Here is a 72,089-nt window from a genome sequence, read left to right as displayed (position 1 = left end):
GTCAAAATATCAAATGAACCCATTTTTTAAAGTATAAATGAAAATGGCTTAGTATAATTTGGTATACTAGATAGAGTGGTTGATCAATATAATAGACTGGATACACAATATAGAGAAGCACATGAACATGAGCATCATAATATAATGTTGATGAATTCAAAGATCCCCGGATATTAAGGAAAGAACCCACCATTTGACAAAAACTGCTGGGAAAACTACAGGCAGGAACTAGGCAGAGATTAAAATCTTACATTGACTATCAACATAAGTTTTAGATGAGTACATAACTTAAAGGGTGATATCATTTGCAAATTAAAGGAACTTGGAAGAAACTACTTGTCAAATCTGGGATTAAGGAAGAATCTACAACTTAATGAGATGGGGAGATTCATGGGAGATTAAATGAATAATTTTTAATACATGAAATATGAAAATGTTTGCACAAAGTCAATGTAGGCAAAATTAGAAGAAAAGCTAGGAACTCAAGGAGAATATGTACAATAATATCTCATTTCTCAAATATACAGGCAATTCAGCAAATTTTTGTAAGAATCAGAGCAATTCTGCAATTCACAAATGGTCATGGGATATGAATAGATAATTTTCAGAGAAATGTTATATTAATGTTATTGTTATATGAATAAATGTTGTAAATCACTAATAATTAGAAAAAATGGAAATGTAAACAACACTTAAATATTACATTACACTCATCAGATTGGCTAATATGACAGAAAAGGAAAATAGCAAAAGTTATATGGAAAATAAGTATAATAATGCATTGTTGGTAAGCTACAGAACTAATCCAACTATTCTCTAAATTGAAACTATGCCTCAAAAACTAGAAATCTGCACCTTCAATCCAGCAGTAGTGTTACTATGTCTATAATCCAAGATCAAAGAAATGGAAAAGAGGCCATATGGGCAAAAATATAGCAGTTCCTTTAGTGGTGACAAAAATATTGGAAACTGAAGGGATGTCCCTCAAGTAGGTTGAATAAGCTGTTATATGGATATGTCAAACTATGGTAAGAAATTAAGGCGATAAGTTTCAGAAAAAAAAATTGGAAAACTAAATCACATAAATCAAAACAAAGTGAGCAGAAACATGATATAGAGGACCAATTAAAAAAATTTTATGTGAAAGTTACATTGATATAGAAAATCAAAAATGACAAAAATTAAACAAATATGCCTCACAGGTAATACTAATGAATGTAGTATGAAACAAAAATATTACTAAAGAATATAATGAGACTGGATCATGTAGAAGTGAATGTTTATAGAGCTGAACAAAATCAAAAATGCGCAATTCATGGAACAAGCTTACAGGTCCTTCAGTATTGTTTTGGATTGAATATTAAATAATATATGTGTGTATATATGTGTATATATATATATATATATATATGTATGTATATATTTTTACTATTTTTTATTGTTTCTTGATTTTAGATATTCTTATCTCAACCTAGAAAAGAGTACATTGGCCCATTGGAGTACTTATAGGTCCAATCCCAATATTGGCCCACAAATGTGTTTTAACTTCTATTTAACTTGGATTGGTTCTTAGCTCCTCTTTAGCTTGTTTCTTTACCTTTCGCATTCAGGACTCTATCATATTAGTGCCAGACATACTATACCTACCTGATCACCTTGAGACAGTCTTCATTTCACAAAGTCCAAACTCAAGCAACCTACTAATCTCAATCTTCACAAAGGAAGGTTTCCAGGCACACTCCATCATAGTGAAGTCCATGCCAAAATTTATGAGTGACTAAGGTGGGTAAGGAAAGCATTCTTCACGTAACCTGGTTTTCCCAGTCTCATGGTAAATTGACAGCACTTTCTGGTTACATCAGGCAGAAAAAGTGATGCCATCCACCAATTACAGTGCATTCAAAGTGAACTTGTTCAGTAACAAATCTTCCAGTACTGTTTATAAGGTAAAACTGCTATTGATTAATGTGGATTATATCAATAAATGCTGAAAATCTAACACTTCATTCTGTTTTATTTTTAATTTAAAAAAACATAAATGTCTCTTCTTAATTTGGTAAAGTATCTTGGTGATTCAGTGGTTAGAATGCCAGAATTAGGACGACTTGAGTTCAAAAATGGCTCACTGGTTTGGGCCAGTCACTTAATCTCTGTTTGTCTATGCTCCTAGAGAAGGAAATTACAAACTACTCTGCTATCCCATATAGGATAATAAAAGACTAGACATGACTAAACAACAATATGGTAGGTAGTATTTAAATTCATAAGCCAACATTATATACAAAGGAAAAAGGATAATCTGTCTAGTAAGTTGAAATGTAAAGATGGTTATCATCACTACTAGGACCTATGGTCCTAGAAATAATAATGTGACAAAAAAATTTGAAAGAACAAGCATAGCCAAAGAAAAAAAAACTATCACCATTTGCAAATGATATTGAAGGTCAGCAAAAATTAATCCAATAACTTCAGCAAAATGGCAGGATATAAAATTTACTTTATTCACCAGCATTTCTTTACCAACCAACCCACTCTCCTACAGTGACTTTTCCAAATCTTTATATTCCTCATCAAATCTTTCATAGCTCCCCTTCTTCCCACCCATTTGAGAACATTGCCTCATATTTTACAGAAAAGATAGGCCATTTGTTGTGAGCTCTCTTCTTCTCTCACTCAGATACCTTTTGCCATTATCTTCTCCTTTACTTCTGTCATATAAAGAGGATTTACTCTTTACCAAGATATCATTCCATCCCATCTCCTCCAACAGATTGCCCCTTCTGTCATCCCCACTGGATCACTTATTTTCAATATCTTCCTGAACACTGGTCATTTCCTACTGCCTACAAACATACTTATGTCTATTCTTAAAAACAAACAAAAAAAAAAAACGAACAAACTCCCATGATGATCTATTTCTGAAATTCTATATCCCTTTACCCTTTGTAGCTTAAATGGCCTTGAAAAGGCTTATCTATAATTGGTGCCTCTACTTTCTTTCCTTAATTTCTCATAATCTAGTTTCCAACCCTAACATGGCACCTAAACTGCTCTTTAAAATTACCAATGATCGTTTAGTTGCCAAATCCAATGGCTTTTTTTCTCAATCACTTTCCTTGACCTTTTTAGCCTTTGACGTTACTGATTATCTTCTTTTTGATTCTTTCTTCTTTCCAGGTTTTTGGGACATCACTGCCTCCTGAAGGGTCCTTCTTAGTCTCCTTTTCTGGATCCTCATCTAGATCATATCCTTTAATTATATGTGTCCCACAGGATTCTGTCCTGGGCCCCTCTTCCCTTTTTATAATATTTTTCTTAGTAATTTCATCATCGCCCCCCCTGGATTTTAATTACACTCTCTATTCTGACAATTCTTAAATCTATCCTGTCCCAACCTAACTAACCTCTCCAATCTTGTATCTCCATGACCTTTCAGACATCTCTAACTAGATGTCTGATATCTTAAACTCAACATGTTCAAAACAGAACTCATTTTTTTCACCTAAACCCTGCACATCCCTCATCTTCTCTTTCATTGAAGAAGGGAAATCCTGTCATCTCATTCTTTCATGTCCACATCCCTAGTAGTCAAGGCTGACTCACTATTTCTGAATGTCACAATTCCTCTCAATATTCCAGCTGTTGTCAAGGCCTGAAAACTTCACCTTTGCAATATCTCTCAAAGATGCCTGTTTATCCACTCTGGTACAGGTTCTCATCATCTCCCAGCTGGATTATTGTAACAATCTACTAGTTGGTCTAAATGCCTCAAGTCTCTTCCCCACTCCAATCCATCATCCATTCAACCACCAGAGTGATTTTCCTATGAAGATAAGTCAGATCTCTACACCTAGGTAACTCCCTATCGCCTCCTAGATAAATACAAAAATCCTCTGTTGGCAATCAAAACTTTTCAACTCTTCCTAATTTTTATTATACTTATTTTTATTATACATCACTTCCTTCTAGTGATGGACAGTATGTAATAAGGAGTAAAGTACAATAATTTGATATAGGAACAATGGTCTTATCTCTTCCATGAACAATACCCTCATCTCTAGATTTGGGACATTTTCTCTGGCTACACCTCATGGCTGAAATGTTCTCCCTACTCAGTTCTGCCTACTGAGTTCTCTGGATTCCTTTATATCTCAAATCTCACTTTCTTCAGGAAGTCATTCCCAACTTCTTTTTTCTACTTATTCAAATGTAGCTTTATATAGATAGATATAGATATATAGATATAGATATAGATATAGATATAGATATAGATTTTGTTTGCATATTGTCTTCCCCATCAGATAGTAAGCTCTTTGAGGAAAGAGTCTGTTGCCTCTATTTGTATCTCCATCACTCAGTACAGTATCTGGCACATAGTAAGCACTCAATAAAGATTTACTGATTAATTGACTTATTGATAAATATAATGCATGGTTAGGCCAAGGGCATGCTTATAAATGTTTGACAACTGACCTTCTGAGTATTTAATCTGCAAAATTATCGTTTTCTCCATCACTTTCTTGAGTCTAGACAATCAACAAATAATAAATTCATCCTTTATTTCTGTTTTTTATTGATTTCTGAAATGCAAATGCTCACATAAAAAATTTTAACAATCTGATCTTGAGAGACAGTGCAAGTTGACTTTAACACATCACTAGACTAAGTTAGTCAAACTAATATTATGAAAATCGCAACAATACCTAAATCAATTGCCTTAATACCATACCAAACCCAATTATTATTTTATAATGCTAGAAATATCTTACCAACAGGGAAAATAGAGGGAGGGAGGAAGAAAACTTGGGGGAAAGTAACAAATTATAAAGGAGAAAGAGTATTTAAAGGGAGGCAGTGTGTCTAAGTAGTAAAATAGACTTCTGAAGAGAGACAGAATAAAAAGATAAACACAAGGAAACAGGAATAAAAATACACAGTAAACATGAATGTGAATGGGATGAGCTCACCCATACAAAGGAAGTTGATAGCAAAATGGATTAAAACTAGAATCCAACACTATGCATAAGAAATACACTGAAAAAAAAGATAGACACAGAGTTAAAAAGTCTGTAGCAGAACCTAACATGCATCAACTGAATTTAAAAATCAGTCATAGCAATCATAAACCCAGCCAAATCAAAAAGCAAAAATTAGACCTAATTAAGAGAGATAATCAGGAAAACTATTTTGCTAAAGGCATCATAGGAAAAAAAAATTTTTCCCCCTGAGGCTGGGGTTAAATGACTTGTCCAAGGTCACACAGCTAAGAAGTGTTAAGTGTCTGATACCAGATTTGAACTTGGGTCCTCCTGAATTCAGGACTGGTGCTCTTATCTACTGCACCACCTAGCTGTATAGAAAATTCTATAGAAAATTAATATAAAAAAAAAATTTACAGTAAGTTTCCCAGACAAATGCCTCATTTCTCAAATGTATAGAGAATTTACATATATTTTACATATTATATAATATTTATATAATAACATATATAATAATAAATATATAAATCAATTTATATATGTTTAAAAATACCAATCCCCAACTGATAGTCAAAGGATATGAACAGTTTCCAGAAAAAAATCACAATTATTTATGATCATATGAAAGATTTATTTGGGAAATGCAAATCACTATTGAGTTGAGAAATGCAAATTAAAACAACTCTGAGATACCTCACATTGATCAGAAATAACAAATGCTGGAGGGGATGAACAAAAAAAAAAAATTAGGTACTTTAATAAACTATTGGTGGAGTTGTGAACTTTTCTAACCATTCTGGAAAGCAATCTGGAACCATGCTCAATAGGCTATCCTTTGAATTTAAAAATATCAGTATTAGGTATGTATCTCAAAGAGATTAAAAAAAAAGAAAATATTTTATCTGTGCAAAATATTTACAACAGCTCTTTTTGTGTCAAAGAACTGAAAATTAAGGAAATATTTCAAAGAATAAAATAAAAAATGCACAGCATAAAATAAAGGTAAACCAACAATGAAGGAAACTATACTTCTGAACACAATATGTAGTTTTAATTATATAGGCTTTTTTGGGAATGGAAATTTATTGCTTTATATTTCAAATATTTTCATATTCTGTGCACATGATAATTTTTTTTCCTTTTTCTATTTTGTATTTGTTTTAAATGGATAAATTAATTTTAAAATATTAATGAATTCTTGATAAAATTGAAATTAAATACTGAATGAGTGAATGGATTAAATAAATTTAAATTAATTAAATTAATAAATTATTAATAAAAAATTCCAAAAAGCAAAGAAAGGAAGGAAAGAAAGAGAGAAGAGGAAGGGGAAAAACACAAGAGGGGAAACTCCAAGGCTGGTGGTTTCAGAAAAATATAGCCAGACCTTTATGAATTGACATAAAGTGAAATGAGAAGGTCTGAGAGAACATTGTGCACAATAACATAAATGTTTTGATATTTCACTGTGAAAGGCCTGACTACTCTGATCAAGACAATGATTTGAGACAATTCCCAGTGACTTATGATGAAAACCTACTATTCTTCTCCAGAAAAATGAACAAGAAACAGAAAGGACCTTTAACCATAAAAAGCTACTATAGTGACAGAGAAGACCAAAGCACCAAGTTAGATGAGGCAAAATGTCCAAATGGGAAATTCAAAGAGTAATATAAATTCGTCTAAAGCCCAAAAAGACTTTTTAGAAGTGTTCATAAAAGATTTTAAAAGGCAAATAAGACTTCACTTCTGGGGGCAGAGCCTAGATGGTGGAGACAACACACATTTCTCTCTGACCTGTTCTACAACCCTCAAAAATATTATGAAACCCAGCATCTGAATTAGTTTTGAACTGGCAGAACCCACAAATATTGGGAGTGCAACAAATTATCAGCAGAAGATAATTTTGAAGCTTGCTAGAAAAATGCTGTTTCAGTTGGAAACAAGAAGGAGGCAGCCAGCATAAGCAGCTGAGCACAAATGCCAGCACAGATAGCACAGAGTCCTGGGGCAGTGCAGTCTCAGTGTGGTGGTGCAGACTCCACGGGGCAAACAGAGGCGAAAAGAGATGAGAAAAGGTCTGTTTCAATGGGAAACAGGAGGGAGGAAGCCTAGCACAAATAGCTGACCACAAACACCAGCACAGATAGCACAGAGTCCCCAAGGCGTTGCTGACTCCACGTGGCAGAGAATCTCTGGGGAGGAATCTATAGAACTCTACAGCAGTGTTGGCCACTCTGCCCTGGTTGCAAGCCAGTAGATCAGCAGAGAAGTTATAAACACCCAACACAAACACAAAAGGTCAATAGTGAATGCCAAAACACCAGAATCTCATGGGACCTGGCCTCGACCCACTCAGCACCAAGAGTGAATCAGTACTGACCTAATACAGCTGCAGTAGCTTGGAAAGCTTCCCCCACTCTCTAAAGGCAAACCTTAATTTTTAAAAAATGACTAAAAATATAGAGGAATTTTAACGTGACAGATTTTATGGTGAAAGAGAATAACAGTTTTCAAATCCTGAGGAGACTAAAGGCATATTGTCTCCAGGTGAAGCCCCAAAAGGCGATATAACCTGGTCCCACATCACACAAAGTAGAAAGGATCTTAAAAGAGCTAGAAAAAAAGTGGGGAAAAGAAATGAAAAATTTGCAACAGGGTCTGGAAAAGGCAACACAGAAATTATCTGAAGAAAATTTGATAAATTTGATAAAATGGAAAAAGAAAGCAACTCCCAGAAAAACAGAATTTGTGAAACAGAAAAAGAAAATAATTCCTTAAAAACAGAATTCGTGAAATGGAAAAAGAAAATAATGCCTTAAAAAACAGAAATTGTGAGATCAAAAAAAAATTCCATAGAACAAAACAACTCATTTAAAAATTCAATTGAATAACTATAAAAAGTAGAAAAAAAAAGGGAAGAAAATAATTCATTAAAATTCAGAATTGAACAAATGGAAATAAATGACTCAATGAGACAACAAGAATCAATCAAGCAAAACCAAAAAAATGAAAAAATATAAAAATATATAAAATTACCTAATTGGGAAAACAATAGACCAGAAAATAGATCTAGGAGAGATAATCTAAGAATTACTAGACTCCCTGAAATATATGATGAAAAAAAAAGAGCCTAGACACCATCAAAGAGAATATCCCAGATATCATAGAAATAGAAAGTAAAATGACTACTGAAAGAATTCACCAAATGCCTCCTGAAAGAGACCTTAAAATTAAAACCCCAAGGAATAGCATGGCTAAATTTGAGAACTATCGGACCAAGGGAAAATATTACAAGCAGAAAGAAACAATTCAAATACTAAGGAGCCACAATAAGGATTATTTGGGACCTAACAGCTTCCATTTTTGGACTGAAGGGCCTAGAATCTGATATTCTAAAAGGCAAAGGAACTTGGAATGCAGCCAAGAATAAACTGCCCTGCTAAACTAAGCATTTTCTTTCAGGGAAGAAGATGGAAATTCAATGAAACTAGTGAATTCCATTTATTTTTGACGAAAAGACCAGAGCTGAACAAAAAAAAAAAAAAAAAAATTGAGCTCCAAATATTGAACTCAAGAGAAGCACAAAAAGGTAAAAAGAAAAAAAAAAAAACTCTTGAGAACACTATTTCTGTTTTAGGTGTATACATTGAGAGAACATGTATAATGTGATTTCACTATTATAATATAAAAAAGAAATTAGAGATGGAAAGGGGATTGTAATAGAAAAAAGGAGGAAAGTGAAGGTAAAATGAGAAAAGAGACAAGGAATACATTATAATTGAGGCAGAGAAGGGAGGGTGACAAATATTGTATAAATTTTACTCTCAAAAGATTTGGCCAAAAGAAAGAATATTACATATATTTGCTTTCACTGAGAAACATCTCTCATCTTATAGAAAAGTGGGAAAAGAAAGGGGAAAAGGGGGGTAGGCTCAATATAAGGGAAAAGAGAAATAGTAGGGGAAAGGTAATGGGGAGGTTCTCTAAAGGTGAAGGATTGTTGAGGCAAGTAGTGTTCATAAGTAAAATTCTGGGGAGGAGGAAAAGGAAAAGGAAAGAGAAAATAATTTGGGGTTAATAAGATGGCAAGAAATACAGAATTAGTAGTTTTAACTGTAAATGTGAATGGGTGAAGTCTCCCATAAAACATAAGCAGATAGCAGACTAGATTAAAAGTCATAATCCTACAATATGTTGTTTGCAAAAAATACATTTAAAGCACAGGGATACACACATAGTAAAGGTAACAGGCTGGAGCAGAATCTATTACGTTTCAGATGAAGTAAAAAAGCAGGGGTAGTAATCCTGATCTCAGATAAAGCAAAAGCAAAAATTGATCTAATTAAAAGAAATAAGGAAGGGCACTGTATCTTGCTGAAGGATAGCATAGATAATGAAGTGTAATGTCCTGTCTTCTCTCAATTGTAATCCTTCTCTGGGAAGAGGTTTCTTTTCTGTTAAATCTTTTCCTCTGTGAGCAGGTTTCTTGGAAGGCTTCTGGAGCCTCCAGCAAGAGCGAAGGTAGAATCTCAAATCCTCCTCTTCCTGAATCCTGGCTCTGAATCTCCTCAAGCTTCCCTGAAGTTCTCCTGGGAAGTCTTGTTCTTATCCCAATCTAGACTGCCTTCCAGACTCAATGTTGCCTCCTTTTATCCTCACAGAGAATGGGCTTGTGAGAACTCCTACAACCAATGAACTTGCTCCTTTTAAAGGTATAAACTTTTCAGAAGTCTAAAGGTGTAAACTCCTTTTAAAGGTGTGAACTAAAGGTGTGAACCCTGAGTTAGAGAATCATTAAGTACCGACTTGTTAAGATTACAAGGTGATAACTCAGGTTATCAGAACCTTTACACCAATTTAGCACCTACTAAGAACCTAACAATGAAGGACTATCAATATTAAATATATATGCATCTAGATTCCTAAAGGAGAAGTTAAAAGAATTGCAAAAAGAAATAGACAGCAAAACTGCAATAGAGATCTCAACCTTGTTCTCTCCGAACTAGATAAATCAAACCACAAAATAAATAATAAAGAAGTTAAAGCGGTAAATAGAATAATAGAAAAACTAAGGTGTGATAGATCTTTGGAGAAAATTGAATGGAGAGAGAAAGGAGTACACTTCTCAGCAGTTCATGGAACCTATATAAAAATTGACCATATATAGGATAGAAAGACCTCAAAACCAAATGCAGAAAGGCAGAAATAATAAATGCATTTTTGTCAGATCATGATGGAATAAAAATTACATTCAATAAAGGGCCAGAGGAAAATATACCAAAAAGAAATTGGTAACTAAATAATCTCATCCTAAAAAATGAACGAGGGAAACAGCAAATCATAGACACAATAATTTCATACAAAAGAATGACAATAATGAGGCAACATAGCAAAATTTGTGGGATGCAGCCAAAGCAGTAATAAGGGGAAATTTTATATCTCTAGATGCTTCCTTGCATAAAATAAAGAGAAGATCAATAAATTGTGCTTGTAACTAAAAAAGCTAGAAAAATTAAAAATTAAAATTCCCCAATCAAATACCGAACTTGAAATGCTAAAAATAAAAGGAGAGATCAATAAAATTGAAACTAAAAAACTATTGAATTAATAAAATTAAGAGTTGGTTTTATGAAAATACCAACAAAATAGATAAACCTTTAGTTAATTTGATGAGAAAAAGGAAAGAGGAAAATCAAATTGTTAGTCTCAAAAATAAAATGGGAGAACTATCCATCAATGAAGAGGAAACTAGAGCATTTATCAGGAGTTACTTTGCCCAACTTTATGCCAATAAATTTGATGACCTAAGTGAAATGGAGGAATACCTACAAAATATAGATTGCCCAGATTAACAGAAGAAGAAATAAATTACTTAAGTAGGCCCATTTTAGAAAAAAGAAATAAAACAAGCTATTAATCAACACCCTTAGAAAATAATACCCAGGACCAGATGTGAACTTACATGTGAATTATACCAAACATTTAAAAAACAATTAACTCCAATACTATGTAAACTATTTGAAAAAATAAGGAATTAAGGACTACTACCAAATTCCTTTTATGACACAGATATGGTACTGATATCTAAACCAGGTAGGACAAAAACAGAGTAAAAAAATTATAGACTAATCTCCATAATGAATATTGATGCAAAAATCTTAAGATACCAAAGAGTTACACATAATCATCCTCAGGATAATGCACCACTACCAAGTAGGATTTATACCAGGAATACAGGGCTGGTTCAATATTAGGAAAACTATTAGCATAATTGACTATATCAATGACCAAATTAATGAAAAACATGATTATCTCAATAGATGCAGTAAAAACATTTGATAAAATCCAATGCCCATTCCTATTAAAAACAGAGTACAGGAACAAATGGACTTTTCCTTAAAATAGTAGCATTTATTTTAAAAAATCGGCAAGCATCATATGTAATGGGGTAAACTATAACCACAAACATTTTTGCACATACAGGTCCCTTTCCTTTAATATGTCTTTGGGAGATAAGCCCAGTAGTAATACTTCTGAAACAGAGGTTATTCACAGTTTGAAAACTTTTCCAGTATAGTTCCAAATTGCTCTCCAGAATGGTTGGATCCATTCACAACTCCACCAACAATGCACCAGTGCCCCAGTTTTCCCACACCCCCTCCAACATTCGTCATTATCTTTTCCTGTCATCTTAGCCAATCTGACAGGTGGATAGTGGTATATCAGAGTTGTCTTTATTTGCATTTCTCTGATCAATAATGATTTGGAACATTTTTCATATGAGTAGAAATAGTTTCAATTTTATCATCTGAAAATTGTCTGTTCATGGCCATTTATCAATTTAAGAATGGCTTGATTTCTTATGAATTAGTCAATTCTCTACATATTTTGGAAATGAGACCTTTATAAGTACCTTTCACTGCAAAAATGTTTTCCCAATTTACTTCCCTTCTAATCTTTTCTGCATTTGTTTTATTTGTACAAAAGCTTTTTAACTTGATATAATCAAAATTTTCTATTTTGTGATAAATAATCTCGAGTTCTTCTTTGGTCACAGATTTCCTTCCTCCTCCACAGGGCTGAGAATTAAACTATCCTATTTTCTTCTAATGTATTTATAATCTCATTATTTATGTCTAAATCATGAATCCATTTTGATCTTATCTTGGTGTATGGTGTTAAGGGTAGGTCAATGCCTGGTTTCTGCCATAATAAGTTTCCAATTTTCCCAGCAATTTTTGTCAAATAGTGAATTCTTATCCCAAAAGGTGGGGCCTATGGGTTTGTTAAGTATTAGATTGTTATAGTTACTACTTTGTCCTGTGAACCTAACCTATTCCACTTATCAACGAGTCTATTTCTTAGCCAATACCAAATGGTTTTGGTGGCTGCTGCTTTATAATATAGTTTTAAAACTGATACAGCTAGGCTACCTTCATTTGTTTGTTTGTTTGTTTTTTTCATTAGTTCCCTTGAAATTCTTCCAGATGAATTTTGTTATTTTTTTTGTCATTAAAATAACTTCTTGGCAGTCTGATTGGTATAGCACTAAATAAATAGATTAGTTTAAGTACTATTGCCATCTTCATTATATTCACTCAACATATCCAAGAGCATTTAATATTTTTTCAATTGTTTAGATTTAACTTTATTTGTGTGGTAAGTGTTTTGTAGGTTTGCTCATATAGTTCCTGACTTTCCCTTGGCAGATAGATTCCTAAATATTTTATACTATCGACAGTTACTTTAAATGGAATTTCTCTTTGTATCTCTTGCTGTTGGATTTTCTTAGTGCTGTATAAAAATGCTGAGGTTTTATGCTGAGTCTTTATGTGAGTTTATTTTGTATCCTGCAATTTTGCTAAAGTTGTGGATTATTTTTTTTTTTGAGGCTGGAGTTAAGTGACTTGCCCAGGGTCACACAGCTAGGAAGTGTTAAGTGTCTGAAACCAGATTTGAACTCGGGTCCTCCTGAATTCAAGGCTGGTGCTCTATCCACTGCACCACCTAGATGCCCCTTTAAATGCTATTCAATTTTTTTTTTTTTTTTTTTTTTGCTGAGGCACTTGGGGTTAAGTGACTTGCCCAGGGTCACACAGGTAGGAAGTGTAAAGTGTCTGAGACCAGATTTGAACTCTGGTCCTCCTGATTTCAGGGCTGGTGCTCTATCCACTGCACCACCTAGCTGCCCCTTGTGGATTATTTCTAATAGCTTTTTAGTAGAATCTCTGGAGTTCTCTAAGTATAATATCATATCATCTTCAAAGAGTGATAAATTTGGTTTCCTCATTACCTACTCTAATTCCTTTAATTTATTTTTCATCTCTTATTGCCAAAGCTAGCATTTCTAATACAATACTGAATAGTAATAGTGATAGTGGACAATCCTGTTTCACTCCTGATCTTAAGTGGGAATGATTCCAGTTTATCCCCATTACATATAATGCTTGCTGATTGTTTGAAATAAATGCTACTATTTTAAGAAAAATTCCCTTTATTCCTATACTCTCAAGTGTTTTTAGTAGGAATGGATGTTGGATTTTATCAAATGCTTTTTCTGCATCTAATGAGATGATCATATGGATTGTGTTAATTTTATTATTGATATAGTCAGTTATGTTAATAGTTTTCTTAATATTGAAATAGCCCTGCATTCCTGGTATAAATCCTACTTGGTCATGGTATATTAAACTGGCGATGATTTTCTGTAATCTTTTTGCTAAATTTTTATTTAAGATTTTTGCATCAATCTTCATTAGGAAGATTGGTCTATAATTTTCTTTCTGGTTTAGGTATCAATACCATGTTTGTGTCATAAAAGGAATTTGGCAGGACTCCTCTAATCCCCCCTTTTTTTAATAGCATTGGAGTTAATTGTTCTTGAAATGTTTAGTAGAATTCATATGTTAATCCAATTGGTCCTGGGGATTAATCAAGTATTCAATTAGTTGATTAACAGTTTGTTCCATTTCTTTTTCTAAAATGGACCTATTTAACCAATTTACTTCTTCATTCTGTTAATCTGGTCAAGCTATATTTTTGAAGGTATTCATCCCTTTCATTTAAGTTATCAAATTGGCATAAAGTTGGGCAAAGTAACTATGAATTATTATTCTAATTTCCTCTTCATTAGTGGTAAGTTCTCCCTTTTCATTTTTAAGGCTAACAATTTGATTTTCCTCTTTTTTCTAATAAAATTTACCAAGAGTTTATCTATTTTGTTGGTGTTTTTTTTTTTTCATAGAATGAACTCTTAGTTTTATTTATTAATTCAATAGTTTTGTTTTGTTTTTTTACTTTCAATTGTATTAATCTCTTATTTTTAGAATTTCAAGTTTAATGTTTTATTGGGGTTTTTTAATTTGCTCTTTTTTTAGCTGTGTTAGTTGCAAGCTTAATCATTGATTTTCTCTTTCTCTATTTTATGCAAGTAAGCCTCTAGAGATAAAAAATTCCCCCTTATAACTGCTTTGGCTGCATCCCACACATTTTGGTATGTTAGTCTCATTTTATCATTCTCTTGTGTGCAATTATTGTGTCTATGATATGTTGTTTTACCCATTCTTTTTTAGGATGAGATTATTTAGTTTTCAATTTCTTTTTGGTCAATTTTCTCCTGACTTTTTATTGAATGTAGTTTTTATTGCATCATTATCTGAAAAAGAGCAATTTACTATTTCTGCCTTTCTGCATTTGAATTTGAGGTCTTTATTTCCTAATATATGGTTAATTTTTATATAGGTTCCATGAACTGCTGAGAAAAATGTATACTCCTTTCTGTCTCCATTCAATTTGCTCCAAAGATCTATCATACCTAACTTTTCTCATGTTCTTTTTACCTCTTTAATTTCTTTTTTATTTTTTTATTTTTTTGTAGTTTGATGTATCTAGTTTTAGAGTGCAAGGTTGAGATCTCCCACTATTATAGCTTTGCTGTCTATTTCTTCTTGCAGCTCTCTTAACTTGTCCTTTAGGAATTTAGATGATATATTACTTGGTGCATATATGTATAGTATTGATAATGCTACATTATCTATGGTATTCTTTAGCAAGATATAGTGCCATTCCTTATCTCTTTTAATTAGATCAATTTTTGTTTTTGCTTGATCTCAGATCAGGATAGCTACCCCTTCTTTTCTGACTTCACCTGAAGCATAGTAGATTCTGCTACAGCCTTTTATCTTTACTCTATATGTATTGTCTTGCTTCAACAATGTTTTGCCATAAACAATATATTGTAAGATTCTGGCTTTTAATCCAGTCTGCTATCCATCTCTGCTTTATGGGGGAGTTTTCTTCACTGACATTTATGGTTAAAATTATTAATTCTGTTGCCATCTTATTAAGCCCAAATTATGTTTTTGTCTTTCCTTTTCCCCTTACTCCCCTCCCCAGTATTAAACTTATGAGCACCACTTGCCTCATGCAGCCCTCCCTCTTTAAGATACCTTCCTTAGAGTCCCTCCCCTTTCCTTAAACCTTTCCCTTATAATTTTCTATATTCCCAATAAATGGTTAGATTATCTCTCCTAGATCTATTTATCAGTTGTTTTCCCAAGTAGGTATTTAACATTTTTTTTCTATTTTTTTTTATTTTTTTTGCTTTTGCTTGACTAATTCTTGGTGTCTCCTCAAGTCATTCATTTCCATTTCTTCAATTCTGATTTTTAATAAGTTATTTTTATTTACCTTTTTATTTCTTTTTGTAATTGTCCAATTGAGTTTTAAATGAGTTGTTTTATTCTATGAATTTTTTTCCATTTCTCCTACTTTAAAAATAGTTATTTCTTTTTCCAATTCACTATTTCTGTTTTTCAGGAGTTGTTTTCTTTTTTCCATTGTATCTTTTAATGAGTAGAATGACTTATCCAGACCTCTTATCAAACTTCCCTTTCCTTTTCCCATTTTTCTTCTAGCTCTCTTTTAAGAGACTTTTTAATTTCTTCTATGAGAGCCTTATGTAGTGGGGACCAGATCATGTCTACCTTTGGATCTAGAGACAAACTGTTTTTAAGTCTCCTCGGGGTTTGAAATCTACTCTCTTTAATATAGAAGGTATCTATAATTAGAGCCTGCTTTGCCTTTTTCTCATTTTAACAAAAAACAAAACAAAACAAAATGCTGCAGTCTGCTTATGGGGTAGTGGGGTATTTCCAGGCTGCCTCTACAGACAACAAGAAATAGCAGTGAAGCAGCAGCAGAAGACAGCATCTGTGCTGGGATTAGTGATTGTGTGCTGAGATCCTGCTGAGTCCCTCCTGGTGCTAGGTGGGTATGGCCAGGTTCCAGGAGACTCTAGCATTTTGGGGTTACATAGTCTTTTTACCCCTTGTGTTTATTCCTTCTCTCCTGATCTACTGGCTTGCTGTCAGGGAAGAATAGCCCATACTGGGATAGATTTATCCCCACAGATTTTCATCTGAGGAAGACCACACCCCACACCCCTCTAGTCTGCTCAGCATGAGCTGTTTTATGTGTTCTCACTGCCTATCTGCCTGAGTCTATGCTTGGCCTCACACATTTGTGGGTTTTAACAGTCAAGCACTAATTCTGAGGCTCAGTTTCATAAAAATAGTTTGAAGGTAAAAGAGAGCTCAACAAGACGAGTGTGTCCTCTCCACCATCTTGGCTCCACCAATCATCACCATTCTTATATATCATTAACAAAATCCAACAGCAAGAAATACAAAGAGAAATTCCATTTAAAATAACTGTTGATAGTATAATAATATAAAAAAAGTTGGGAATTTATCTGCCAAGGGAAAGTCAGGAACATTTTTCTACACAAAGTCAGATATAAGCAATTGGAATAATATTAAGTGCTCATAGATAGGTCAAGCAAATAACAGCACTCCCTAAACTAATCTATTTAATGATATACCAATCAAGGAACTATCTTACTGAACTAGGAAAAATAAGAAAATTAATCTGGAAGAAGAAAAAGATCAGGAATTAAAAAAGAAATTAATGAAGAGAAAACCCAAATGTAGATGGCCTAGATGTACCAGAGCTAAAACTATAATATAAAGCAGTGGTAATCAAAACCATATGGTACTGGGTAAGAAATAGAGAAGTTTATCAGTGGAATAGGTTAGGTTCACAGAACAAAAATCAGTTATTATAACAATCTAACATTTGTCAAACCCAAACACCCAGTCTTTTGGGATAAGAATTCACTATTTGACAAAAACTCTTAGGAAAATTGAAAACTACTATGGCAGAAAGTAGGTATAGATCCACACCTAACACCATATATCAAGATAAGGTTGCAATGGGTTCATGGTCTAGACATAAAGAATACTATAACCAAAAGAACATAAGGCTAGTTTACTTCTCAGATTTGAGGAGGAGGAAGGAATTTGTCACCAAAGAACTAGAGATCATTATTGATCATAAAATAGGTAATTTTGATTATATTAAATTAAAAAGGTTTTGTACAAACTAAACTAAGGCAGACTAGATTAGAAGGGAAGTAATAAAGGGGAAACATTTTTACATACAAAGGATCTGATAAAGGCCTCATTTCTAAAATACGTAAGAGAATTGACTCAAATTGATAATAGTTCAAGCCATTCTTCAATGATAAATGCTCAAAGAATATGAATAGACAATTTTCAGATGAAGAAATTGAAAGTATTTATAGCCACATGAAAAAGTGCTTCAAATCACTATTGATCAGAGAAATGCAAATTAAGACAACTCTGAGATACCACTACACTTCTGTCAGATTGGCTAAGATGACAGGAAAAGATAATGATGAATGTTGGAGGGAATGTGGGAAAACTGGGACACTGATACATTGCTGGTGGAACTGTGAACAGATCCAACCATTCTGTAGAGCAATTTGGAACTATGCTCAAAAAGTTATCAAACTGTGCCATACCCTTTGATCCAGTAGTATTTCTACTGGAATTATATCCCAAAGAGACCCTAAAGGAGGGAAAGGAACCCACAGGTGCAAAAATGTTTGTGGTAGCCCTCTTTGTAGTGGCTAGAAACTGGAATCAGTTGGAGAATGGCTGAATAAATTGTGGTCTATGAATGCTATGGCATATTATTTTTCTGTAAGAAACAACCAGCAGGATGATTTTACAAAGGCTTAGAGAGATCTACATGAACTGATGTTAATTTTTAAAAGATATAAGGAAGGAAACTACCTCTTGTTAAAGGGTACCATATACAATAAAGAAGTAGCAATACTAAATATATATACACCAAATAATACAATATCCAAATTTTTAAAGAAGTTAATCCATTTGCAGAAATATCCAGCAAAATTATGTCTTCAACATTCTCTCAGAATTAGATAAGTTCTAACCACAAAATAAGAAACTAGGGAAGTTAACATACCTCTAGAAAAACTAGATATAATTTTCTGGGGAAAATGATAGAAACATACCCTTTTCTCAGCATTATATGGCACCTACATAAAAATTGACTATAAATCTATAATCTAGGGCACACATAAATAAAAGGCAGAAAGGCAGAAATAGCAAATGTTTCCACTTCAGAACATGAAGCAGTAAAAATTGCATTCAGTAAAGGGCCATGGAAAGATAGACCAAATAAATGGAAATCAAATAATCTAATTCTAAAGAATTAGTGAATCAAACAAATCACAGAAACAATGTCATTCAAGAAAATGACACTGAAAACATACAAAAAACCTATAAGATGCCATCAAAGCAATTCTTAGTCCGAAATTATATATCTCTAATTACAAGAATAAAATAGAAAAGGGGGAGATCAATTAATTGGGTATGTAACTAAAAAGCTAGAAAAACAAAACTCCCAATTAAATATTAAATTAGAAATTCTGAAACTTAGACTATTGAACTAATAAAAACTGAGTTGATTTTATGAAAAAACCAACAAAATAAATAAATCTTTAGATAATTTAAAAAAGATAGAAAAACCAAATCAACAAAAGTTAAAATGATGAATTTACCACATTGAAGAAGAAATTAAAGCAATAATTAGGAACTATTTTGCCCAATTGTATGCCAACAAATCTGATGACCAAATTGAAATGAATAACTATTTACAAAAATATAAACTTCATAAACTTCCCAAATTAAAAGAGGAAATAAGCTACTTCAGTTGTCCCATTTTAGAAAAAAATGAACAAACCATCAATGAATTCCCTAAGAAAAAAATCTCCAAAACCAGATGGATTTACAAGTGAATTTTACCAAACATTTAAAGAACAATTCCAATACTATGTAAGGTATTTAGAAAAATAGGCAAAGAAGGAACCCTGCCAAATATTTTGCATGACACAAAATGGTACTGATTTCTAAATCAGGAAGAGCCAAGACAAAGTACAGACCAATCTCCCTGATGAATGTTGATGCAAAAAATTTACATAAAATATTAGCAAAGAAATCACAACTTATGACTAGGATTATATGCTATGACCAAGTGGAATTTACACTAGCAATAAATGACAAGTTTAACAGAAAAACTATTGGTATAATTGATCATGCCAACTATAAAACCCACAGAAATCATATGATCTAAATAGATGCAGAAAAAGCTTTTTAAAAAATACATCCTTTCTTTCAAAACAGAGAGCATAAGAATAAATGGAATTTTCCTTAAAATGAAAGTATCTGAAACCACCAAGAAGCATTATTTGTAATGAGGAGAAACTAGACACATTCCTAATAAGACTAGTGATGAAAAAAAAAGTTGCCTATTATCACTATTCAACATTGTGCTGGAAATGTTTGCTTTAGTGATAAAAAAAAAGAAATTGAAGGTATTGTAATAAGTAATGAGGAGTTAAAACTATCATTCTTTGTAGATGACATGATAATATACTTAAGAGAATCCTAGAAAATTATCCCAAAACCTATTTGAAACAACAGCTTTAGCAAAGTTGCAGAATATAAAATAAATCCACACAAATCATCAGCATTTCTGTTACTAACAAAGCCCAGCAACAAGAGATAAATTCCATTTAAAATAATTGTAAATAAAATATTTGAAAATCCCCCTCCCAATACAAACCCAGGAATTTTATGAACACAGTTACAAAACCCTTTTCCTACAAAGTTAGATACAAGCAATTCTAAAAATATTACTTATGGGGCTGATGAATTAATAAAAATGACAATTCTGACATTGGTCTACTTGTTCATTGCCATGCCTATCAAACTGCCAAAAATTATTTTATGGAGCTAGAAAAAATAAGAAAATTCATCTGGAAGAAGAAGATGTAAATAATATAAAAAGATATAGAATATAAAAAGATAAAAAATATAAAGGGATTTAATTACAAAGGAACAGTCATTATAGCATTTAGAGTATACATAGAGGGCACAGGTATGAGTTGAATAGGAAGGAATATCTCTAAAACATGAAATTAGGGGGTAAGAGAGGAATGTACTGGGAAAAAAGAGAAAGAAGTGGAATGGTGGAAATTATCTGCCATAAGAAGGCAAAAGGCAAAAAAAAAAAAAAAAGGCCAAGAAGGCAGAGAATAGACAAACCATTGCCTGAAGGTTCCTCAGTTTCCCTCAAAATCAAAAGAAAATCAAGCCTCAGATTTTGGAGTGACAAAGCCCACAAATATTTGGAATGTATATTAATTATCCAGCCTAAAATATCTTGGAAAGACTTTAGGAAAAGTCTTGTCTTAATTGGGCAGGGGACAATGTGACCAGTACAAGCTCAGCATGGGCAGAACCAGTGTGGGGAATCTAGTGGCAGGTTCTTAACCAAAAAATAGCAACATTGGACATTCTGTCAGGTTCAAAAATCCAGTGGATCAGCATGATGATTAACTGTGAGGCCAACACAATTAAAGCAAATAGTGAGCCCCCAAATTGGAGTCTTAAGAAGTAGAACTTGGTCAGGCTCACCCAGAAAAATGAAGAAGCCTGCAGCAACCACTAGCCCCAGTTCAGACAGTGAGAAGATTGTTATTATGCAGAGGACAATCTCCCCTGTGCCCCAAGAGCAAAGCTCAACCTTTATACATGAGCAAAAAAAGCAAAAGAAGGTACTATGGAGACAGGGAAGATCATAACACAAACCCAAAGAAAAAAATAAAGGCAAAATGCCTTCCATTGAAGCTCAAAAAGGGATATGAATTGGTTTCTAGCTCAAAAGGCTCTCATGGAAAAGTTTAAAAAGAATCTTAAAAGAGAGGAAAAAATGGGGGAAAGAAATAAGATTATACAGTAAGTTATGATACATTGAAGAAAAGAAGCCAACAGCTTCACTGAAGAAAACAACTTAAAAAATAAATATAGTGAAATAAAAAGAAAACAAGTCTTTTAAAATAGAATTGCCAAAATAGGAAAAAATCCACTGAACAAACCAACTTTAAAAACACAATTAGACAAATGGAGTTTTAAAATCTAACTGAAGAAAATTTCCTAAAAATTAGAATTGAACAAATGGAAATGAATGCCTCAATGAGACAAAATCAGTGAAATAAAACAAAAAAAAAAAAAAAAAGTGAGAAAATAATGCAAATACCTCATTGGAAAAACAACTGATCTGTAAAAAGATCCAGGAGAGACAACCTAAGAATTACTGGATTACCTGAAAGTTACAATGAAAAAAAAAAAATTTACCTGGCATCATCTTTCAAAAAAATCAAGGAAAACTGCCTGTATATCCTAGAAACAGAGAATAAAAGTGTCATTAAATTAATCCACCAATTACCTCCTAGAAGAGATTCCAAAATGAAAACTTGAAGAAATAGCTAAATTCCAGAATTATCAGATCAAGGAGAAAATACTGCAAGCAGCTAGAAGGAAATAATTCAAATACTGAGGAACCATTATCAGGATTATCCAAAACTTAACAACTTCAACATAAAAGGATTGAAGGATCTGGAATATATTCCAGAAGGCAAATGATCTTGAACTACAACCAAGAATCACCCATCCAGAAAATTTAAGCACTTTCTTTCAGGGGAAAGATGGGCATTAAATGAAATTGGGTATTTTCAATCACTTTTGTTGAAAAGAACAGAACTGAACAGAAAATATGATCTAACTTCTCAGACCTGTGGAAGAGGAAGGAATCTGAAACCAAAGAAGAATTAGAGATCATTATTGATCACAAAATAGAAATTTTTGATTATATCAAATTTAAAAGTTTTTCTACAAACAAAACTAATGCAGACAAGATTAGAAGGGAAGCAATAAACTGGGAAAACATTTTTACAGTCAAAGGTTCTGATAAAGTCCTCATTTCCAAAATATATAGACAATTGACTCTATAAGAAATCAAGCCATTCTCCAATTGATAAAGGTCAAAGGATATGAACAGATAATATGTATACATATGTTGTATTTAACATACACTTTAACATATTTAACATGTATTGGTCAACTGCCATATGCAGGAGGGTATGGGTGAAAGGGAGGGAAAAATTGGAACAAAAGTTTTTGCAACTGTTTATGCTGAAAATTACCCATTCATATATCTTTGAATAGCTGAAAAAGGGAGGACAGATTGAGAGAGATGACGGCCAGAAGCAAAATACTGGTGAAGATATAAAGAGAGAAAAGCACAACTTGGGAAAAATAAGATGGAAGGAAATACAGTTAGTAATTTTTAAAAGTATATATATATATATATATATATATATATATATATATATATATATATATATATATATATATATAAAATGTGTGTGTGTGTGTGTGTGTGCGTGTGTGTGTGTGTGTGTGCAAAAACATTCGTAGCATCTCTTTTTGTATTGGCAAGAAATTGAAAATTGAGTGTATGCCCCTCATTTGAAGAATAAATGAATAAGTTATGGAACTGAATGAAATGTTATTGTTCTTCAAGAAACGATGAGCAGGCTGATTTCAGAAAGGCCTGGAAAGACTTTCATGAACTGATGTTGAGTGAAGTGAGCAGAATCAAGAGTACAGTGTATACAGTAACAAAATTATGTGATAATTAATTGTAATGGACTCTACTCCTTTCAACAATGAGATGATTCAAGCCAATTTCAGTAGAGTTATGATGAAAAATTTCACCCACATACAGAGAACTATGAATGTGGATCAAAGAATAGTATTTTCATCTTTGTTGTTTTATTGTTGTTTGCTTGATTTTTTCCTTTTCCTTTCTTATGCTTTTTTCTTTTGAATTGATATTTTTGTGCAGCATGATGATTATGGAGATAAATTTAGAAGAATTACACACATTTAATATGTATCAGATTGCTTGCTATTTTGAGGAAGAGGGAAAAAGAGAGAGAAAAATTTGGAACACAAGGTTTTCCAAAAGGGAATATTGAAAACTGAATTTGAACATATTTGGAAAAAATAAAATATTTTTAAAAAGGCAAAACTTTTACAGTGGAGGAAAAGAGAGGAAGAGGAGGAGTAAGTAAACCTTCCTCTCATCAGAATTGATTCAAAAGAGAAATAGCAAATAAACGTTAATATGAGTATAGAAATCTATCTTACCCTGAAGAAAGGAGAAGAGTAGGATACAAGAAAGGTTGAGGCTGATAGAAGAAAGATCATATTGTGAGAGGCATTTGGTTAGCAGCAAAACACTTTTGAGGAGGATCAGGGTGAAAGAGTAGAATAAATATGGGAAAATAGTTAGCAAAAAACTCAAGTTTCCCTGAAAAGGTGTCATTTCTCAACCATAAAGGTAACTGAGTCAAATTTATAAAAAATAAAGACTTATGCCCCAATTGATAAATGATCAAAGGATATGAACTACGCTGAAAGGGCTAAAAATCACGCATATTCTTTGACCTAACAATACCATTACTAGGCATGAATCACAAAAGCAAGTATTTTAAAAGGGACCTATATGCACAAAAATATTTATAGCAGCTCTTTTCTCAGGGCAAAAAAATGAAAATTAAGGAGATGCCCATCAATTGGGGAATGGCTGAATAAACTGTTGTATGTGGTTAAGATGGAATATTGTTCTGTAAGAAATGATGAGCAGGATGCTTTCAGAAAAACTGGGCCAGTCTTCCATGAATTCTCTAGCAAAGTGAAATGTATTGTTTACAAAATAATATCACAGTTCTGATATGATCGGCTGTTAATGACTTTGCTATTCTCAGTAATACGATGATCCATGACTGCTCCAAAAGACTTATGATGAAAAATCCTATCCATTGACTACTTCCAAAAGTATAGGCTTCACAGATTAACAGAGGAGAAAGTAAATTGCTTAAATAGTCCCATTTCAGAAAAAGAAATAGAACAAGCTATTAATCAACTCCCTAAGAAAAAATACCCAAGACCAGATGGATTTACATGTGAATTCTACCAAACATTTAAAGAACAATTAGCCATAATACTATATAAATTATTTGAAAAAATAGGGAATGAAGGAGTTCTACCAAATTCCTTTTATGACACAGACATAGTACTGATGCCTACACCAGGTAGGTTGAAAACACAGAAAGAAAAGTACAGATCAATCTCCCTAATGAATATTGATGCTAAAATCTTAAATAAGATATTAGCAACAAGACTACAGAAAATCATCCCCAGGATAATAATACACCAAGTAGAATTTATACAGGAATACAGGGCTGGTTCAATACTAGGAAAACTATTAATATAATTGGCATATTAATAGCCAAATTACAAAAACCATATGATCATCTCAATAGATGCAGAAAAAACATTTGATGAAATTCAACATCCATTCCTATTAAAAACACTAGAGAGTATAGGAATAAATGGACTTCTCCTTAAAATAGTCAGCAGCATCTATTTCAAACAATCAGTAAGCATCATATGTAATGGCGATAAACTGGAACCATTGCCAATAAGATCAGGAGTGAAACAAGGTTGCCCACAATCACCATTACTATTCAATATTGTATTAGAAATGCTAGCTTTGGCAATAAGAATTGAGAAAGAGATTAAAAGAGTAGGTAATGAGGAAACCAAATTATCACTCTTTGCTGATGATATGATGGTATATTTAGAGAACCTCAGAGATTCTACTAAAAAGCTATTAGAAATAATCCACACTTTTAGCAAAGTTGCAGGATACAAAAATAAACCCACATAAGTCATTAGCATTCTTATATATCACTAACAAAATCCAAAAGTTAGAGTTACAAAGAGATATTCCATTTAAAGAAAGTACCGATAGTATAAAATATTTAGGAATCTATCTGCCAAGGGATAATCAGAAACTATATGAGCAAAACTACAAAACACTTTCCACACAAATAAAGTTAGATCTAACCAATTGGAAAAATATTTAATGCTCTTGGATATGGCAAGCAAATATAATAAAGCAAAAATACTACCTAAACTAATCTATTTATTTAGTTCTACACCAATCAGACTTCCAAAAACTATTTAATGACCTAGAAAAAATAACAAAGTTCATATGGAAAAACAAAAGATCAAGAATTTCAAGGGAATTAATGTAAAAAAATCAAATGAAGGTGGCCTAGCTATATCAGACCTAAAATTATATTAGGAAGCAGTGGTTACCAAAACTATTTGATATTGGCTAAGTAATGGACTAGTTGATCAGTAGAATAGGTTAAGTTCAAAGGAAAAAACAGTCAATAACTTTAATAATATAGTGTTTGACAAACCAAAAGACCGCAGCTTTTGGAATAACTCACTGTTTAACAAAAATTTCTGGGAAAATTGGAAATTAATATGGCAGAAACTAGGCATTGACCCACACTTAACACTGTATACCAAGATAAGGTCAAAATGGTTCATGACCTAGGAATAAAGAATGAGATTATAAATAAATCAGAAGAACATAGTATAGTTTACCTCTCAGACCTGTGGAAGAGGAAGAATATTGTTGTTCCGTAAGAAATGACCAGCAGGATGATTTCAGAAAGGCATGGAGATACTTATTACATAAACTGATGCTGAGTGAAATGAGCAGGACCAGAAGATCATTTTATACTTCAGGAACAATAGTATATGATAATCAATTCTGATGGACATGGCCCTCTTCAACAATGAGATGAACCAAATCAGTTCCAATAGAGCAGTAATGAATTGAACTAGCTACACCCAGTGAAAGAACTCTGGGAAATGACTATCAACCACTACATAAAATTCCCAATCCCTCTATTTTTGTCTGCCTGTATTTTTTATTTCCTTCACAAGCTAATTTTACACTATTTCAAAGTCCAGTTTCTTTTGTACAGCAAATAATTGTATGGACATGTATACATATATTGTATTTAATTTATACTCTAGGGGGCGGAGTCAAGATGGCGGAGAAGATACACACCACTGTGTAAGCTCCTTTCTTCCCTCACAACCAACTAGATTTAACCAGCCTCAGAAATAGCGTTGGACTAATAGAATCCACAAGGACTGGAAGCACGACTTACCAGCTGAAGAGAATCTGGAGTTTCAGCAGGAAAGGTCAGCTCCCAGGGGAGGAGGAAGAGAGGCCAGCGCAGACGGTGGGGTAGTGGCACACTGTTCCGGTTGCGCTAGGGAGGGCTCTGGGATCAGAGAAGCCACCGAGATAAAAGAATCTGGCACAGGCTGTTAGCTCTTCTCTGCTTATAAAACAGCATTTCAGAAGAGAAATCTAAGCCAATTTAAAATTTAAAACTAGATTGGATCTTCCCGGATCCCAGGGGTGACTCAGCAGATCTCGGCACTGGGGGTGTGGCCAACATAGGCAATCCAGGCTTTTACCTTGGGGTAGGTAAGAGATTGAAGAGTGGGCGGGGCGGTAACTCATAATGCCTGGCTCAGCTGGCTGGAGGCTATGGAACAGAAGTCCCAGAGAAGAGGAACCTTTGAACTAGGGACCGTGGTTTCTGGCAGACACTTCCCAGTTTGAGCGCAGGGGCTTTTCACGTCACCTGCTGCAGACATCCACGCCCCACCGGGAAGCATAGGCTAGGCTTTGAGTCGCCTTTACTGTTCAGTCTCAACCTCAGGGAAGCCCCTAAAACACAGCGCCCTCAGGGCACAGCAGTGCTAGTCACCTCTGAGGCACTTCCAGGGAGGGGGTGGGGAACTCTCTCCCAGAGCTCTCTCTTAGCTCAGGCACAGGGGCCGCTACATCCATCTGGTCTGGGAGGAAGCTGGTAAAGAAATAAATAAATAATTTCCTACCCCAGGGACAGACCCCAAAAGATTTTTTAAGTATGAGCAAGAAGCCCAAAAAAACCATAGATTCCTTCTACACAGAGAAGGAAGTTAACCCCAAGGAAGTTAACAGCAGAGAGTCAGCAGATAACAACCTAAAGGGGAACGATTCCTGCCCCCCATCACATAACTCTCTCCTTGAAGAAACTATTAAAAAGTTAAGAGAGTTTGAAGAAAAATGGGGAAAGGAAAGAGAAGCTATGAAATTGGAGTTGGAAAAAATAAAGAATTCACAGGAGATGCAGGGAAACAAAATTAGTGAATTAAAAAAGGTAAAAAAATCACAGGAAAGTAGGATTTCTGAATTGGAGAAGATAAAAAAGTCTCAAGAAAATAGGATTTCTGAATTGGAGAAGATAAAAAAGTCCCAAGAAAATAGGATTTCTGAATTGGAAAAATAAAATAATTCTCAAAAAAAAATTAGGGAAATGGAAAAAAAAGTCAATAGAGCAAAATAACTCATTTAAAAATGAAATTGAGCATTTACAAAAGGAACTAAAAACTGTGAATGAAGAAAATAACTCCTTAAAAGTCAGGATGGAACAAATAGAAATGAATGATTCATTGAGAACCCAAGAATCAGTCAAACAAAACAAAAAAAAAAAAAAAAAAAATGAAAAGCTGGAGAATAACATCAAATACTTACTGGGAAAATCTATAGACCTGGAAAATAGATCTAGGAGAGATAATCTGCGGATCATTGGACTTCCAGAAAACTATGACCAAAAAAAGAGCCTAGATTCTATCTTACAGGAAATTATCAAAGAGAACTGTCCAGAGATAATAGAAACAGAGGGGAAAGTAGATGTTGAAAGAATTCATCAAATTCCTTCTGAAATATACCCTAAAAAAAGAACACCACGGAATATTGTGGCTAAGCTGCATAATTACCACACAAAGGAGAAAATCCTGCAAGCAGCTAGAAAAAAAAATTTAAATACCAAGGTGCCACAATAAGGGTCACACAAGATCTGGCTGCCTCCACATTAAAAGATAGAAGGGCCTGGAACCTGATATTCCTAAAGGCAAAAGATCAAGGATTGCAACCAAGAATAAACTACCCAGCTAAGTTTAGCATCTTTTTCCATGGAAGAAGATGGTCATTCAATGAAATAGAGGAATTCCATATGTTTCTAAGAAAAAAACCAGACTTAAACAAAAAATTTGATCTACATCCACAAGACTGAAGAGAAACAGAAATAGGTACACAGAACCCTTGAGAACTATATCTCTGTTGTGGGTATATAGAAAGTACGCATGGATAATTTGATTTTACTGATATAAAAGAAAAAAAAAAGGAGGGGGTGTAGTAAAGGGAAGGGGGTAGTATCAGAAAAAGGGGAGGGAGTGATAAAAAGAGGGAAACTACATCCCAGGAAGAGGCATAGAAAATACACCATATCTGAGGGAATTTAGAGAGGGGGAGAATCATCGTGTAAATCTTACTCTCATCAGAAGAGGCTCAAAGAGTAAATAATTGTCATATTTGTTTTTCAGAGAATTCTCTCTCACCTCATTAAAAGGGGGGAGAGGAAAAGGGAAAAGGAAAAGGAGAATAAGGGAAGGGACATGGAGGGAGGGGGGAGGGATACTAAAAAAAAAAAAAGGGAGGGCTGCGTGTCACAAGGGGGGTCTATAAATTGAATATTGGGGAAGGGGTTCAGGGGGGTCAAGGGAAAAAGCATAATCTGGGGATAATATGATGGCAGGAAATACAGAAATAGTAATTTTAACTGTAAATGTGAATGGGATGAACACTCCCATCAAACGGAGACGGATAGCAGACTGGATCAAAAATCAGAAACCTACAATATGTTGTTTACAGGAAACACACTTAAAGCAGGAAGATACATATAGAGTAAAGGTAAAAGGTTGGAGCAGAATCTATTATGCTTCAGGTAAAGCCAAAAAAGCAGGGGTAGCTATCCTTATCTCAGATCAAGCAAAAGCAGAAGTTGATATAATTAAAAGAGATAAGGAAGGAAACTATATCCTGCTGAAAGGTAGCATAAATAATGAAGCCATATCAATACTAAACATATATGCACCAAGTGGTATAGCATCTAACTTTCTAAAGGAAAAGTTAAGAGAGTTGCAAGAAGAAATAGACAGTAAAACTATAATAGTGGGAGATCTAAACCTTGCACTCTCAGATTTAGACAAATCAAACCACAAAACAAACAAGAAAGAAATTAAAAAAGTAAATAGAACATTATTAAAACTAGGTATGATAGACCTTTGGAGAAAACTGAATGGCAAAAAAAAAATTATACTCTAACATATTTAACATGTATTGGTCAATATGCCATCTGGGGGAAGGGGTAGGGGGAAGGAGGGGAAAGTTCAAACAAAAGATTTTGCAATTGCCAATGCTAAAAAATTACCCAAGTATATATCTTGTAAATAAAAAGCTATAAATAAAAAAAAAGATTGCCATTAAAAAAGAAAGAAAAATCCTATCCATACCCAGAGAAAGAACATATTGTATCTGAATACAGATTGAAGAATACTCTCTCTCATACATTCTCTGTCTCTGTCTGGGTCTCTGGATCTCTGTCTCTGTCTATGTCTGTGTCTCTGTCTGTCTCTATCTCTGTCTCTCTCTCTCAAACTTTATTTTCCTTTAGGAGTTAGATCTATATTTTCTTTGACAATGTGGCATATAAAAATGTTTTGCATAATAACTTCATATGTACTTTCTTAATGGGGTGGGGATAGAGATAAGGGAGACAATCTGGAAATTCATATTTTAAAAATAAATGTAAAAATTGTTTTAAATGTAACTGGGAGAAAAATAAAAATAACAAAAAATCAAAAGTGCATTTTCTTCATGTTTTGAAAGTTTGTGTTTACAAAATAAAAAAGCCACAGATGAAATATATATATTCTTCTCCATAACTTGCCTTGCTCCCCCACCTAAGGATCCCTCCCTTGTCTTCTTTCCTCACTTTTTGTTTCCCTATCCATCATCCCTTATCCAGTATTTCTTTATACACTTTGTGGGGAGTGGTACTATATTGCTTGTGATATATATGTAGTATTGCTTATTGAGTCCATTCCTGCTGTGCATAGGTTTTCAGAACTATGAGCCCTCCTATCCCCTCCAAAGTCTTTGTGTCCATTTGTTCTTTGCCATTGGTATAGCATGATTACTTTAAGTCCGTCAATCTGAAAAAGAAAATTTTTACAAGCAAACAACAAGAAGAAACAATTCAAATATTCTGGAGTTACATTTACAATTACATTAGAATGATCTGCAACTACATTAAAAAGTTCCTTGCAGGTAATAGAATACTGTGTATCAACAAAAGAATTAGGGTTGCCACCAAAAATATTATATCCAACAAAATTATATTGATTGAAAAAAATGGACATTCAATGAATTGTCAGATTTTCAGGATTTTGTGGCAAACTCCAAACTATTAGGACTGTGGTTCAAGGAAATCAAAGAAAAAGGAAAAGAACTCAAACATATAAAAATATTTATAGCATTTTTCTGTGGTTGCAAAAAATTAGAAATTGAGGAGATGCTTATCAACTGGGGAATGGCTCAACAAGTTGGCTCAACCCAAGTATATGAATGTGATAGAATACTTTTTGCTATAACTTATAGTTACCTTTTTTGAAACTATTGCTTGATTTTCTCTTTATTCTTAATTAAATTCTCTTACTAGTTAATTCTTCCAATTTGATATTGCCAGAAAATCTGATATATTTTCTTTTTATCCCTGTTTTGATGAAGTTATTGATAAAGCTTTGAACAGGACAACATTACTGATAGAGCCCAGTGACATGTCAAGTAACTGATTCAAGCTCCATACTACCAATGAACCATTTTAGTGTGATCTTGAACAAGTTTCAGATTTACGAACTAAGACATTGATGGGATATAATCTGCATTAAGAGTTTGCAAACCTGAGTAAATTATAGATGTTTTGAGTAATTTTCATTTGTATAAGATCATAGAGATGGAAGGGGTCTTTGGGAAACACACATAAATGGTTAAAGAGAATGATTTAAATTGGGAAGAAGCTTGAGGCAGGCAGACTCATATGCAGGCTATTGCAGTAATCAAGATGAGGTTATGAGAGCCCACAATGGTGGCAGTATCAGGAGAAAGGAGCAAATCTGAGAAATCCTAAAGAAGTGAAGTCAGTATACCTTGGCAATAAATAAGATATGAGGAATGACAGATTGTGAAGAATCCAGGCTGACTCTTAGGTTGTGAACCTGAAGGACTGGGAAAATGTTGTTGCCTTCTACAATAATAGGGAAGGTAAGAATATGGGGGGAGGGCTTAGGGGGAAAGATTATGAAATCTATTTTGGATATATCAAATTTCAGATGTCTTACTAGACATTCAATTCAATATATTGAAATGTAATTGGAGAAGTCAAATTGAAGGTCAATAGAGAGAGTGGCGCAGAAAAGGTAGGTTTGAGAATAATCAGCAGAGAGGTGATAATTAAATAAATAGAACTGGTGAAATCACCTGAACCCAAGTCCAGTTCTCTTTCCACTGAATCATATTAATCTTACCATATTTATTCAACATTTTCCATAAAATCTTAGAAAAAATGTATTTAGTAAAGCACTTTGAGTCCCTTAGAGAAAAAAGTTTTAATGAAAAGTATTATCCATACAAATTATGGTATCAGTGACTTTAGCATGAAGCTGATTTTTTTTTTCATCAAAATGTCTGACCTATCCATAATAGAAAGAAGAAGGCCCTAATCTAAGGCATTTTAGAAATTAAAAACTGTGCTACTACATAACCAGTTTCCTGATTTTTTTTTCATTTTAATTACCTTTCTTCAATGTAGAGAGGAGTAAAGAAAATTCAGGTTTTATTTGTCTTCTTTTTTGCAAAAAGTATACTTTTTTCATAAATGGAAAACCAGTCTTTCCATATCCCTTTCAGGGTAGTCACGGCAATTGGAAAAAGATGGCTGTTCTAAGACATCCTTCCCCATTCTGATTGGTCATGTGGATGATCAAGAACAATCCTATTGGTGGAGAATGAGTGCCAATCATACTTCCATACTGGCCTGACTGGGATTAATAACAGTTGCATTAGAGAACACTTTTCTAGAGTGGTAGTAGACTGTGAGTGCCTCAGCAGTATTCCTGATCTGTGGTATCTAAACTATAATAGCATTGATATGGGGTCCCAGGTGCTCCAGAACTTCCACACAGACTGTGAAGTTGCCATCAATGACCTAGTGAACTTGGAGCTGTATGCCAACTATGTCTACCTTTCAGTGGTAAGCACTTGGGTATTTTGATTCGTTTAAAGTTATGAGAGATTAGAAATTTAATATTTTACACTTTAAGAAAACCATTAAATATGATTGAATGTCTACTGCTGAGAAGCTCACATATAAATTCTACAAAATATGTGCAATTCATGTCTATAGGTAAAACAAGGTGTAGGAAAGTCATATCTAATTTATCTCCTCTGTTTTGAATTTTTTTTTCATAAACACTTAGCAAATAGTGTTCAAGTTGAAATTCAACCGTCAATGATAAATAAACAAATTGCGTATCTTGGAAGAAACAGAGGATTTTCTTCTATTTTTCCATAAGAGAGTACCAAGCAAAGATGCTCATTTGAAAATTTTATAATTTTGTGGAATCATAAGCTCATAATTTTCTCTTGCATAGGATACAAAGTTGGTAGGTTATAAAGAAAGAGAATTGGATGAGATCTCTAAGATCTCTTCTGCTCTATATTTCAAATCAGTTATGTCCCCAATCAAGTTACAGTACTAAATAAAAGTATAGAGAAGAAAAAGCTGACAAATTATGAACAGAAATAAAATTGTGATTTTTCAAAGATTTATGACCTATAAATTAGCCAGTCAATAAACATTAATTGAGATCCTACCATGTGTCATATATAGTGCTAATCAAGATCTTATTAAATAATAAATTAAAAGAATGATGCTTCAAAGTTGCAATGAAGAGCAGAGTTGGTACAAGAGCTGAAAAAAATGTAAATCTTTCATTTGATAAAATGCACAAGTGATTATGGACTCTTCAGGACTAACTCTGGAATGAAAGAAAAGACTTCAAGAAGTACAAGGCACATAAAGAAACCAGTATCTCAATGTGTCTCTAATTCCTTCTCTAAAAACTGGAGAATTTCCCTTAGGATGAGATTGGGGCCTTTCATTTCAATGAATTGAGCAATCTCACTTCTAATGGTAAAATTTATTCACTATATTATCTAGTATAATCTAATCAATATAAGTTCTCTTATTTTTGTTTGCATTTGTTAGGAAAAATTGGTTTACTTGCCACTATTTGTGATGGTCTTTTGTGTAAAAAGTATTTGGTGGGTCAAACCTTCTGATTTAAGCTTGCAGTACCAAATTCCTCTTTAAGGATTAGCAATCAAGAAACCTGCTTGAATCTTTAAAAAAATAATCATTTTCTTAGGGTATAATTCTAATGTAGTACCCCTTTTCTGAAGAACATGGATAGCCATATGTCCCCTTTTCATGTTCCCCTACAGGCAAGAGTCAAAGTCTCCATTACAAAGGGGTGGACAAAATTCATGAGATGTCTGTTAAAGCCTTCCTGTGAATCATATTCAGATAAACTCATGCAGACATACATATAACCAATAAGAGTGAGACATATATCTTACACAAAGAAGAGAACAAATCCTGATGGTGTTACAGAAAAGCTTTCAGAACACTCACTATCTTCTTTGGTGTATAGAGTAGAACAGTAAAAAATAATAATAATGATAATAATAATAATAATAATCCCAAAAAATCATTTGAATAGAATTTTTAAATATTTTTTTAATTTTTAAAGCTCTAATAACAGTTTTAAAGTTAAAAAATAGTTTTTGTTCAATTCTATTCTTTGAAAAAAGTCTCTTTCAGTTATTCCATTATTTGCCTCTTTGTGTGTTCTCTTAAATCTGAGACAATCCTTTTAATTCTTTCAGTATAAACTGTTTTTGGTATTTTTTTTTAATGATCTCAAGATATTTCTTTTATTTCCAGGCTCAGGCTAAAAAAGATAATCAAAAATATATTTTTTCTACTGTGACATACACAAATACATTAATAAATGCATACATTAATATATATATATAAAATATATGTATGTGGGCATCGTGTGCGATGCATTGTGTGAACATATATATTCAAGTACATATAGATGTGCATTGTGTGTCCTTGCACATGCATATTTACATGTGCACAAGCATATACACATAAATATACATAAAGTGGTTTGTATCAGATCATGAGAATTAATTGTTAAAATTTCAGTATGACCATTTATACCTCAGAAATTGGCAGACACTATAAGGATTTGATTTATATTTTAACTGTCTAGACTTAAAAGAGAGACAGAGAAAATGTTAATAATGTAGGTTTACTATAAAAATGTGTCATGCATTTTGGATTTGGGGGAGTCAGTTATTAAGTGCATATTAGTGCATTACTAAACATATATATATGTGTATATATATATATATATATATATATATATATATACACATACATATATACCTATATTTAGTTTTCATACATATGCATATCATCATATGTGTATAGTAATGACGTGTGTGTGTCATGCATTTGTAGACACATGTATATTGTAATCAACATAACTTAGTGATAATAGCTTTATATTTATATAGTACCAACTATGTTTCAAGAACAGTGCTAAGTACTCTATAAAGATTATCTAGTTTGATCCTCTCAACAACCAGATGCAAACAGTGGTACAATGACTTACCAAGGACCACATAACTAATAAGTGAGGACAGATATGAATTTATGTCTTCCTAACTCTACCTGCTGTGCCACCAACCTGCCTCCCTCATACATAGCAGAAAGGAATATGCATTAATATAGCATCTACTATGTGCTAGTATTAGACTAAGCACTTTTCACAATATCATTTCTGGACAATCTATCCCTGAAGATTCTGGTTCTGTGACCCTGGATATACATTATAACCATTCAGTGTTCTAAGCAATTTTGTTAAAAGGTACAGAAAAAGTATTGCCCTTAAATGGGAGAGAAAATTCCTCACCTAGAACCTCTGTATATAGATGAAATTACAACTGCAGTTCATATCTTCCTCTTTATATTATGTATATATATACATATATATATATATGTGTGTGTGTGTGTGTGTGTGTGTGTGTGTGTGTGTACACATATACATTTCTATTCATTTATTTATTTGTGGGTGATTGTGTATATTATAGTTTACTACATGCAGCTTCATGTTCACTTGTTCTTAGATGTGGCTTTTGTCCATTTGTTTCCTGACAATTAAAAAGATAACTTTTATATAGGCAATGATAAATAGCCATGATCCAAGTATCTAGCTATTATGCTTGTATATTAATTCTTATTAATAATAATACTGGCCTAAGAAATAGAAGGGGGCTTTCAACTGAAGCTATAATATAAGCATGTTGGATAAGATCTCCTAAGAGTGATTATTTTTTATCTCTAAGATCTACCACTTCTTGAGCTTAATTTAAATAGAAGTGAGGAATTTGGAAAGGGGGAAAATTCATGGGAATTACGGACAGAATTACAAAATGAAACAAAAATAAAATGTCATTGTTAAAATACTTTTGTTACAAAGCTGGGCCTTTGTAGGAGGGCAAATCTTGGGGTTACTAAAAATATTTTATAATTTCCCAATGATAAAACAGCCCATTTTCCTCCTCCTATTCTTCAGTTCCAGGTCCAACTCATAGACAGTTCATGAATAATGTGTCCAATGCACATGCATTGATGGGTCAAATAACCAAAATTCAAATTCAAACATGAAATGAATCCTATGTTGCATTGCTAAATTTTCCTGCAGCCTTGATTTTGCACACACATGTGCATTTTGCACTGTGCATATACAAGCACTGTCAGAAACACTTAAGCTCAGATTTGAGATGGTTCACATAAAAATTTCTCTGGTAAAAAGTAGTCACAGGTAGAAAAAAATTTAAGAAGCTCTGAATTAGTCAATGATTCTGCAAGATCCACACTTTGAATTCTAAAAAATAAACAATTTTCATATATTGAGCGTTTCCTCCATGGATAGTTAAGCCAAAATTTTTGTGGGATTGTAAATTCCTAGTAAATTATGCAATGAAAAGCTTTACCACCTTTGATAATTGATCTCTTTTCTAATTTGTCTCTAAGCATTTTGCACAATGCTTGCCACATAGTAGATGTTCAATAAATATTTCTTAACAGAATGATTGACTAAACTGGACATTCTCATGAGAGAGGCAAACTTTTTCATCATATATTTCCAACTGATCATCATTTTTTTCTGTACTACCTGCCCCTTCTATGTCCAGTAAGAGGGGAAAAGATTAAGAAAAACAAATGTAGATAGTTAAGTAAAACAAATTCCTATACAGGTCACATCCAGAAATATATTTCTGATTCTCTACTTTGAGTACTCTACTTTATCATTACTCTGGTATTTGATAAGGAGTATGGATCATTAGTATCTACAATTATGTTTGATCATTGCTTTAATCAGAGTTCTTTCATTTTTTCAATGTATAAATTGTTTCTCCATTTATACTTATTTTCTTGGTAGTGTTGTGTCATTTCATTCATATCCAATTATTTGTGACCTCATTTGGAGTTTTCTTGGCAAAGAGATTGGAATGATGTGACATTTTTTTTCTCCAGATCATTTTTCAGATGAGTAAACTGAGGCAAACAGGATTAGGGGACTTAACCTGGATCACTCAGTTAATAAGTGTCTGAGAAGGGATTTGAACTAAGTCTTTGTGACTTCAAACCCAGATCTCACCATCAGTTCATACAAGGTTACCCAGATTTCTCTCACAGATTTATTGTGAGGATTAAATGAGTTATTTGTAAAGTGCTTAGCATAATGCCTGACACAAAGAAGGTTTTATATAAATCCTTCCCTCCAAATTCAAGTCCAAATGTAGCATTGCTGTGAGATGAAATCTTGTCTTATCTACTACTGTGTTTCCAAAATACCATTCATTGTTTTTCAGTGCTTTGAGAGTGGGTTTATATAGCCACACTAAGATTCAGATTCTGGACTTCAGGCAAGTGCTAAACTTTCAGGAATTTTCTCTCTCTACTTTTCAAAATTCACAAGAATGTAATGTAATAATTTATTTCATCTATGAAAAAAGAACAAAGGACAGACAAAACTATTTTCTTGGACAAATTGTCAGCCTCTGGGGAAGAGTGCCCAAAGTTTTGTAGACAAATCAAGAGCAGAGATCCATTAGGAATGAAAGGTAGAGGTTAACTAATGGGGTTCTGCCAATATGCCTATCTCATTACACTCCCCTTTCAATTTTATCCTTAAATATCCTTAGGATAACTATTCTCATTTGGGCATCTCCCTGAGTTTTCTTCAAACTTCCCTCTATTGCTCCTAATTGTTTTATGAGCTCATTATTTTCTTCTCTTGCCCTCTGTAAGATTTTACGAAGGAGAGAAGATTTGGGTAAGTTTTGGAAGATTTGGCAGAAGAGAACAGAAAACTCCAGATTCTCCAAATTTCTTCTATGAAAAAGATACAATTTCATCTCAACAGTAAATGTAGAGCCACAGAAGTCAACAAAAGTGATTGTAAAATTGTTTTCCTTCTAAGACAACTTGAGAGAACTTCCAAAAAAGATTTGACCTCCAAGGGTAGAGGTTTGCTTCAGGGGATTGGACTTATTAGTATGGGAAGATTGAAGGTGATCTTTTCTTCAGTATTGTGTGTATTGTGTGTGTGTGTGTGTGTGTGTGTGTGTGTGTGTGTGTCTTTTTAATATATAGAATTGACCAATTTTTCATGATTATCTCAATTGACCCCATTTCTTTAGCCAATTTTTCCTCTACTTTTTACTTGATTTTCAAAATTCTTTTTGAACTCTTCCATGGTCTAAACTCAATTGATAACATTTTGGGAGGCTTTTGATGTAGGAACTTTGACTTTCTTATATTTTTCTGAGTATGCATTTTGATCTTCCTTGTCACCATAACTTTCTATGATAAGAATTTTTCTGTTGTTTACTCATTTTACCAATCTATTTCTTGACTTTTAACTGTTTTGTTAGAGTCAGAACCAGAGAGTGCACTATCCCAAGCATCAGGGATTTTGTACAGCTGTTTTCAGAGATACTTCTAGGGACCTGTAAGTTTTCAGTTCTTACAAGATGATATAATCTAAGGATAAGTATGTTTACTACTCTCTTGGCCCATGCTGTGATCTGTAAGTAACTACTACACGCAGTCTTTTCTGCTCTGGAACTGTGAGGAAGATCCTAGTTTTAATGTGGATGCAAGCTCTAGTGGGCTAAGGCTCCTTCTCTCTCTGAATCTACCAGTCAAAAATGTGACTCAGGACCTAGCATGAAAAAAATCAAAGACACAGGAGTGTCCAAAGATGGTGGCATGGAGGCAGACAGCTGCTTGAGCTTCATGTTTTCTCTAAGAACTTACTTCATGACAAGCCTCGGAGTTAATGCTTGACCAGAAAAGAAACCCACAAATACTCACCAACAGAAGATATTCTTGAAATTCGCCAGAGAAAGTGTGTGTTTGCTCAGGGGAGGGTCGAACAGACTGGGCACAGACTGAGGGCAAGTGGAGACAGCGAGACAGGCAGCTTACACAGCTCAGACCGGAGCGGGGAGATGTGTGATCTCTTCCATTTCTTCAAAAAGACTTTTACTCCAGTGTGGATGTTTTGTCTTGGCAGCAAGCCAGGAGCAGCAGAGAGGGTATAAACACAAGAGGTGAAGAATAAAACCCTGGAAATCTAGGGTCTCTCTCTCTCTGGACCAGGCCATCCCACCCCCACCTGGAGTGACTCAGCGTGTTCTTAGAGCCTCAGAGCACAGATGCAGCACAGCCATCCCTGTCTTGATAGTGCCTTGCTGCTGTCTCCCTTAGTCTGTAGAGGAAGCCCGGTAACACCATCCAGCCCCTTCTCCCCCCCCCACCCCGGAACAGACCAATTGTTTCTCTTGTCAGTTTTCTTCAATTTCTGCTCTGACAAAATGAACAAAAAAATTTTAAAGGAGTCTAATCATTGACAGCTTCTGTATGGAGCGAGAGCAGACTTCAAACACTGAGGAGACTAAAAGCAGATTGTCTCCAGAAAAATCCCTTAAGGGGGGGGGGGGATATGATCTGCTCCTCAATACATAAGACTTTCATAGAGGAAATCAAAAAGGTTCTCATCAGAGAGCTAGTAGAGAAATGGGAAAAGGAAAGGGAAACTTGGCAAGAGAGTCTGGAGAAGTCCTCCCAGACATTTAAAGACAGAGTGAATAAAGAAATCAAATCATTGAAAAACAAAATTAGTGAATTAGAAAAGGTAAACAACTCCAAGGAAAACAGGATGAGTGAGCTGGAAAAAGAAAACAGCTCTCTAAAAAATAAAATGGATGAAATTGAAAAAAATTTCATAGAAGAAAAAAACTCATTTAAAAACTCAATTGGACAAGTACAAAAAGATATTTAAAAAGTGAGTGAAGAAAATACATCATTGAAAATTAGACTCAAACAAGTAGAAATGAATGACTCAAGGAGAAGCCAAGAAGTAGTCAAGCAAAACCAGAAAAATAAAACAATTGAAAAGAATGTCAAGTACCTTATTGGAAAGACAACAGACCTGGAAAACAGATCCAGGAGAGACAATATGACAATAATCAGACTCCCTGAAAAATGTGAGGAAAAAAAGAACCTGGACACTATTTTCCAGGAAATTATCAAAGAGAACTGCCCAGACGTTCTGGAAACAGAGGGTAAAATAGACATTGAAAAAATTCATCAATCACTTACTGAAAGGGACCCTAAAATCAAAACGCCAAATATAGTGGCCAAGTTCAAGAACCATCAGACAAAGGAAAAAATATTGGAAGCTGCTAGAAAAAAGCAATTCAGATATGGAGGAGCCACAATAAGGATAACCCAGGATCTAACAGAGTCCACATTAAAAGAACAAAGGGTCTGGAATATGATATTCCGAAAGGCTAAGGAGCTTAGTGTGCAGCCAAGAATAACTTACCCAGCAAAAATGAACCTCGTTTTCCAGGGAAGAAGATGGACATTTAATGAAATAAAGGAATTCCATCTATACTTGATGAAAAAACCAGATCTACACAAAATGTTTGATCTTCAAATTCAGAACTAAAGAGATTTCTAAAAAGGTAAAAAGAAATCTTGAGAACGATATTTCTGCCATAAAGATATGTAAAAAACACATGTATAATTTTCCTAGAAACTAGAGGTGGAAAGGAAATTATATCATAAAAAAGGGTAAAGTGGTGGTACTACGTCTCATGAAGAGGCAAAGGTAACCTATTATATTTGAGAGAAAGAAAGGAGGGGGATGAACATAGTGTGTATCAATAGACATTCGATTTATGGTGAAACTTCTTCCACTTCATTGAAAAGTGAGAGGGAAGGAGTAAGCTAAGGGGAAGGGAATATAGAATTGTGAGAAAAAGGGGTAAAATAGGAAGAGGAACTTTAAGGTGGGGGAGGGATACTAAAAAGGAAGGGCTGTGAAAAGCAAGTGGTGTTCACAAGTTTAATACTGAGGAGGGGGGTAAGAGGGAAGGAAAGGAGAAAAGCATAAGGGGTTAACAGAATGGCAAGCAATATAGAATTAGTCATTCTAACCATAAATGTGAATGGAGCAAACTCCCTCATAAAGAGGAAGCAGTTAGGAGACTGGATTAAAAGCCAGAATCCTACTATATGTTATTTACAGGAAACACACCGGAAACAGGGTGATACATTCAAAATAAAAGTAAAAGGGTGGAGCATAATCTACTATGCTTCAGGCAAAGCCTTCAAAAAAGCAGGGGTAGCCATCCTCTTCTCAGATCAAGCAAAAACAAAAAATGACCTAATTAAAAGAGATAAGGAAGGGCATTATATCCTGCTGAAGGGTAGCATAGATAATGAAGCAGTATCAATATTGAACATATAAACACCAAGTGGTGCAGCATCTAAATTCTTAAAAGAGAAATTAAGAGAGCTTCAAGAATAAATAAGACAGCAAAACTATAATAGTGGAAAATCTCAACCTTGCATTCTCAGAATTAAATAAATCAAACCACAAAATAAATAAGAAAGAAGTCAAAGAGGTAAATAGAATACTAGAAAAGTGTGATATGATAGACCTTTGGTGAAAGCTAAATGGAGACAGAAAGGAGTACACTTTATTCTCAGCAGTTCATGGAACCTATATAAAAATTGATCATATACTATGACATAAAAACCTCAAAATAAATGCAGTAAGGCAGAAATAGTAAATGCATCCTTTTCAGACCACAATGCAATTAAAATTACATTTAATAAAAAGCCAGGGGAAAATAGACCAAAAAATAATTGGAAACTAAATAATCTCATCTTAAAAAATGATTGGGTAAAACACCAAATCATAGACATAATAACTTCACCCAAGAAAATGACAATAATGAGACATCATACCAAAATATGTGGGATACAGCTAAAGCAGTAATAAAGGGAAGTTTTATATCTCTAAAGGCCTACTTGCATAAAATAGAGAAATAGATGGTCAATGAATTGGGCTTACAACTAAAATTGCTAGAAAAGGAACAAATTTTAAAAACCCAGACAAACATGAAACTTGAAATTCTAAAAATAAAAGGTGAGATTAATAAAATTGAAAGTAAAAAAACTATTGATTTAATTAATAAAACTAAGAATTTGGTTCTATTAAAAAACAAACAAAATAGACAAACCCTTAGTAAATCTGATTAAAAAAGGAAAGAGGAAAAGCAAATTGTTAGTCTTAAAAATGAAAAGGGAGAACTCACTACTAATGAAGAGAAAATTAGAACAATAGTAAAGCTATTTTGCTCAACTTTATGCCAATAAATTCCATAACTTAAATGAAATGGAAAAATATAGCTTGCCCAGATTAACAGAGGAAGAAGTAAATAGTCTAAATAGTCCCATTTCAGAAAAAGAAACAGAACAAGCTATTAACCAACTCCCTAAGAAAAAATTCCCAGGACCAGATGGATTCACATGTGAATTCTACCAAACATTTAAAGAACAACTAACTCCAATGCTATATAAACTATTTGAAAAAATAGGGATTGAATGAGTCCTACCAAATTACTTTTATGACACAGACATGGTACTGATACCTAAACAAGGTAGGCTGAAAACTGAGAAGGAAAATTGTAGACTAATCTCCTTGATGAATATTGATGCTAAAATCTTAAATAAAATATTAGCAAAAAGACTACAGAAAATCATCCCCAGGATAATACACTATGACCAAGTGGGATTTATACCAGGAATGCAGGGCTGATTCAATACTAGGAAAACTATTAGCATAATCGACTATATCAATAACCAAATTAACAAAAAACATATGATCATCTCAATAGATGCAGAAAAAGCATTGGATAAAATCCAACATTCATTCCTACTAAAAACACTTGACAGTATAGGAATAAATGGACTATTCCTTAAAATAATAAGGAGCATATATTTAAAACCGTCAGTAAACATCATATGCAATGGCGATAAACTGGAACCTTTCCCTGTAAGATCAGGAGTGAAACAAAGTTGCCCACTATCACTATTACTATTCCACATTGTACTAGAAATGCTAGCTTCAGCAATAAGAGCCGAGAAAGAGATTCCAAGAATTAGAGTAGGTAATGAGGAAATCAAACTATCACTCTTTGCAGATGACATGATGGTATACTTAGAGAACCCCAAAGATTCTTCTAAAAAGCTATTAGAAATAATTCAGAACTTTAGCAAAGTTGCAGGATACAAAATAAATCCACATAAATCCTCAGCATTTTTATACATTACCAACACAATCCAACAGCAAGAGATACAAATAACTGTTGATAGTAGAAAATATTTGGGAATATAATTACCAAAGGAAAGTCAGGAACTATATGAGCAAAATTACAAAACACTTGCCACAAAAATAAAGTCAGATTTAAATAATTGGAAAGACATTAAGTGCTCTTAGATAGGCCGAGCAAATATAATTAAGATGACAATACTCCCCAAACTAATCTATTTATTTAGTGCTATACCAATGAAACTCCCAAGAAACGATTTTAATGACCTAGAAAAAATAACAAAATTCATATGGAAGAACAAATGGTCGAAAATTTCAAGGGAAGTAATGAAAAAAAAAAAAAATCAAATGAAGGTGACCTAGCTGTACCTGATCTAGAACTATATTATAAAGCAGCAGTCACCAAAACCATTTGGTATTGGCTAAGAATAGACTAATTGATCAGTGGAATAGGTTAGGTTCACAGGGCAAGATAGTGAATAAAAATAGCAATCTAGTGTTTGACAAACCCAAAGATCCCAACTTCTGGGATAAGAATTCATTATTTGGCAAAAACTGCTGGGAAAATTGAAAATTAGTATGGCAGAAACTAGGCATGGACCCACATTTAACACCACATACTAAGAAAAGATCAAAATGGGTCCATGATTTAGGCATAAAGAACGAGATCATAAATAAATAGAGGAACATAGGATAGTTTACCTCTCAGACTTGTGGAGGAGGAAGGAATTTATGACTAAAGGAGAACTAGAGATCATTATTGATCACAAAATAGAAAATTTTGATTACATCAATTAAAAAGCTTTTGCACAAACAAAACTAATGCAAACAAGATTAGAAGGGAAGTAACAAATTGGGAAAATATTTTTACAGTTAAAGGCCTCATCTCCAAAATATACAGAGAATTGACTTTAATTTATAAGAAATCAAGCCATTCTCCAATTGATAAATGGTCAAAGGATATGAACCGACAATTTTCAGATCATGAAATTGAAACTATTTCCACTCATATGAAAGAGTGTTCCAAATCACTATTTGTCAGAGAAATGCAAATTAAGACAACTCTGAGATACCACTACACACCTGTCAGATTGGCTAAGATGACAGGACAAATAATGATGAATGTTGGAGTGGATGTGGAAAAACTGGGACACCGATGCACTGTTGCTGAGTTGTGAAAGAATCCAACCATTCTGGAGAGCAATCTGGAATTATGCCCAAAAAGTTATCAAACTGTGCATACCCTTTGATCCAGCAGTGCTACTACTGGGCTTATATCCCAAGGAAATACTAAAGAAGGGAAAGGGACCTGTATGTGCCAAAATGTTTGTGGCAGCCCTTTTTGTAGTGGCTAGAAACTGGAAAATGAATGGATGCCCATCAATTGGAGAATGGTTGGGTAAATTATGGTATATGAATGTTATTGTTCTGTAAGAAATGACCCACAGGATGAATACAGAGAGGCTTGGAGAGACTTATATCAACTGATGCTGAGTGAAATGAGCAGAACTAGGAAATCATTATTCACTTCAACAATGATATTGTATGAGGATGTATTCTGATGGAAGTGGATATCTTCAACATAGAGAAGAGCTAATCCAATTCCAATTGATCAGTGATGGACAGAATCAGCTATACCCAGAAAAGGAAAACTGGGAAATGAGTGTAAACTGTTAGAATTTTTTGTTTTTCTCCCCAGATTATTTTTACCTTCTGAATACAATTCTTCCTTTGCAACAATAACAACAAAATTCGGTTCTGCACATATATATTGTACCTAGGATATACTATAAGATATTTAATATATATGGGAATGCCTGCCCTCTAGTGGAGGGGGTGGAGGGAAGGAGTGGGAAAATTCGGAACAGAAGGGAGTACAAGGGATAATGTTGTAAAAAAAAAATTACCTATGCATATGTACTGTCAAAAAATGTTATAATTATAAAATTAATTTTAAAAAAAGAGTATAGTTATGTTCTGAATCTATAGAAAGATATTTTCATATAATAGGTATGATTTATTAATATAATTAACCTAAACTTTTCTCTTAAGTGATATTAGTTATCTATGTTGTGCTATATTATTTTATGTTGTTATGTTATATTGTAGAAATAAAACAATAAACTTAAAAAAGAAAAGAAAAAATCAAAGACCCTATAGTAACCTTGTGTTTGACAGATGTAAAGATTTAAGTTTTGGGTATAAAAACTCATTATTTGGTTAGAAAACAGAAAGAAAAGGAAAACTGTTGAGAAAGCTAAAAACAATCTGGCAGAAATTGGGCATACCATGTACCAAGAAAAAGTAAAAAAGGAGACATAAGGGGCAGTTAGATGGTGCAGTGGATAGCACCAGACCTGAAATCAGGAAGACCTGAGTTCAAATCTAGTCTCAGACACTTAGGCACTTAGCACTTCATGGTTGTGTGACCCTGGGCAAGTCACTTAACCCCAATTGTCTCAGCAAAAGAGAGAGACAGACAGACAGACAGACATGACTAGATATTAACTGAGTTATGAAAATAAAATTAGAACCTAGAACATGTGATCTCTCAGACACTATCAAGAGATAGAAACCATTTAAATTGCAAAAAATAGATAACTTATAATATTTAATTTAAAGGATTTGTAAAAATAAAACCAATATAGCAAAAATTAGAAAGAAAGCTGAAAATTGGGTGTAATGTTCTTTAGTTTGGTTTCCTTGAGGGTCTCTGGAGGCAGCATTCATTTCAGTTCAGTAATCAGCACAAGAAACAGCCAGGTGTTAAATTCCAAAAGTCTTTATTGTCTCCTTGCCTGATGCTGGGTAGCTTTCTAGAGAACCTTTTGTGTGGCCTTGGTCTTAGTGGGGGAAGTGCAGGAGGCCAGGCCAGCCACAAGGACCCTGACTGAAGGTCAAAATGAATTTCTGTCTCCTTGGCTCCAAGAGCTTCTCTTCTGTCTCCAATTCTCTTGTCTTCTCTAGCTCTGAATCTGCATGAATCTAGCTGAGGCTCCCAGCTTATAGGTTCTACCACCCTGAGTACAAACCAATCCTTATATATCTGGGAAACCATTATTTGTTGTAAGATTAAATTAATCATACTGAACTTAGAGTATTATTAATCACCATGATAAACTAGACGACCATTGTCTCATCAATTCCACTTAGTGCCTTCTAAGCATCCTTGTTTTAAGTTCAGAGTTCTGGCCCATAACATCTCCCGCTTTCTTTTGTTTTAGAACATAGGTGGTGATCACATCTTCCATGACTCCTCAAAAAAGGGGTGAAACCACCATAAAAAGAGGTGATCACCCTCTCCCTGATGTCTCAGGGAAATGAACTTTCAAAGACAATCTCTCAGAAAAGGTCTCATTATTCAGATATATAAAGAACTTTGTCAAATTTATAACTGTGAGTTATTCTTCAATTGAAAGGATAAAAGGATATGAACAGGCAATTTTTCAATGGAACAATCAAAGCTACATATAGCCATATGAAAAAGTGCTCTAAATAATTATTGATTAGAGAAATTAAAATTAAAATAATTTTGAGATAAAAATCTGATACTTATCAGATTAGCTAAAATGATTGATCCCTTTAGTTGAGAAATGACTAAACAAGTTTAGGCATGTTATTGTGATAGACAATTACTGTGACATAAGAAATATATAAGCTAGTTGATTTTAGAGAAAAAACCAAGGAAGGATCTGTGAAGGAAGATGCTATTCTCCAGAGAAAGAACTGACAAATAGAAATAGTATATAGTATGGTTTTCCATTACATATATGTCTGTCTCTATCTCTATCTCTGTCTCTCTGTCTCTCTGTCTCTCTTTCTCTCTATGCCCCCATATGTCTCTTTGTCTCTCTCTTTTCTCTTGTGTGTGTCTGTCTTTCTCCCTCTGTGTGTGTATGTGTGTGTGTGTGTGTATATATATATATATATATATATGTATATATATATATATACATATATATATATATATATATGTATATATATATATATACATATATATATATATATATATACATATATATATATATATATTCAATTGTATCCTTCACCAAGACAGGATAGTGAGGAAATAAGGAAAAACTATAAAGTATATAGTAGAAAACAAAAGAAAAGTTATAAGGAAGCATAGAAAAACTGGGTAACTTTGAAAATGATGTGTAATGTTTATTACATGAATTTCAAAAAATTTGAAATGGAAATTTATTATTTTAAATTCTTTCTATATTCTGTGTACATTAAAATGTTCTTTTTTCTTTTTTTGGATTTATGTTTAAATGCATAATTTTCTAAGATTTTAAAATGTAGTATATACTCTAAAATTGGAGTTTCAATATAGGTATGAACCTGTACCTCAATTTCTCTCTGTCAATGGGAGTAAGCTGAAATAAATTTTGATATAGCACTTACTACATAATATACTCATCTGAGACTCACAACAACCCTTCAAGGTTAGTATTGTTATTATCCCCATTAACAGTTGAGGAGACTGAGACAAACAGAGGCTTCAGAGACTTCTCCAAGGTTAACAAATGTCTGAGGCTGGATTGGAACTCAGGACATACTGGTCATACTGACTTTAAGCCAAGATTTCTATGCATTGTGCCACCTAGCTGTCCTCAAAGGAACTTGGTGTGTGCTAACTGTTGGATTAATGTTTGTGGAATTAAACTGATTTCAGCTGAGACTCAGTGAAGCTCATGGAGGGAAAAAATAGCCTTTTGGAAATACTGCATTTCAAAAAGTCATCTCCTTTCTTTGAAAAGGCCTTAGGTTTTCTGTGGTCCTGGTTTAATTTCTCCAATTGCTTCTTTTGAAATCCTTACCATATTTTTGCCTTTCATGTAGGAGCTTTGAATTTCTGTTTCAAACATATCTGGGATTCTCTTTTTCAGGGTTATTTTGAAGAAGCAATTGATGAACTCCTTCTACCTTAACTTATTCTTTCAGCTTTAATATAGTTAAGCAGTTTTTGTTATTGTTGTTATTTGCTTTTGTACTTGAAAAAAATCCTGGCTTTTTTTAAAATCATGATTTCCAGAGATGAGTGCTTCTTAAATTATTTCTCACTAACCTGTTTTCCAGATCCATTGGTTTTTATCAGATAGTTTACATTTTCTTCTAGTTTGTGAAACTTCTTGATTTTGTTCTAATGTATCATTTTGTGTAATCAAATTATAATTTCTGCTTGCTTCATTCTAGTTTTCAGAACTTGGGTTCTCCTTGGGTTAATCCAGCACTTCTTTTGTCAAACTATTTACTGTCATTCAAATTCATTCCTGGAGAGCTTTGATTTTTTTTTCATTTGCTTCTTTTTGATATTCAAATAGCCTTTATAGAAAGTAACTTTTTTTCTCCCTTTGAATTTCTGCTTCATTTTGTTTCTGATTTATTGCTTCTTTGGGATGATTTATAGCTTTTAATTAATTCCTCTACAACTTGGGGTTTTCTATGGTTTAATCACCAACATGGCTTTAGTTCCCAAATTAGAATTTATGCCCACCCAGAGCCAGGCTTTTCTCCCTACTGAAGTTTTGAGTGAGGTCATTGGTATTCATTAGTCTCATGCTAGGTTTTATGTTTGCTTCCATTTTCAAAGGATCAGGTTTGTAGTGTTCTCTGTTGGTGTTCTGAGGGTCTTGGGAGCAGTCTTTGTTTCAATAAAGTAATCACCACAAGAATAGCCATGTGTTAAAGTCCAAAAATCTTAATTGTCTCCTTCGCCTGGTGCTTAGCTAGCTTTCTCATGGCCTTCAGAGGGCACTTGGTTTCAGTGGAGAAAAATGCAGGACAGGCCAGCCACCACAAAGCTGATGAAGATGAAATGAATCTTTCTCCTTGGCTCCAAGAGCTTGAGCTCCCACGTCCAGTCTCCTTGTCTTCTCTGGCTCTGTCTCTTAGCCTCTTGGTTCCCCAGGAGGAGCCACCAAGAGCCTGAGTGAAGATGGAATGTATCTCATCCAGTCCTTGCTGGCTCTTATATACTCCATTATTATAAGTGTGAATCTTGTGGAACTATGTTAAGTACTAAGTACATGTACTGAACTAGAGAACTATTAAGCACCATGCTAACCTAGATAACCATTGTCTCATCAATTCCACTGAACATCTTGTAAGAATCCTTGTTTCAAAGTTCTGACTCATAACAATGTTCTCTCTGGAATTTTTAGGTTCAAATTGCTCTCTGCAGTGTTTCAGAACTAGGTTAGAGCCCTCAGAGTTCCTGAGTGTGGGTTGTCATGGTCTGAGTGCCCAGACTCTGTTGCTTACTGCTATCACCATTATTCTCCAAGGCTTCCAAGGTCCCTCTCTTAGGGAGTTTCTGGACACTGTGAGGCTTTTCTCAGAGTCCTCTGAAACTTTATAAGCTATATTGTCCTAGTATTTCAATCTTATTGATGTGCTTTGTTTTTATATTATGTGTGTTTCCTAACAAGATAGGCAGCTAGGTGGGACTGGACTTGGACTCAGGAAGCTTCTTCTTCAAGAGTTAAAATATGGCCTCAGATACTTACTACTGTATGACCTGGGGAAAATCCTTTAACCTCGTTTGCCTCAGTTTCCTCATCTGTAAAATGAGCTGGATATTAAATGGCAAGCTGCTCCAGCATCTTCATCAAGAAAACAACAAATGGGGTCACAAAGAGTTGGATATAACTGAACAATAACTCCTAACAAAGCAAAACTGATAATAAAGATCTCATATAGCATTTTACATCTATAGCACCCTATTCCTCTATCTCTTTATTTAAAAACAAATAGACACAGAAATCTATTTTGGTGGGAGGGAAGGGAAAAGAAAAGAAGAAAAATTCTTGAAATAAATATTCATAGTCAAACAGAACACCTGCCCTCATGATTGTATATAATAAATATGTGTGCTTCATTTCACATCATAAATTAATCACCTCTAATGTAAGAGACAACGTGCTTCATCATCAGTCCTAAGAAATCATGAATAAGCATTGTATTGATCCAAGTTCTTATAGTTTTCAAATCTCTTTGTCTTTACAGTGTTGTTATTATATACATTGTTTTCCTAGTTCTGGTTCTTTTGTTATTCAGTTTACAAAAGTCCAGAAAAGTTTACTTTTAAAATATAAAATATTCTTCTCTTTCTGATCATTTTACTCTGTGTCCATTCATAGAAATCTTTTTTGAAATCTTCTCTTTCATCAAATGTTATACTGTAATAGTATTCCATCATATTAAAAAAAATCACAAGAACATTTTATCCTCAGGGATAGAAAACACCCCAGCTTGAAGGAAAAAAAAAATTTCATACCAACAGGTAGGCTGCCTGTTGCCATTGGGAAGGGTGAGGCAGAAAGGAATGTGTGGGATAGCAAAATTGAATCAGAGACTTTCTAGGTAGAAAAGCAAAATAGATTTATTATTATTTCATGAGAAAGTACAACTCCCAACAGACAAAGTACCCTCAGTAGAGGAATGCAAAGCAGAAGTTTCAAAATACAGGATTATGTAGACTCTGGAAGAAGCCCTCCCCACTCCTGATCCTTTTTCCCATTATCTGGGAGTCCAGACTTACATTCTAAATGGAATAGAAATCTATTCCAGAAATAATACTAGCCAATGACACGCTCTTTACTAATTAGCAACTTAATCCTAATGTAGCAAAAAGGATAGGGGCAATAGGGGGAAGTTGTATGTTTATCTAAGAGAAGAGAAAAACTGCAGCTTTTGACTATAGCACAACTTGTTATTGCAAAGTTTCACATGATAATTAGGGTATAGAGACCACCTGTCACCCCAACAATTGTATCCGCAGTAATTGGAGTAGGTAACCCTTAATAAATAAAGATGACTGTCACAAAAGTCAACAACAACAAAAATGCTAAAAAAAAAAAAAAAAAAAAAAAAAAAAAAAAAAAAAAAAAACAATCACTAATCTTCTTTCTATACATGCCTTCAAAACTCAGGTATCCATCTGGTGGGAGATAAATTCTTTCTCGGTTTTAACTTTAAATCATCAGTATGGTTTGAGTGCAAAGTCTATTCCCTGGGAGGGGTAATTGGTCTTTTGACCCACTTGCAGTGGGTCCAGTCCTCGGTCCTCACAGTGGTTTCAGAAATCAGCAAGATTTGGAAAGATTCCTTCCAGCAGGGAGGGATCAACACCCAGTCTTCAGGCTGGAACTGATGCATGGGGAATCCCCATGGTAGAGTCTCAGCAATCAATCCTTTATTCTGTAACACAATCAATTTTTTTTTGTTTTTTTGGGTTTTTTTCCAGAGAGTACACATAATTCCTGAGGAATTTATCTCTACTATCAAATATGGGGTCCCAGTTTCCCTCTCCTCTTCCTGATAAGGATGCCCAAAGAGGAGCTTGTAAGGTGAAAATCCAATTTTCACCAATCTAATTCTCAGATCCTAATATTAAGGGGAAGGCACTTAGTCCAAGTCAATTGTGTTTCTAATGCCAATTTAGTATGTTGTCTCTTGATCTCCTTTCCACTTCATTCTTTCCACTTTACCTAAGGAAAGAGAGTGCTAAGGAGTATGAACCTCCCAGGTAATATCTGAGACCTGAGCCAGGTACTAAAGAACCATATAGGTAAAATGAGTTTCCTGATTCAAATGTATCCTCTCCACCATCCCATACATGGGAATAATTTGTTCCAATAAGATCTTATTAACTGCCCAAGCAGACCAGGAAGGCCTCTACCCATGAAGTCAGATGTTCTACTACTACAAGCAACTATTTGAGGTGACCCAATAAGGGCAGCTCAATAAAATCCACCTGTATACCTGAAAAGATCAAATTCCCAGAGGCCTTTCTCCTCCTGGGTGCTGGGCAGACTTATTTGTCCTTAGACTAATAAAGCAACTATCCACCAGTTGGTGCACAAAGGTATATAGATCAGAGGATATAAGGCAGGTGAAGACTGCATCAGACAGGTTTTGAACATCAAAGTGGCTGCCCTGGTAAAACTGCAATAAAATCTACCTCATATTTGCCTTATGAAATACTTACCAACCATTGGGAAGATACCATTTACCATTAGAGTCCTCCTGGGCTCTCAACTCTCCGGCCTGTCACTTTTCTTCTTCTAACAATAGTAGAGTAGCTAAGCTTGAGAGAAAAGAGGAAATCAAGACTAATATAGGATTAGCCCATTACAAGTTTTCCAAACTTGTAGTAATAATGTAGTGTGAACTAGTTCCTTGCCCTTGCTATTGACCATACCTCTCTCTTCCTATTTTTTTTTTTTCTAAACCACTCCCTGGCATGCTTATTCCCTCTTTCTTTGACAATAACTTCAGGGTTTGATTAAGCACTTCTGAGCAAACCATGTTTTAGGCAATCCACTGGCCTCAACTATAGCACTCCTGTCTCCATCAGTTATAGCATATCCATTGCTTATTTTTCTTTCCAAAACTCAGAAGAACCCATCTATAAATAAATTACTAATCTTAGTATTAGCGTATTGAAGGGAGATCTGACTCTGACCACTTTGTTTGGATCTTTCAGTCTTTTTTTTTACTTTCATTTTTGTTTTCTCTGAGTATCTCTCCTCGGGAATTTATCTAATCAGAGCCAGAATTCCCAAACTGAGTCCAAGGACCACCAGAGAACTCTTCAGTGGGTGCCTACCCAAGTATTTGGTATAGAAGAGACCCTTCACAAACAGGAAATATCCTAGACAAGCCCCCAAATCTGTGTGGGATAGTGTCAACTACAACCCAAATTGAAATCAGAGGCACTCAAAGTAGAAAAGCAAAAAGGATTTATCACAATCTCATGAGAAAGGTCAACTCCCTACAGACAAGTTGTCATCAGCAGAAGAATACAAAACACAAGATGCATAACATAGGATTATATAGATCCTAAGGGAAGTCCTCCCAATTCTTGGCCTTTCTTTCCATTGGCTAGGAGTTCAGGTTCTTATCCCAGAGACTAAGGATATTAGCCAATAACACACTCTTTACCATAGTAGGAACTTAAAGCTAATGTAGTGAAAAGGACAGGGGTAACTTACAAGAGGGAAATGCTTATCTATGATAAGTGAACATCTGCAGCTTTTGGCTATAAAACAATTTGTTATTGCAGTTTTTCAAGTTATAATTAAGGTATAGATTGAGTTGACATTCTTACTCTGAGGTCTTCACTTCAGGAAGATAAGCCCTTGCTTATTTATCTTATAGTGTAAATATTTAACTTCCACAGTCAATAAATTATTCTTTTTGAAGTAGAAAATAAAAACAAAAAGAGTTAAACAATTTCATTTTCTCTCTATGATTTCCTATCATTATTTCTTCCACTAAAACAATAATTAGCCAAATCCAAGTCTTGTTCATTTTCTTGCAGCCAACATAGCTAAAGAAAACTTTCCTTGCATAAGCTGATCTTAGCATTAATTGAAAAGCTCAATTCATTTGTAGTTTTAGCCTTTTTTTTAAAAGGTCATGCTGCTCTTGTGAATTGTTACTCAGTAACTTAAATTAGTCACAACTAACATAATGAAATAAATAAAACTTAAAAATCCTTCCTTTCCTGCCCCTTTAGGGGGATCCACAAATTCTATTCCATCAGAGGAGGACAATTTTATGTTTAATTGAGGATTAAAGGAAGGGTCTTTCTTCAGGCAAAGGAAAGAGCAATAGATCCCTGGGAAGAACTTTGGATTTCCATGGTAAAGAAAAAGTGACTACTGGAAACCCTAATCAGAAGAAAGGGAGAATCTGGTCTGAGGAAAGATCACTAGGGCAAAAAACAGGCCCTCTACTACATGTGTTTCACAGAGTAGGAGGAGAGAATTCAACTCCTAAAATTTTAGCAGCAAAAATGAGCAAATGAAAAACAAATAAAAGGACTCTTATCATACTAGGGATGACCAATCCATAATAAACTTTAAAATAAATATGGAATTTGATAGCATAGCAAAAACCTACTTTTCAGTGACCTGGGTTCAGTCAGTGTTTACTGTGCTTGAGGACAACTATTCACTTTTTTAAAATAAATATCTATTTTCAAAAATATTGACATGGGTTGGAAATTCCTCCCTGAGTTACATAAATTTGTCCATGTACCCTTCTACTCAAATAACTCTAGGGACTCATCACCTCCAGGATCAAATACAAAATCTTCTGTTGATGTTCAAAAACTTTCATAAGCAACCTTCCAACCTCCCCCAAAAAACACTTGTCTCCTACAACACCTTTCCAATCTTCTTTCACCATACTCCCCACTACATTCTACTTGATCCAATGTTACTATCTTCTTTGCTATTCCATAAACACTCCATTCCAGCTTCTGCCATTTTCTCTGGCTGACAACTTCATGTTTAGAATGTTTTCCCTGCTCATCTTCACTTCCTGAATTCCTTTAAATTCCAACTAAAATTTGTAAAAGAAAGTCTTTTACAAATTCTACTTAATTTCTTGATTCTAGAGTCTCCCCTCTGTTACTTATTTATTTATTTCCTAAATAAATTGTACATTTTTTGTTTTCTTGTCTAATCCATTAGACTGTGAGCTCCTTGTGGGCAGGGGCTGTCTTTGCCAACACACAATAGGCACTTAAATGCATATCTACTGACTGACTTATTGAACAACCCTATTTATCTTCCCTTTTGTCTCTGCTCATCAGGCCTACTTCTTTGACAGGGATGATGTGGCCTTATACCACTTCAAAACATTCTCAAAGAATCAATCTGATAAGAAGCTGGAACATGCTCAAAAATTACTGAAATACTTAAATAAGAGAGGAGGCCATATTGTCCTACAGGACATAAAGGTGAGAGTTAAACCTTATGGAATAATATAGAGTCAGAAAAATGGAATAATTTCTTTAAGGATCTTAAGGACCCTTGCAAATAAAAGCCTACTCTTCAGGCAAGTTAATTTACAATCCTGCAAAACCCCAAAACACTACATAATTTTAGCATTGTCATTTCACCTCTTGGCTATATATCCATCTTCTATTCTTTCCCATTCTAAAAACAAAGACAATATGTCTGCACAGGTTAAATATGTCACCCCCAAATGTAATTAGAATAATAATACTTGAATACTTATACATGGAAGTGATTTTAGAGTCATCTGGTTTAACTCAATCATTTAAGGATGTTGAAACTGAGGCCCAAATCAGACAAGTAGCTTGCCAAAGATATGAACCTAGTGAGATATAGCCTTTTCTTAGATATATTGTTGTTGCTGCTGTTTGTCCTTGGTTCTCGAAGAGGACTATGAAGTCATAAAGGTAATGCCATGACTTGGAAGTGAATTAGATTTAAGTGATGGTGGGCTGTGCAAAGTCACCTGTCTCACTTTCTCCTCCAGAGCCATCTGGATCCAGTGGCAAGATATAAACCAGGATGACTGGAATTGACTTTAAAAGGCCAAGATTTCCCACTATATCCAGTCATGCTGCTCTTTGGTGTATGACAGAGTTAGGCCATAGTGGATAGAGGAACCGGACAGGAAGACTAGAGTGCAAATCTTGCCTCAGACACTGCTGTGTGACCTTTGGCAAATCAACTCAGTCTCAGTTTCTTAATTTGAACAATAAGAATGATAATAGCATTTATAAACAGGATTATTATGAAGATTGTCTGAGATAACAGATTTTAACTGATCTGCAAACCATAAAGCACTATATAAAGATGAGCTATCACTTGCACCATTTCTCATATTATTATTATTATTATAATATTATAGTGATTAAAGCATTGAAGTTAGGAGCAGCTGAACTCAAAAATCTGTTTTGTTTAGTTACTATCTCTGTAACCATGGGCATGGTCCTTGAGCTCTAAGTCTCAAGAAATTTACTCTTTTTTACTAAGTAATAGACCAGATGAGATTTACTGGATAGAGGAAGTTATCACAAAAAAGTACCTATGCCTGTTGAAATGCAGTTTTAGGTGCTTATTGATTTACTCAATGATTAGAACAATCCTCACACTTAGGTTTAAAATATAAGGCTGTATTTTAAAAGAAAGAAGTTCATGATTCTCAATCATTCTCTGATTGAATTTGAACAGAAACCAGAGCGTGATGAATGGAGAAATAGCCTAGAAGTCCTAGAAATAGTCATGAAGATGGAAAAGAAAATAAATCAAGCCTTACTAAACCTGCACAATCTAGCAATGGAAAAAAGTGACCCGCATGTAAGTATAACAATAGAATTACTGTTGCACATTTTCACATTCCATTTAGAATACATTTGTGTCAAGTATATAAGCTTTTACCTCTGAAACATTTTTTGAAAAAAATCTCTGTAAGATCTTTGATGAGATACCAAAGAAACATAGTCACTCAAGGGTCACAAATTAGATACTTTATTATTCCCAGACATGCCAGCATTCGACTCATCAGACCTTCAATTCCATAGGCAAGTTTAGCTAATGGTTCCCACATATGATAAGAAGCATACACACCAGGGAGAGCACACAGAGGTTTCTAAGCTGATGTCTTATTCAGAGGGACCAAGTGGAAGATAAACATAAGAAGCAATTAATCAGTGGATGACCTGGGCTCTTTTTATCTATCACAAGAACATTGTGGTTCAGAAAGCTTACTAACCTTGCAAAGAAGGATTAGAATAAGTTTGATACACTGATTATGATTAAGAGAACTTTGCATTTCTTGACTAAATCAAGCTGACTAAGCCAGTTATTAGGCACATAGGAAATTCCTACTATATAGACAAGTAACCTAGAATCCCTTTTGTTAGCTGGGCCAAGCAATAGGCCAATCCCATAATATCTAAAGCAACCCATTTGCCTTCACTATCAGAGATGTTAATGAAAAAGGCAATATATTTGGGTTATTTCTACTTGGGAAGGATTCTCCTAAGGCTAGTGTTCCATTCTTTTCCTGTTTTTCTCTATATCCTAATGAAAATGTTCTCTGGTACAGTACTGCATTCATGATCATATTATTCATGGGATTTCTTGCTTTTGATTTTTTAGCTTTGTGACTTCCTGGAGCGGGATTATCTAGATGAGCAGGTGACTACTATCAAATGTCTTGGAGAGTATATCACCAACATGAGGAGGCTGGGAGCTCCTGAGAATGGCCTTGGAGAATATCTATTTGACAAGCTCACCCTAGGAGACAGTTATTGAAATCTCTATATTGTAATAAAAGCCTGTTCTTGCTAAGATAAAAGTCTTAAAGGAATGAGTTTTTGTGTACATGAAAATAAAACTTGGTATTTAAACCATTGTGGCCATAGCTCTATTCATTTTGTTATACTTATAAAGCTACCATTTAAGAAAAATTAAATACCTCCATAAACTAATCTCCAATTACATTTAACCAAAATTATCTATTGAAACAGTAATTATTTAAATTCTTCATTTTGTAAATAGCAAAGATTTGAGATTAATAAGAAGGAGTCTTCCTGGTTACAGTTAGGGAAAGGTACTAGGCAGGCTTCTAAATTCTCTTGCATCTTCTTAAATCATTAGATATTGGAGTACTAATAAAAGAGAATGAACTAAATGATTTTCATCTCTATAAAGTCACAAAATAACCCCAAAATGTTCAAGCTTTCTCCTTAAATACAGTACTTCACACTCCAATAAACAAACCTCTGAATAAGAACTTTAAAATAATTGCATATTGTTGTACTCTGAAGCAAAAATACAATATAGCTTTCACAATTTAAATTAATGTAACTTTAAATATTTTTTCTTCTCTCTCTCTCTCTCTCTCTCTCTCTCTCTCTCTCTCTCTCTCTCTCTCTCTCTCTCTCCTCATCTGGGGCCATCTTCCCTGGGCCATTTCAAAGTTTTGGCCAAAAGGAAAATAAAATATTTGTCATTAATATGTTTACAATTACAATCAAAAAGAGAAGTTTTCAATCTGTCAAAATATTTCTTGTTATTTTTAAGAATGGCATGTCTTCTATTTATTTCTAAGAAAAAAATTCCAAAAACTGACTAAAATGTGTTTTTAACTAAGGCCTTTAATATGATTTTTATTTGCAATTTCCAGATTGCCACTCAGTCAATCTTAATTCACATTTCAGAAACTACCATTTCCATGAAACCTTTCCTAGCCAAAACAAAATAAAACACATGATAATGTTACAAAGATCATCAGAGGAGCTCTCTGATCTGCTGGACTGGTGAATTGCTATACATGATGGACTTACCTGGACCCTTGTTAAAAGACACAGTGATTAAGTCACCTTGTGTCATATAAGGTTATAAAAGAGGACCACCTACTAAACCAGGAAGAGTATGTCACACAGTAAATTTTGAGTGACACCATCCATTTTCTTTTTTTTTTTTTTTTTTTTTTTTAATACTCTGAAGCAGGTTGCTGATTCAGGCAGACTTTCCTTTGATCATACAATAAGGAAATTAGGGCATGTGTGTGGATTTGTGTGTGTATGTGTGTACACTATTATTATTAATATTATTACTATAATATATAATATGTAACATGTTATATACTATAATTATATTGTAATGTACTATATTATAGTGTTTGTAACATAATTAAATTGTAACATATAATTCTGCTATGATATTATATATTATTTTTATTATATCTTATATTATACAATATAATCGTTATTTCCCCTTGCCCTGCCCCAAACCCCAAGCAGCTATGATAGCAGCACAGTCATGGAAACAACAGTATATGTTAACTAGATGAATCTTGGAATGGACTTCATATTCCTGTCTGCCTCTTCTGCTTTCTTTCTTTATTAAGCACCAATGTTGTTGTTTAGTAATTTTTCAGTCATTTCTTACAGTTTGTGACCAGATTTAGGGTTTTTTTTGCAAAGAGGATCAGGCAGCAAATGTGAGATAAGAATTCTTCCCCTTGACTACCTTATGTCCTTGAGAGTTTAAAAAGCTCCTGAGTTTCCATGTTGGTCACCTAATTGGAGGCGGGTGGGGAGAATTTCCACAGATGAAGGGTTAAGAAAACCTATATTATGACCCAGAGATATTGTTGATAGGGGTTAAAGATTCTTTTCTAATTCCCAACCCCATGAATCCCAATGGGAGATATCCGGGCTTTCCCAGCCCCCACCACATCTGAGCTAACTTGGGCTGTACCAGTCCCCACTCTAATGATCTGCTCATAGTTTCCCAATTCCCCCACAAACATACAGTTCCTTATCTAAAAAACCCATTGAATTCTATTCAAATCTGGCGGAAACCAGCCAGGAGCCTGAGATGCCACCCACCTTCAAGATTACCAAAAGCCCCCATTATAAAAAGGGGAACTCTGGAACCCATTCTTTGCAGGAGCCCCAAACATGGCATGCTTACGCTGGCCATGTCAGGGTTCCTGTCCACCTGGCACCAACCCTGGCCCTGGAGTCTTTCTACCTTTATTCTTACTTCCAAACGCCATAATAAATCTCTTTTATTAATCTAGGTTTTCAGGTCTGTAAATTCCTTTACAGGGGACTCTGCGCCTCTACTAGACCTCATTTAACTCTGTATCCTTGTGCTGAATCCAAAGGGATTGCAGGAGAGCTCTATTTGACTCCCTGTACCCCAAACCTTCCACTAGACCTCAATTAACCCTAATTTTATTCAGGTACCCCTTACCTAACTCTCATCATTGTCAGAAGACAATGTCTCAGACAGTGCAGGTCAGAGAGACAAAAGTAAAAGTTCTATTCACAGGCTACTGTCCTTGTAATCTTTCCTTCCTAATAGACTAATATGAGAATGATGAGTTCATTTAATTTCTTAAATGCCATTCATGATATGGAGCACTGATCTCAACTCCTGCTGCCAACCATGAGTCCTCAGAGCCTCTAATGACATCTCAGAGTTCCAGCTCTGAAAGACTCAAGGATATCCTTTCTAGGGCTATAATTCCAAATCCCCACACTTTCCCATTCAAAAATGATAAGTTGAGAATCAATTTAGTCAGCCAGACAATTAACCTTTAGTAAGGGTAATTTACTAAAGAGATAGTGACTAATCAGTAAGTTGACATAAAATATCCCTCCTAAATGTTTAGACATATTTTCCCACAAGTGGACACAGAATCCAAAGCAACAGGGACCCAAGCATAAGTGGCAAAGGAATACTTCATAGATACTTTTCACTGGAAATCATTTTCTCCTATGCTTGGGAATTCTTCTTAGGCTAGAATAGCTTCTTTGCTGGGTTCCTTATAGAAACATAAATCTATATTCAATCTATCCTTAGCTCCCAATACAGATAGATATCAGCTCATATAAAGATATTCCTGGGACACTGATGGGGAAGTCCAAAATCTTTTTGGATGCTTTGAAACTTTAAAACTTTTCCTTCAGTCAAAAGAGGAAAGGATGGGCTAGATTTTCAGGTCTTCTTCCCAAGTGCTTCCCTCCAAGAAGTTTTTGTTTTTGGCCAGGTAATTGGGGGTAAGTGACTTGCCCAGGGTTTCCCAGACAGTAAGTGCCAAGTGTCTGAGGTTGCTAAGTTTGAATTCAGCTCTTCCTGACTCCAGAGCTGGTGCTCTATCCACTGCATCACCTAGCTGCCTCTCTAGAACATCATCATCCTTGATCTAATTTCTGGAATAACCCCTGCTCTAAATTTTATAGTTTTATAGATGCCAATTTTATATTTTTATCATTTTAATTTTTTTATTTTAAATTTTATAGATGACAATTAGGATATTGTCAAGTTTGCTTAGGTAGTCTAAACAAAAACTTACTCTAAATCTGAGGACTTTTTGCACCTGATCTTTAGAATCAACCTCAATCATACATGTACCAATTTATTAACTGATTGAAACTATGATTGAAATTAATTGAAAGGGGCAGCTAGAAGGTGCAATGAATACAGTGCTGGCCCTGAAGTCAGGAGGACCTGAGTTCAAATCTGGTCTCAGACACTTAATACTTCTTAGCTATCACTTAACCCCAATTGCCTCAGAAAAAAAGGAAAGAAATCAATTGACATCTGTTCTCATTTCATTAAGGTAACTGGTAGATAGCACTTGATGTGCAAAATGGGAGTCTTTTGTGTTTCAAGCATTCTTGGTGTGACAGAAGAGATAAAAATCTATACCTTTGTATTACTTTGTGCACTGAATATTTTTTTAGCAACCCTCTCAATCCCCTTGAGGGATTCCTTAGATTAAAATCATACCTACCCTTGATCTTTAAGAGAGTTTTCATGGCACCAGATAGGGTGATGGCATAATGAAGTTTGAGAAAAGTTTTTAGAATATTGTCATTTTAGAAATTGTTCTAATGTCATTCTGTATCAATCAGTACTACCCAGAACTTTATAAAATTATTCATTTCACCTCTCAGAGCCTAATTATCTGCTTTTCTCCTCCCTGTCTCTCTCCTTTTAGCCCTTATTATAAGATCAGGAAGTGTTTTTGGTGACTATTTCTTTCCTGACATCATCTTTCCTTGTGACACCTCATACCCCTTTTGTTTGCCTGTTGAGTTTGAGGTACAAGGAGAAAGATTTTGGATATTTTTATATGCATGACTTAACACAGTCTGTAACACTTTGTCCAAGAATATCATTCACTCTCAGACCCTCAGTAGAGCTAGCATTAATAATAATAAGTAATATTCATTAATTAATCAATGATTCATTAACAATATTGTTAACCAATCAGAGTTGATTGCACACTTTGGATTACTCAACTTTTTCAGTGGCATATAAACCATGAGCCTACCACCATGATTGTGTTTGGCATTCAAGAGTTCTACTGACCTCTTTTATTAATATAAATGCTACCATTATTAATAAAATGACTAAGTAGAAAGATAGCTTTCATTTCTTATAAGCTCATTGGTGATCAGACAAATAAAGCATATTTCTAATATTTGTCATGAATGTTTATCAGTATCTCAGACCCATATTCCTACCTTTTAGTTACTCAGCCACTTCCCATTTCTGAAATGTACTCCCTACTCCTCTCAAGTCTCCCAGATTCCATAGCTTTGTGCTCAATATACCACTTTCTGCAAGATGCCTTTCCCAGTGACACAATATCAGTGTTTTCTCTCTGAGATTACTTCCATGTGAACCTTCCATAGATGTTCTTAATACATAGATGTTTATATATTATTTTCTATTAGAAAGTTCTTAGAATAGGGATTATTTTCATCTTTATATAACTAATATTTAGCTCAGCACCTCACACAAAGAAAGAGCTTAATAAGTTTTTGTTGATTTGAATAGACTGGAGAAAATCAAAATTGTGTGTTTTATCTTTTGTAATTTGGATCTTTCTTTTACATAGAGAATTTCTTTTTATCAACGATCTCCTTGGGGGATAAGCTCAGTAATGAAATCTCTGCATAAAATTTTAGTCATTTAATGAGTCAGATTTCTATATTTTCCAAAATGGTTGACACTAACATACCAGTGTGACTTTTCCAATATATATATATATATATATATATATATATATATATATATATATACACACATATGTATATTCCACATACATATATATACACACATATACATATAATCAGAATAGTTTTGATATTTGAACATCTGTGTGTGAGTATGTATGTGAGTACCTGTGGATAAATACATGTGTGTGTATATATATATATATATATATATATATACACACACATATATGTATATACACATAATTATTTCTACCATAATGTGGCATGCATTTATAAATTCACTGGGCTATAAAAACCACAAGGCTTAAGGGGAAAATGGAACTGGGGTTACAACACTCAAAAAACTCTATAAGTGACATTTTTTAAAATAACTTAATAAAAAGAATAGCACAATTTTATATATATTAAATGGTTTTAAAATACACAAATGCTATGATAAATAATGGCTAAACTACAGCCTTAGTCTTCTACTTGCCTTGTAGTCCAGTTCCCTTGAAATTGAGCTAATTAAGTCTTTAGCTATAAACAAGGTTGGGGGAAGGGATGTGGTGGGGCTTAACCATGGAAGAAGATGGCAATGGATTAGAACTCTTGGGTAAAGTCTGAGTTAAAGCATGACAAGCAAAATCTTCCTTGAAATAAAAATGCTATGCAACGTGGTCAGAATTTGTAGAAGTCTTCTAAGCACTTCTATTCATTGAACCACTTTCTAATATTGTAATGATATAACATCTTAACTGTTTTGTTTTTTTTTTTTTTTTCTATCCTCTTTTCTATCCTTTTCTTGTCTCCCACTTTAATAGCATGGTAACAAATTTATGTTGCTATTCTTTTATTCTAAAAAAAACTTGATTTATTTGAGTATATATAATATATATAAAGGGATCCTTAACAGTTTTGTTTTGAAATTTCATAATTTAATGTTTTTGTATTTACTCTTGGATAATTGTTTTTAACTGAAAGTATTACAGAAATGAAGGTAGAATACTTAGAACAAAAATTATGCTTAATAATCATCTAATACTTGAACCATTAAATATTAAATAATAATTAACCTGATTATATTATCTAATATGTTGTATTATTATATTAACATAATTATGATAATCACAATTAAATATTTAAAAGGCTACTAATACACTATTAAAAACAAAAACAGTTATTACTGTACTAGAACATAAACAGTAAGTATGATATTTAGACATGTTTGAGACATTAAATTAGTGTTATATGCATATATATGTATATACATATATGAGTGCATATGTTTCACAAATGTGAAAGAACAGCAAAAAGAAATCTTGTAGGGAAACATACATAATGCAGTGAGGTAATAGCAATTAGAGATGTGTGCTTATGTACATTTTGAGTGTTCCAATTCATTCCTGTTTAGGTTGGTGAAATTTTCAGTGTTCTTTTTTCAGAAAATGAAATTATACATAGACAAATATGAAATTTGTATTATGTGCAAGTTGTTTTCTAATACATGAATTGTGTTAGCATAAATATGCCTTTTCAAAAAAAGCATGACAGAAAAACTGACTCTATAAAATATATGTATGTTAATTTTTATATATTGTAGATTCCAAACTTTAGCATAGAAATTTGATACAAAGATTTTTTTCCTCACTCAACCACTTCCTTTTTGATTCTAAATGGATTAATTTTGACTATGCAGAAAATTTTTTTTAACTTCATTTAATCAAAGTTATCTATTTGATCTTGTATAATTGCTTCTAACACTTGTTTTGCTAAGAATACAACTCCTACCCATAGCTGTGAGTTACCTACACACACATACACATACACATACATACATATACATAACATATTTGCATTTATTCCATTCATTTGTCTCATATGTGTATGCACACATATTTACATATACATATGTTTATATTATATATAGTTAGGTATTTGACTTCTTAATATTACATAATATTTAATTATATACATATAGTATATATATATATACACACATTTTTACAACTGTCTATAACTTGTAGTTTGAGAGAATTTGTGTACATCTAAGACTAAATTATTTGCTTATAATCATAATTCATCTATTACATGTTAAATTCAGTGCCCAAACTCAGGTCTTTACTACTATGCCAAAATTACGATTATTTTGCCGTATTTCATATTGCTTAGAAATCTATATATGAAGAAAAATCAAAGAATCATACATAAATTCTTGCCATATGTATGCACAGACATATGTATGTTCATGTATGTATACCTACGTGTATGTATATGCATGTAGGAATAAGCACATATGAAAATTAGCTATATGATTATATGTGGCATATATTTGCATATGTGTATGTACATATATATGTATATACACACACACATAAATTTCACAAATTAATTGAATAAACACATATAACTGGAAAGACATTAAATACAAAGTAGTTTGGGAGGAGAGAACTGGTAGATGAGAAATGAGGAAAACATCATGCACAAGATTGTGCTAGTGCTGTGAGTTGTTTTATTTTAAAATTTAACCTCTATCTCAGACAGAATGAAAATGAAATAACTCAATCACATTCGATCTTCTCCATTTCTGACCTGAATCTGTTGTGGCTCTCCTTAGGCAGTCTGGTGGCTTTCTGTTCTCAGGCCTCACTATATTTGATGCCTAACTTAATTCAGGCATCTAATCTGCTTTAGCTATATGGAAACTCAGAACTTCTCAACTGAAGCATTTCACCTGACTCAACTTCCTCAGTAGCAGAGATTCCAAGGATATATCACCACCTGAAGAGGAAGTGCATTCTGAACATGTGCAATAGCCAAAACAAAAGCATGATGGGAGATGGAAGATGGAATTCCACTTATGAAGAGAAAGAAGGTCAATATGGCTAAAGCAGATGGGAAGGAATAGTTAATAAGACTGAAAATATAGATAAATTTCTAGGTTATGAAGGCTTTAAAAGATAAATAAAAGATACAATATCCTATTTATGTTATTTTTCTTATTGGGCAGCTTCTGTGGTATGTCTAAGTCAGACGGAGTCTAGTTACAGAGCATGCTTACCTGTTTGTCAGTGAGTGATTAAGGATTTCTGTAGGTTTTGAGCTGGGGAAAGGTTTGGGATTTCATCATCTCCCCCTTAAAGAATTGGGACCCAAATTCATGTAAGGCTAAGGATGAAGGTCTTATCTTCCATATCTGTTTCTGGCTAATAAAAAGCATAGAGCTGGCTCTACACAAAGGCACAGTCATGAGGGGGTGGAGATGGAGAAGAATTACACCCAATTCACATCAAAAGGAGGAGCAGCCTTGGCCAGAGGTTCAGGTATTTATAATGTCCATCCTGTAAATTTATCTGAGAATTAGTAAGAGGCCAGTTTGGAAGAGATTAATTGAGTTTCTCTCAAATTATGGCCAGTGAAAATAGGCTTTACCAGGGACTAGAGGGAGTCCTTCCCCAAGTGAATTGGTTACTGTAGACCAAATAGAAGTTTCCATTGGCCTAACTCTGAGATAATAAATTGGCCTAATGGTGTCTGAAAGCACATGGAGAGGGAAAGAGTGTATCTCATCCCTTTAGCAAGGAGCTACCCTTGGGAACTATAGGAAGGTATGTAAAAGATGAGAGAATAGTGATACTGATCAGGAGTAAGTGTGCAGCAGCTCAGGCAATTAAGTCTACAAGGATTTTACCTCTGACATGGATTGAATCTCTCTTCTGGTATCTTCTTTTTAAAATTATTGAAATCTCCCTAGGTTCAAGGACAGCTTGATATAACTATAGGATATTCCCTGTGTGCTTGATGGGGGAATGCTTGCCTGTCAAAAGTCTCCTTTCCCTCTATATAATGCTGTGAGCATGTAAAACATGAAAAACATATTTAAAACAAGTATTGATGTTAAGTTTCAGTTCTTTTCTCAATTCTAAAGCTCTGGTGAGGGCAATAAGTCTAGCCCTCTACTCAGACATGCCAGGGGGAAGTGGTTTTGCCTCTAAGGTGCTACAAAAGTTGATAAGGGGGAAGTGCATTTTACTTTCCCCATCCTCAATAAAACTGGATCCATTTCTGAACCATTCACGAGTGAGGATTTCAAGAGGGAAATCTCTCAGGTCAGGGTGGCTAGAATAAACAGAATTCAAGGTTTTTTCACAATTTTGCTTACTGATGGTTTTAAATAGATGCTACTGACTACTTTAAGGAAAAGTCCATTTATTCCTATACGCTAATGCTTTTAATAGTATTGGATTTTATCAAATACTTTTTCAGCACTTATTGAGATGATCATATTTTTTTAATTTGATTATTGATATAGCCAATTATGCTAATAGTTTTCCTAATATTGAACCAGATCTGCATTCCTGGTATAAATCCTACTTGGTGTGTATTATCCTGGGGATGATTTTCTGTAATCTTTTTGCTAACATTTTACTTAAGATTTTTGCATCAATATTCATTAGAGAGATGGTTCTATAATTTTCTTTCTCTGTTTTCAACCTACCTGGTTTAGGTATCAGTACCATGAGAGTGTCATAAAAAGAATTTGGCAGGACTCATTCATTCCCTATTTTTTCAAATAGTTTATATAGCATTGGAGTTAATTTTTCCTTACATGTTTGGTAGAATTCACATGTAAATCCATCTGGTCCTGGAGATTTTTTTTCTTAGGGAATTGATTGATAGCTTGTTCTAATTGTTTTTCTAAAATGGGACGGTTTTTCTAAAATTGGACAAATTTTGATATGTCATCTCATTATTGTCATTCTCTTAAGTGAAATTATTAATTGTGTCTATGATTGTTTCACCCATTCATTCATTAGGATGAGATTATTTAGTTTCCAATTATTTTTGTCAATTTTCCCCTGGCTTTTTATTGAATGTAGTTTTTATTGCATCATTATCTGAAAAGGATGCATTTACTATTTCTGCCTTTCTGCATTTGAATTTTAAGTCTTTCTGTCTTAATACATGGTCAGTTTTTGAATAGGTTCCATGAACTGCCAAGAAGAAAGTGTACTCCTTTCTGTCTCCATTTACTTTTCTCCAATGATCTATCATACCTAACTTTTCTAGTGTTCTATTTACCTCTTTAACTTCTTTATTATTTATTTTGTGATTTGATTTATCTAGTTCTAAGAGTGCAAGGTTAAGATCTCCCACTATTATAGTTTTGCTGTCTATTTTTTCTTGCAGCTCTCTTAACTTCTCCTTTAAGAATTTAGATGCTACACCACTTGGTGCATATATGTTTAGTATTGATATTGTTTCATTATCTATGCTACCCTTTAGAAGGATATAGTTTCCTTCCTTATCTCTTTTAATTAGATCAATTTTTGTTTTTGCTTGATCTGAGATAAGGATGGCAACCCCTGCTTTTTTTACTTCACCTGAACCATAGTAGATTCTGCTCCAGCCTTTTACCTTTACTCTGTATGTATCACCCTGCTTCAAATGTGTTTCCTATAAACAACATATTGTAGGATTCTGGATTTTAATCCAGTTTGCTCTCTGCCTCCACTTTATGGGTGAGTCTACCCCATTCACATTTATGGTTAAAACTACTAATTTTGTATTTCCTGCCATCTTCTTATCCCCAGATTATGCTTTTCTCCTTCCTTTCTCCCTTCCCCCCTTCCCCAAATTAAACTTTCCTCAAGCAGCCCTCCCTCTTTAGAATCCCTCCCCTCCTTAGATTCCCTCCTCTTTTCTTAAACCTTTCCCCTACTACTACTCTTTCTGTATTTCCTTCTATTTAGCCTAACCCTTCCCTTTTTGCTTTTTCCCTCCCATTTTTCAGTGAAGTGGAAGAAGTCTCTCTGTAAAACATATATGTCTAATATTTTCTCTTTGAGCCAAATCTGATGAGAATAAGATTCATGCAATGTTCATCCCCCTCTCTTCTCTCCCTCAGATATAATAGGTTTCCTTTGCCTCTTTGTAAAATGTAGTTTCCTTCTTTTTACCTCCACTTTTCCTTTTTTCTGGTACAATCTCCTTTCCCTCTTTTATATTATAACAATAAAATCAAGTTATACATGTACTCTTTATGTATATCCATACCAGAAATACAGTTTTCAAGAGTTCTTTTTACCTTTTTATGCTTTTCTTGAGTTTTGTATTTAGAGGTCAAGTTTTGTTTTTTTTTTTTTTTTTTTGTTTTATGTTTTTTGGTTTTTTTTAGTTCTGTTTTTTTTTTCATCAGAAATGGAATTCACTTATTTCATTGAACGTCCATTTTCTTCCCTGGAAGAAAATATTCAGTTTAGCTGGTTAATTTATTCTTGGCTGCATATAAAGTTCCTTTGCCTTTCAGAATATCAGATTCTAGGCCCTTGATCCTTTAATGTGAACACTGCTAGATCCTGAGTAATCCTTATTGTGGCTCCCCAGTACTCGAATTGTTCTGTTCTTTTTTTTTCTGGCTGCTTCTATTATTTTTTCCTTGGTCCTATAGTTCTGGAATTTAGCCACAATATTCCTTGGAGTTTTAACTTGGGAGTCTCTTTCAGTAGATGATTGATGAATTCTTTCAATGGCTATTTTACCTTCTGATTCTATGATATCTGGGCAGTTCTCTTTGATGATTTCCTGAAAAATAATGTCTACGCTCTTTTTTTCAGGGAGATAATCCTTTGATTATCTCTCTTAGGTCTATTTTCCAGGTCCATTGTTTTCCCAAGTAGGTATTTAACATTTTTTTCTATTTTTCATTTTTTTTGGTTTTGCTTGGTGTTTCCTTGAGTCATTCATTTCCATTTGTTCAGTTCTGATTGTTAACAAATTATTTTCTTCATTTACTTTTTTATTTCTTTTTGTATTTGTCCAATTGAGTTTTTAAATAAGTTGTTTTGTTCTATGGAATTTTTTTCCATTTCATCAATTTTTTTAAGTAGTTATTTTCTTTGTCCAATTCACAAATTCTGTTTTCCTGGGAGTTGTTTACCTTTTCCAATTCACATATTTTTTTCAAGGAGTTGTTGTTGTTTACCAGTTCTATCTTTTAATAAGTTATATTATCCAGACCCTCTTGCAAAGTTTTCCTTTCCTTTCCCCATTTTTCTTCTAGCTTTCTTTTAAGATCCTTTTTAATTTCTTCCATAAGAAAGAGCCTTGTGTGGTGGGGACCAGATCATATCCCCCTTTGGGGTCCCATCTAGGGACAGTCTGTTTCCTCAGGGTTTGAAATCTGCTCTCTTTCACTGCAGAAGCTATCTATTGGTAGAGACTGCTTTGCCTTTTTTTACTTATTTTAATACAAAAAAAAAAAAAAAGCTGCAGTCTGCTTTTGGGTCAATGAAGGGTTACCAAGCTTCCTCAGACAACAGGACAACAGGAAGTGGCAGCATAGAGGCAGTGGAAAGGCAGCAGCTGTGCTGGGATCACACTGAGTCACTCCTGGTATTGGGTTGTATGGCCAGGTCCCATGATTCTCCAGCACTTTGGGGTACACTTTTTGGAAGTTTTATAATTTCTCTGCTGATCTCTGGCATGCTACCAGGCCAGAGTAGCCAACCCCATGGTACAGTCCTCCCCACAGATTTTCCACTCCCAGAGACCACACCCCACCCCAGGCTTCTCAGTATGACCTGCCTCTGTGCTCTGCCTGCTGTATCTGAGCTCCAGCCTTCTCCCGTGCCTGCTCCTGAGGAAAAAAAAAAAAAAAAAGACATTTTCTGGCAATCTTCGAGATTATCTTTTGTTGGTAATGTGTTGTACTCCCAATATTTGTGGGTTCTGTCAGTCCAGCACTATTCTATATTTCAGAGGCTGAAATTTGTAAATAGTTTGAGGGTAGTGTAGGAGCTCAGAATGAAGCATGTGTCTTCTCCTCCATCTTGGCTCTGCCCCCTCTAAATCACTATTGATTAAGGAAACACAATAGTAATGATTTATTTCCACACATGCATTTCATAAAATGATTGGAAAGCAACTACAAATTTAGACTTACTCAATAAGAAAGAAAATGCTTTCTTATAGAATAAGCATTGAAACATATATTCTTAGGTTTTACTATAAATTCTGCATGAGCTTAGAATATGGTATTCAGAAGGGAGAAAATGGAGCAATAGTGAAAAATGCTAGGAAGCTAATGGGAAGATAGGATATCCAAAAAAGTTTTAAATTGTATTTTATTTTTCCAAATACATGCAAATATAGTTTTCGACATTAATTTTTGCATTCTATACATTTTTCCTTCCCTCCCTTACCTTCCCCAAAACAGCAAGCAATCTGTTAAGTATGTCAGTTAGATATGTATAATCCTTTTAAAGATATCTATATTTGTCATGTTGTGCAAGAAAAATCAGACCAAAAGGAAAAATTAACATGAGAAAGAAAAAATAAACAAAAAAGTGAAAACTTTACTTCAATCCACATTCAATCTCTATAGTTTTCCCTCTGCATATGATTGGCATTTTCCATGCCAAATCTGTTGGAACTGCCTTGAATTACTTCATTATTGAAGTGAGCTAAGTCAATCATAGTTGATCATTACATAATCTTGTTGTAACTCTGCACAATGTTCTATTGGTTCTGTTTACTTCACTTAGCATCAGTTCATGTACATATTTCCAGGCTTTTGTGAAATCAGCCTTCTCATTATTTCTTATTGAATAATAATATAGACATTCATATGCATAATATAGATAATACATTCATATAGCATAACTTATTCAGCCATTCCCCAACTGATGGACAGCCATTGAATTTCCAGTTCCTTGACATTACAAAAAGAACTGTTACAAACATTTTTTGTACATATGGGTCATTTTCCCTTTTTACTATCTCTTTGGGATATACACCCAGGAGAGACACTGGTGGAGCTGAGTATGCATAGTTTGATAGTCCTTTAGGTCTAGTTCCAAATTGTTCTCCAGAATAATTGGATTAGTTCACAACTCCACTAACAGTGCGTACTTTCCACATTTATCACTATCTTTTCCTGTTATATTAGTCAATCTGAAAGGTGTGAAATGGTACCTCAGCATTATCTTAATTTTTAGGTAAAGTAGATTCTTTTTTTGCTTTTTTGGAAAGGCAATTGGGGTTAAGTGATTTGCCCAGGGTTACATATCTAAGAATTATTAATTGTTTGGAGCCATATTTGAACTTAGGTCCTCCTGATGTCAGGGCTGGTACTCTTATCCATTGTGCCACCTAGCTGACCCAGTAAAGTAAATTATTAAGAGAAAAACATACCTATTAGAGAAAAAGGGAATTCATAACTCTTGATTGTTGGAAATATTCTTTTTTCCTTCATGAAATGTTCTAGAAGTCCCCCTTAGGTATGGAATAGTTTCTTTTCTAGGGTCTTTGGAGAGGACATCATGAATGTATGTCTAGTCTGTCCTTCAGAGAGAACTTAAGAGTGTCCTTGTACCACTTTTTCTGATCTTCATGTGAGTACTTGCAAGTTGTCTTTTAGGTAAACATACATGTAGGATTCAATCTACAAGATCAGCCCATTGAATTTGTGCTTTCTGAACTAGAATTTGAATGTGGCTGTTGAGGAGAGGATTCTGAAAAGATGGCAGAACAAAATAGAAATCTCCAACTTATCCAAATTTCCTCCCCAAAAGTGACAGAATATTGTCAAAGTAACCACAAAGCAGCAAAAATAAATTTAAAATGGGCTAAGACAATTGTCCTTCTAAGACGACTTGAGAGGACCTCCAGAAAAGATTCGACCTCCAGCCAACATAAACTTGATCTGAGTGAAGTACAATTATCTACATCTGACCACAGAATCAATGAACAACAAGCTCTGGGGGCCTCAGAAACTTTCACTTCACAAACAATGAGGAGGTCCCACAATTGAGGAAAGGAATATTGAAAGACCTTTCATTACTG

General features: G+C 34.0%; 1 protein-coding gene across 1 annotated transcript; it reads left to right on the top strand.

Annotated features, from left to right (window-relative positions):
• The first annotated feature begins 32,151 nt into the window (after positions 1-32,151).
• FTHL17 (ferritin heavy chain like 17) lies at positions 32,152-57,125 on the top strand. Its single transcript, XM_074300859.1, has 4 exons — positions 32,152-32,355; positions 54,552-54,698; positions 55,945-56,070; positions 56,875-57,125. The coding sequence occupies exons 1-4, from the start codon at positions 32,254-32,256 to the stop codon at positions 57,028-57,030; spliced, it is 531 nt and encodes a 176-aa protein (XP_074156960.1). The 5' UTR covers positions 32,152-32,253; the 3' UTR covers positions 57,031-57,125.
• Positions 57,126-72,089: the final 14,964 nt, after the last annotated feature.

Source organism: Sminthopsis crassicaudata, chromosome 3, assembly GCF_048593235.1.
Source record: "Sminthopsis crassicaudata isolate SCR6 chromosome 3, ASM4859323v1, whole genome shotgun sequence".
Classification (NCBI taxonomy): domain Eukaryota; kingdom Metazoa; phylum Chordata; class Mammalia; order Dasyuromorphia; family Dasyuridae; genus Sminthopsis; species Sminthopsis crassicaudata.
This window is presented reverse-complemented; position numbering and strand designations above follow the sequence as displayed.

Coding starts and splice junctions, on each gene's coding strand:
- FTHL17 (XM_074300859.1), top strand. CDS start 32,254: ATGGGGTCCCAGGTGCTCCAGAACTTCCACACAGACTGTGAAGTTGCC. Junction 54,699..55,944: donor TTGTCCTACAGGACATAAAG/GTGAGAGTTAAA, acceptor GAATTTGAACAG/AAACCAGAGCGTGATGAATG. Junction 56,071..56,874: donor TGGAAAAAAGTGACCCGCAT/GTAAGTATAACA, acceptor TTGATTTTTTAG/CTTTGTGACTTCCTGGAGCG.